This window comes from Chlorocebus sabaeus, chromosome 21 (genome assembly GCF_047675955.1).
Source record: "Chlorocebus sabaeus isolate Y175 chromosome 21, mChlSab1.0.hap1, whole genome shotgun sequence".
Lineage (NCBI taxonomy): Eukaryota > Metazoa > Chordata > Mammalia > Primates > Cercopithecidae > Chlorocebus > Chlorocebus sabaeus.
In genome coordinates this window covers 127928987-127994771 of record NC_132924.1, presented here as the reverse complement: position 1 = coordinate 127994771, position 65785 = coordinate 127928987, and the positions used below count along the sequence as shown (strand labels likewise).

At 47.4% G+C, this 65785-nt stretch overlaps 1 protein-coding gene across 1 annotated transcript; it reads right to left on the bottom strand.

Annotated features, from left to right (window-relative positions):
- Positions 1–24127: 24127 nt before the first annotated feature.
- On the bottom strand, positions 24128–36210 carry INSIG1 (insulin induced gene 1). Its single transcript, XM_007983586.3, has 6 exons — positions 36102–36210; positions 35363–35801; positions 32352–32476; positions 31711–31877; positions 31282–31381; positions 24128–26133 (listed from the first exon to the last, which is right to left on the bottom strand). Exons 2-6 carry the CDS (start codon positions 35772–35774, stop codon positions 26104–26106), a joined length of 834 nt encoding a protein of 277 aa, XP_007981777.1. The 5' UTR covers positions 35775–35801; positions 36102–36210; the 3' UTR covers positions 24128–26103.
- Positions 36211–65785: the final 29575 nt, after the last annotated feature.

Sequence of the window (65785 nt, the reverse complement as noted above, 5' to 3'; positions counted from 1 at the left end):
ATTTACAGAAACAGAAGGTAGAATGGTGGGTGCTGGGGCTGGGGCAGGCAGAGTGAGGAGTTGCTGCTTAGTGGGTGCAGTTTCCATTTAGGAGACGGAAGAAAGTTCTGGAGGCGGATGGTGGGGAAAAATGCACATTTCTGTGAATGTATTTCATGCCCTTGAATGGTGCATTCGAAACTGGTAAATTCTATGTTAGATATACTTTACCACAACATCAAGAAAGTAACAAAAAATGCTGGTGAGAGAGTGACACTCGCCAGAGCATCCTAGGTGGAGTGGGCACCACGAAAGGCAATGAGTTCCCTGTCCCCGTCAGGAAGCAAGGAGGCAGTTCTGCCCAGCAGGATGCTGGACACAGCCCTCGGCAGCCTCTTCCATCCTTGGGTTTCCGTGGTTCTGTGCTCCTGGCCCTCGCACAGGACAGTGCGCCAAGCCAGTCAGACAGATCAGACACAGGCCTGTGCCAGCTGTGTGGCCATGGGCTCGGAGGAGGGAAGACCCCACGGTCCAGGGATGGGTGCCTGCTGCCGCGCATGACAGTGTCCCCCGAAGTGGACGGGGCTCTGGGCTGCAGCCACAGGCCAGGTTGGGGCAGTGTCCAGCTGACTTTCCTTCCCGTTGTGACCTGCGAAAGCAGGTGTCACAGCCTCTAACCCGCTGCCTTGGGCCAGTGTATCTGCTGGCTCCCTTCTCCACTGCTCTTCTCCTTCTCTGCCCCCTTTTCCCATCGGGCCCTGTCCCTTTGGAAAGGCTATAGACAGTCCCCTTGCTGGGAATGAGGCCCCACAGGCAGACACCCCTTTCACAGATGCCTTCTTTGGCCCATCATGGTCTCCTGAATTGGCTGAGTCTCGAGGCCTCCGATGAAAAGGTAGCTGGAGCAAGCGACTAAAAGGGCAGTCCGAGAGGTAGCCGTGGAGCAGGGTCTGAAGCTGGAGCACATCATGGGCTCTTAGTTGTGGGCTTAGAGGGTGGGTGCGGGCTGGTGTGTGCCTGGGCAGCTGGGCGGGGTACCTCCCCCGACACGGACAGGCCAGCTGGTCCCACTCCAGCGTGCAGCAGGCCTGGATCCACCAGTTCCTGCAGGAGAAGGGGCTGAGGAGGATCCCACTGGGTCAGCCCAGGAGGACTCCGGCCAGGTCACACCTCCAGAAGGGGCTCACTTTCTCCAGGCCCCAGAGGCTGCTGAACAGCCCACCTCCTGCCCTGGGCTGCCCTGGGCGAGAGCAGCCCTCACCCGCGACAGACGTGCCTGGCTTCCCCTTGCGTCTCGGGAGGTGGAGGTGATGCTGACGCTCACGCATTATTTTGTTGTCTTTACATTCGTCACCATGGGAAAGACCTACTCATGGGAAAAAAAAGACTTTGCTCCCAACCCCACCCCTGACATTTAATTTTCAAAAACGTACGCAGGATAAAACTCCTCTTGCTGTCTGATGGAGGACTTGGCTTCTCCGTGCACAGCCGCCGAGGCTCTGTTTGCTGTGGGGAAGATGAGCCTATGCTTGAGGCCTCCCAGGAGGTGGGAGCTGGACTGAGCCGGGATTGAGTCTGGGGGCAGCCAGGCTTAGGGGCAAAGACCACCTGGTCTCATTTATAGTCCCTGGGGCCCCAGGAAAATCCCAAAGGGAGCCAGATGACACAGCCATAGCATTTGCTTGGACCTTGTGACATAGCAATAAGTAGTGTACTTCCTGGAGGGGAAGCCCGTGAGAAAGGAAGAAAATAGTGAGTAAATGAAAAAGCCGCAGAAAGAAAAACTGCAAGGTGGGCGAGTGTCCGGGGGCTGCACAGCAATCCACCACCAGACGGGGCTGACAACCACAGGGCGTGGCCTCTCACTGTTCAGGGGGCCAGGAGGCCAGGAGGCCAGGAGGCCAGCACCAAGGTCTTGGCCAGAGGCGGTTCTCTCTTGGGGAGCTCTGAGAGCCAATCTTCTCCGTGCTTCTGTCCTGGCTGTGGACCCACTGCACGTGTCACTGTCCCGGCCACTGGCCCTCCTGCACATGCCTCTGTCCCCGCTGCTGACCTCTGCACACACGCCTCTGTCCCAGCCACTGCCCTCCCCCTCACATACCTCTGTCCTGGCCGCTGGCCTCCCTGCACGCGCCTCAGTCACAGCTGCTGCCTCTGTACACATGCCTCTGTCCCGGCTGCTCATCTCTGTACATATGCCTCTGTCCCGGCTGCTGGCCTCCCTGCACGCGCCTCTGTCCCGGCTGCTGGCCTCCCTGCACGCGCCTCTGTCCCGGCTGCTGGCCTCCCTGCACGCGCCTCTGTCCCGGCTGCTGGCCTCCCTGCACGCGCCTCTGTCCCGGCTGCTGGCCTCCCTGCACGCGCCTCTGGTCCAGCTGCCAACCTCCCTGCACTCGCCTCTGTCCTGGCTTCTGGCCTCCCTTGCACTTGCCTCTGTCCTGGCCGCCGGCCTCCCTGCACGCATCTCTGTCCCCGTTGCTGGCCTTGCCGCATGGGTTGGCATTCCTTGGTTTGCTGCTCCGTAACTCTGATCTCCCTCGCCACCGTCACATGGCCGGCTTCCCTCTGTGTGTCTGTGTCTCCATGTGGCATCTGCTTTCCGTGTGTCTCTCTTCTAAGATTGCTGGCATACGGCACAAACACCCTTCTACTCCATATGACCTCATCTTAACGAACTAAGCCTACAAGGGCCCTCTTTCCATACAAAGCCACTTTCTCAGGTGCCAGGAGTTAGGTTTGCAACAAACCTTTCGGGGGACACAATTCCACCTCCAAAATAAAGAGACAGAAGACAAGCAACAGCATAAAAAAGAGAGAAAAGAAAAATGAGGCGAGGGATGCATTCGGTGTGACATTTCAGCGCAGGACTTTTGGGGTGTATAAGGAGAGACAGAATCCAGTTCTAGGTGGGTCCTTCCTGGGGGCCCTCTATGCTCTGCCCCTCAGGAGCCCACTCTGGGTTGCTGAGTGAGCAGGACTGGCCATTGGCAAGCCCGGCCCTACCCGCCTCGTGCCCTGGGAGTCACTCACGTGTGTAAATACAGCCTGTGCCCAATAAGATACAAGAAATGACAGATCAGCCTCCACACCCCATGCCCTTTAGTCACCCCGCCACCACAAACAAGAGCCAGATGGCCACAAGGCCACGTAAGCAGCTTGTCTTCCAAAAGCCACCTTGTGTCTGCGGCAGGCGGAGCACCCGGCAGCCCGCACTGGTCCTCCTCGCCGGCATTCCCCGGTTTTGCCTAATGAACACTAACACAGTTTTGGGCTTCCATTCAGCGTTCCCAGCTTACTTGTGAGTTGCCAAGTTGGTGGGTTTAAGCCCAGTTAGGTCACTTTCTAGCAATATGACCTTGATCTGGCTGAGTTTTCTCCATCTGTGACGTGGGGAAAAGAGTTTCAGGCTTACAGGATGTGTTGAGAATTCAAATGAATGTGTGTGTAAAGTGCACCAGCGTCACTGAAAATCGAAGCTGTCCATGCCGCCGTCCTCATCAGAGCAACATGACCACGCACCATGTTGGTCTTCTTGTCGGCTGTGGTTGACTTGGCACAGCAGGAGGGCTTGGGAAGAGTAGACGATTGTCCCACTCCAAGTGGGCTGCTCAGGTCTGACAACGCCTGCGTTGGAAACAGGCACCAAGAGCTCACCTCTAGCCCAGTTTTCACCAAGCACCTTTGGTTGAGTCACCACTGTGGTGGGTGACAGGACAGGCAGGGAGAGGGCGGGAGCCCAGGACGCACTTTCTTCTTTAGGAACTATATAGGAGTCTTGAGCCCCTTTAATTAGATTATAAGTCTTGCTGGTAAGGTTTGTCTGCTTCTTAATAAAATTCTATAAATGAGTCGAGAGCTGTGAAGGGTCTGAGATCTTACTCTACTTGCTGTCTAACAAGTTAGGCTGCCATAGTTTCGTGGATGCTGGCAGAAGACGCAAGACTCCTGCGTTAGAGACAAAGGATGGTGTATCACTCGCAGTCACAGCAGCAGGCAGAGTACTAGCATTTTTTGTCTTAGTTATATAAGCCCTAATCCCCACAGAACGAGACCTGCACTCACTGTGGATTCCGGGACAGGAGAGGATCCTCCAGCTTAGGGAACCGGAATCTTTTCTCTGGAGGGGACCCTTCAAATTCCAAAGCAAGGTTGTCTGCAGACGTCCATGACAAGACATCCTGGGGCAGAGGTTATTGAGATCTTTGCTTTCAGGATGTACAGACAATCACGAGACCTGTGGAAAATTATGTCCCTACAAAATATGACATTGTTTGCTACTATTTATTGGTAATGGCAAAAACTGCAATTACTTTTGCACCAACCACACAGGGAAGAAATCATGCCCTTCATGAACATTCAAAGCAATGAGGACTGAGGGCAAGGAGGACTGAGGGCGAGGAGGACTGAGGGCAATGACAAGGACTGAGGGCAACGAGGACTGAGGGTGACGAGGACTGAGGGCGACGAGGACTGAGGGCGATGAGGACTGTGGGCGACGAGGACTGAGGGCAATAAGGACTGACAGCAATGAGGACTGGAACTGCCTGGGGGAGAAAGGCCAAGTGGCTGTGGGCATGCAGAGCCAGGCTTTGCAGAGTGGTACACATCCACAATCTCATCTGCTGACAGCCCAGTGAAGGGCCCCTGAACCCAGGTGGGCATTGGACTCTGCAAGCAACCAGGTAAGAGATGAGAGCTCTACAGAATATTCTTTATTCTCTTTTAGGCTGCAGATCTGCTATCCGCTACCCTACACTCTCAGGAACAGCCCATTCCCTTTCTTCAGCCAGATGTTCACCCATCAGGCTAAGATTACCCAACAGAGATGGGAGACTGGCGCTGGCCCTGCACAGGATGCCTCCAAGGAAGCCCTGTGGCGAGAAATGTACCTACCTCAACTTCCATTCTGCTGCTGGCGCCTGCCCCGGTGACATCCACGTTACATGCGGGTCTCTGCCCTTGGAACCCCTGCACACGTGTCCGAGTGCCGAGGCTTTCACTTTGCAGTACATTGCAAATATATTTCACTGAAAACAAATATTAATCTACCATGGAATAGCTAACATTCAGTTTAGTGTTCCAATATGTGGGCGACAGCTCACTTAGCCAGTCATGCTCAGCCAGCCAGCATTTGACCTCTTCCCTGCAGCTTTGTCCTCTCTTAGCTTCTGTGATGTTGAGTTTTCCTGGACCTCTCCCTGCCTTTCTGATGCCTTCTGTCTCCCCAGAACACACCTTTGCTTGTTCCCTCTGTCTGCCAAGTGTCTTCCCCAATGCCTTGCTTTCTTCTTTCCCGTGTTCTCACTCTCTCAGGTGCCCCAGCTGTGTGTGGGTTGCGCCTGCAGCTTCCCGGGGGCATCTAGGATGTCCTATTCTCCTCTCATCCTCAACTCCTCTGCCACTGAGCTCCCATTCCCATTGTAAAGCCAGGATTTCCATCAGAGCATCCCCGTTCTTCCCACCTTCCGGGGGCCATCCAGAAACTTCACATGCAGAATAATGGGAGACAGAAAGCACACAGTAAGTGTGTGCTGAATGAATGAATAAATGCAGCCCACAGCCGAGAGAGACTTGTGCATTGTGCATATATTACATCTATTCTTGGAGCGACTGCATTTGCTGTCCTCTGAAGCCTTACGCCTCTGTCTTCAGCTTGTGCTTGCCCCCGCCATTCCAGGTTAGCAGATCTGTTTTGTAGCCAGGGGTCTTGGTTCCTAACAGCAGAAATCAATCTGCTCAGCTTACACGGAGAACAAAGGTACTGGAAGAGTGTGGGATCGGGAAGACATGGGGACCGAGGGCACCAGGGTTAGATTCCAGATGGACACTGAAGGTCCAGATGCAGGCACGGCGTTCATTCCCACGGCCATGCCACACCCATCGCACATGCCTGCTCTCTCCTCCCCACTCACTGGAGTCTCGTGAGCTGCAGCCAGCCCTGCCTGCTGTGGAGGTCTTCCCTCATCACTCCAGTCTGCGTCTCTTTCTTTTCTATTTCCCATTGCACCTCATTTGTTTCTTCACATGAGGAGCCCATTTCTTAAGACAAGTGTTACACTTTTTAGATTCCCCCTTACCAAGCTGGGCAGATGCTTCTGCCACGTCCCTCTCCGAGGTCTTCATTGGCCGACTGCACAGGGTGGCATGGCCGAAGATCTGTCTCTAGGTGAGGCCCACGTGGCTAATGACCCATCAACATTGGTCTTTCCTTTCTCCACAGCAGCAGAAATGGAACTGGGTCCTGGAGGCCTCATTTTCCAGCCTCCCCTGTAGCTGGTTGTGACATGTGGCTGTTATCCTGAGGGCAATGTCACTAGAAGCCTCTATGAGTTTCCGGGGCTTCCGTAGCAAAGCCCTGCAGCCTGCAGGCTTAAATGACAGAAATGTCTATTCTCCCAGGTCTGGAGGCTGGAAGTCTGAGACCAAGGTGTCTGCAGGGCTGGGCTGGTTCCTCTCCTTCCTTACAGACAGGGTCTTTTCCTGGGTCATCCCACTCTGTGTATCTGTATCCTAATCTCCTCTCCTCATAAGGACGTCCGTAGTATTGGTTTAGGACCCACTCCTATGACCTCATTTAACTTAATCGCCTCTTCAGAGGCCCCATCTGCAAATACAATCCCATTCTGAGGTCCTGGGGTGAGGTTTTAACGTAGGACTCTTGCGGGGCAAAGCACTAACAAAGCACTCCGTGTGATTTCCATATTGCTGGCCTAAGAGATCTTCCTGGATTCCAGCTGCAGCCCTTGCTCCTGGCTGGAATGGCATCCACTGGGGTGGCCTTGGAAGCCGCAGGGTCAAGACGGCAGAGGCTCCATCCACTGAGCTCGTCCACTGCCCGCCAGCGGGGACGCTCACCTCTGCCTTCCGCGCGAGTGGAAGGTATCTTCTTTGTTCTTTGAGCTGTGCTTTCGTGGGGTCTCTTGTTAGAGGGGCTCCTCCTAGCCTAACGAAAACACCAGGTGCAAACGGAATAGGGAAATGTTCACAGAAGTGCAGCTCAGGCTAACTGAATTCATTACCTGCTCTTCTCTGAGTGCGCTGGGAGAGGCAGACGACAATGGCAATGATGCCCCCAAGCCATGTGGGTCTCCAGTGAATCCTGGAAATGAATGGAACTGGCAGGAGAACATCAGACGGAAGGAAATGCTTGACTGGAGCCATCGTGTGTATATCTAAGCTTCCTGGAAACACACTGGAAGTGAAGTTTTGTTTTCTCTTTTTCCCATTCTCCATAATTAAAATATTATGTTAAAATATTTTAATACATAAAAATATATGTAACATGTAAGTTCCAAAACATACTCATAGAACGAAACCCCTGGGAACCAACTTCTCAACTAAGGACTGAAGTGTAGCCAGTAGCTTGGATGTACCTAGGAGTCTCACTCTGTAACCCAGGCTAGAGTGCAGTGGCACAAACATGGCTCACTGCAACCTCCGCCTCCTGGGCTCATGTAATCCTCCTACCTCAGCCTCCTACGTAACTGGATCCATAGGCGAGCACCACCACACCTGGATAACTTTTTGTATTTTGGGGAGAGACAGAGTTTCACCATGTCGGCCAGGCTGTTCTCGAACTCCTGAGCTCAAGTAAGCTGCCTGCCTCTACCTCCCAAACACTGGGATTACAGGCGTGAGCCACCATGCCCGACTGATGATGCACCTTTGACCAGAAAGTACTCCTGGGTAGAATTCTGAGTGAGTCAGGGTTATGGAGTTAATTTTAATTCATCAACAGTAGTCAGGTAGCTGGAAAATTACCTGGGCTCTGTAGCCAGAGGGCTGAACTCCAGCCCAGATGATAGATGGATGTCTGTTCCAGCTTTTCACGTGTCTTTTTTCCATTAATAGAAGCAGTGGGAAGTCAACCAGATATTTAGCCTAGTTCTGGGGCTCAGGGATTCCTTTACTTGGGATGGTCTAGATTCTGGAAGGCCATTTTAAAATTTAAGATTACAGAAAATACAGCCCCTGGAGGCCTTTCCACCAAATTGGAGTATGAATCCAGGCACTCCTTTGATCTCTGCTTGGTTTGTTCCATAGGGTTGCCAAAAGGTTATCTATGTTAAAACTCTGAAGAGGCAAGTAACTATTCTTTAATCTGATCTGTGTTCAAGACTTAGACTGGCAGAATTTTGACCCCAGATCTGCCACTTGCTGACATGTGACCTTGAGCAAGTTACTCAACCTCTCTGTGCCCTGTTTTCTCATCTTAAAGTGGGAGGAATCCTACTTCATAGGTTACGATGAGGATTGAATGAGATAATACAGACAAAGGGTTAGAACAGTGCCTGATGCGCATCGAGTCCCCAGTGAGTGAAGCTGTGCTTGGGATTACTGTTGCCATGTTCAGTGTTATACAGGATGCCTTGGCAGTTCTGGCCTCCAAAATAGCCACCTTAGAAATCACTGAAATGACCTCTGGCTTCAGATAAGACTTTCCTCACCAGTACCTGTAGCATGCTTAGCCTTTAGCTTCCAAAACAAACATCGGTATTGCTTTGGGCACCTAGGAGCGGCACAGATGCCCTGGCCATCCACTTAGAGCCCTTTCCATCTGCGGACGGGACTCTTCTCAGCTTCTTCTGATGTTGTTGGTTACACAACAGAGTACGTAGCTGAGGTTACCATGTGCGCCATAACATGTGGGTCTTCAGAATCACTGGACCAGGGGTAGAAGCACCAGGAGGGGAGATTAGGTGGTACTTTGTTCTGCTTAATTCCAAGTTCTTGGTTCAGATCCAACTTTTCTTTATGTTTCCACCATTTACCTTCAACTAAGAATGTAATCCAACAGAAACATCCTTATTTCTGGTTCCTCATTCATTTGCTCATCCATTCAGTAAACAAGTGTTGATTATCTGTACTAAGTAATGCAATAATGCATGGTGTTTATACAGCTGAAAGATCTATCCTGGTGATTTTGTTTTTAAACTAAGACCTGTCTGCTCTAAAGGGGAATTGAAGTGTCTATCTCCAGAGGCAGACAGCTTCGTGCAACTCTGGGGCAGTTGATTCTGTGTTATCTTCATCATACTTGGCCTTTGTAAATAAAAGAAACCCAGGTGCCGTGGAGGAAGAGAGAGGCAGACACAGCGAGGCTGCGGTGTTAGGTACTGTTTATCACTCCAACCCAGATGCTTGAGAGTGAAGGGGGAGCAGTCAATCATTACTGAAGGTACAAGCTGGGACCGTACCAAGCACACCAGGGCATATGGTCGCCCTGTACATAAAAGACAAAGGGTTTATGTTCCTAATATACAAATAGGCCCTGAAAGTTAGAAATAGCAACAATTAAGAATAAACAACCACGTAGAAAAATAGATCGGCAGCCAGCACCCTCATCAGTCAGCAGCCATCAACATAGAGACAAGAGCCTCTGTGAGCAAAGGAATTACTACTCGCTGGCAGCTCAGATGATTGCTAGCCTTTTTTAGCAATCAAGCATTTTTAAATTAAAAAAATGAAAAATAGATCAGAAAATTAATCAGAAAAACACAAATGGCTAATAAACAAATGGCTAGTGATCAGAGAAATGCAAGATAAAAATCAGAAAACATTTTCACCTGTTGACTAGCAAAAAGTTAAAAGCTGCTCAGTATTGGCAAGGTTTATTAGTCCATTTTCACACTGCTATAAAGAAGTTTCCAAGACTGGGTAATTTATAAAGGAATGAGATTTAATTGACTCACAGTTCCACATGGCTGGGGAGGCCTCAGGAAACTTATAATCATGGTGAAAGTGGAAGCAGGCACTTCTTACATGGTGGCAGGCGAGAGAAACAGAGAGAGAGAGCAGGAAAAATTACCATTTGTAAAACCATCAAATCTCATGAGAATTCACCCACTACCACAAAAACAGCATGGGGGAAACTGCTCCCATAATCCAACCACTTCCCTCCCTTGATTACAATTCAAGATGAGATTTGGGTGGGGACACAGAGCCCAACCATATCACAAGGGTTCAAGACTCTGTAATGGGGGTGTAAATAGGAACAAAATATTTGAAAGGAAATTTCACAACAACTGTTAAAAATTAGCTATGCACATGTTATAAGTCCAGAAATTTCCCTTCTAGAGCTCTAGCAGTAGAGATACTCAGGCAAGTTCCACAAGGATTCATGGATGAGCATCTTTGCCTTGATGATGCTGATTTTAGTGAACAACTGGAATCAACTTAAATGCTCTCAGGAGGAGATGTTTAAATGGTTTAAAATCTATTCCATAAAATTGCATGCCACTAATAAGAGGAAAGAGACTGTCACACAAAAAATGACATAGGTAGTTTGCATCCGACAAACCATGCCTCTTCTGAGTCTGTCAGCCTTTCTGTCCCTAGAAACCTTGGCCATTTGCTCAGCATCCATCACTGTGGAGACCTTCCTCACTGCATGGCCGGAGCCTTAGTTTCCTCTCACCCTTTTTGGACACGTCCCAGTTGGAGGACATGGGAGCTGCTTCCTGCAGGAGCTGCCAAAGTGTCCAAGTGACACAGCTCAGAGCCCAGGCGACATGACTCACGACTCCTGAGGCTCTAGCTGCATCTAATGGGAGTTAGGCGTGAGCAGGCAAAAAGATTTCTCTCTCCCTTTCTCCCTCCTTCCAATGGGCCATTCTCAGGCATGGTTTTCCCATATGAACTGTGTGGGGATGACCCTCTGGCTGAGCGCCTGGTCTGTATCTCTGTGGCTTGTAATGAAGCAGTGGTCAGCCTGTAGCCGTCTCAGCCTGCATCTCTTCCTTGGTTTCCCTGCCTTCATGCCCTGTCCTCACCATGCTGCTCTGGGATGGCACCTCCCCAGGAAGTATTAGCACTTAAGCCTCGCCTTGTCTCTCTTTTCCTTTTTATGTTTTTCTTTTTTTTCGAGACAGAGTCTCACTCTGTTTCCCACGCTGTAGTGTAGTGGTGCAATCTTGGCTCACTGCAACCTCCACCTCCCAGGTTCAAGCAATTCTCCTGCCTCAGCCTCCCAAGTAGCTGGGATTACAGGTGCCCACCACCATGCCCAGCTATTTTTTTGTATTTTTAGTAGAGACAGGATTTTGCCATGTTGACCAAGGCTGGTCTGGAACTCCTGACCTCAGGTGATCCATCTACCTTGGCCTCCCAAAGTGCTGGGATTATAGGCATGAGCCTTTGAGCTCTCTTTTCTAAGGAACACGGACTTAGCCACTTTCTCAAGGAAATTTCTAGTTCAACCATCCTACTTAAAATCACAGCCCACCTTCCCATCTGCCCTCCTAATTCTCCTCACTCTGCTGTACTTTTTCTTTTATGTCTATAGTACCTATCAGGTCCTAATTTACTATACCATTTACTTACTTATTAGCCTGATGTTTAGTGTCTGTTTCCCCCTGCTAAAAAAGAAGCTTCAAGAAGGCAGGTACAGGCTAGGTGCAGTGGTTCACACCTCAGAGGCCGAGGCAGGTGGATGGCTTGAGCCCAGGAGTTAGAGACCAGCCTTGGCAACATGACAAAACCCTGTCTCCACAAAAAATATCCAAAAATTAACCAAGCATGGTGGTGTGCGCCTGTGATCCCAGCTACTTGGGAGGCTGATGTGGGAGGATCGACAGAGCCCAGGGAGGTCAAGGCTGCAATGAACCATGATTACACCACTTCACTCCAGCCTGAACCATAGAGTGAGATGCCATCTCAACTTACCAATACATCCCAAGTGCCTAGAACAGTTCCTGGAACACAGTAGGCACTTACTGAACTCTCACTGAATACATGGATGAATAAATCTGTATGTTTGACTCATGATGATATATTGTTGAGTAAATATCATCATTTTCAGCATCCTTTGATCATGGATCAGAGGACTTAATTAAGTCCTTAAGTTAGGATGTCAATACTACCCAAAACAATCTACAGATTCAACATCATCTCTGTCGAAATCTCAATGGCATTTTTTGCAGAAATTGAAAAAGTCATCCTAGGATTTATAGGGAAGTTCGAGGGACGTCAAATAGCCAAAAAAAAAAAAAAATTAGTAAAAGAACAAAGTTGGAGGAGTTACACTTCCTGATTTCAAAATATATTAAAAAGCTATAGTATTGTAATCCCAGCACTTTTGGGAGGCCAAGGTGGGTAGATCAGGAGTTCGAGACCAGCCTGGCCAACATGGCGAAACCCTGTCCCTACTGAAAATACAAAATTAGCTGGGCATGCTGGCACACGCCTATAATCCCAGCTTCTTGGGAGGCTGAGGCAGAAGAATTGCTTGAACCTGGGAGGCAGAGGTTCCAGTGAGCCAAGATCATGCCACTGCACTCCTGCCTGGGTGAGACAGTGAGACTCCATCTCGAGGAAAAAAAAAAAAAAAAAGCTATAGTAATCAAAACAGTATGGTACCAACATGAAGAGAGACATATAGACCAATGGAATAGAAGAGAAAGCCCAGAAAAACCCTCATGTATATGGTCAAAACGACGATCTTTGATCTTTGGCAAGGATGTCAAGACCATTCAATGAGAAAAGAACAGTTTTTTCAACAAATGGTGCTAGAAAAACCGGATATTCACAAGCAAAAGGATAAATTTTGATCCTAACCTTATACCACATACAAAAATGAACTCAAAATGAGTTAAAGACCTAATCATAAGTGATTTGTTTTGTGCGACCACCAGAGCAGGCGCCAGAGAAAAGGCAAGTAGGCAAAGTAAAATGAAACTTTATTAGCTAGCCAATGTGAAAGAAGAAAGGAGGAAGTCGCTCCGGTGTTCTGGGGCGAAGTTCCTGGGTCCGCATATGAGGAGGGGCCGAGGAAGTTCGCGCCGCGTGTCTGCCCGGAGCCACTTTATGTCTTGGGCCTGGGAGTGGGAGGGCAGTGGGCTGGACATGGGCGGGTCGGGGGCCGTGTGGTAGGTGCGGCCAGGAGGTAGGTTTCGGTTTCCCGGGTCGGACGTCAGGTTGCACCTGCGCAGTTGACCTGTGTCTTTCCCCGGGCGCGGGAAAGTTGGTGATGAAGAACCCGGAAATACGCCATCTTAGTCCCTTTTGTTCTTTGTTTCCCTCCTCCCTCCGTCCAGACAATAAGACCCAAAATTTAAAAGCCTTGGAAGAAAACATAGGAGAAAAACTTCATGACACTGGACTTGGCAGTGATTTCTTGGATATTACACCAAAAGCACAGGCAAAAAAGCAAAAATAGACAAATAAGACTACAACAAACTTAAACTTTTATGTATCAAAGGATACAGTCAACAAAGTGAAAAAAAAACCTATGAATGGGAGAAAATATTTGTGAGTCATATATCTGATAAGGGGTTAATATCCAAATATATAAAGAACTCCTTCAATTCAACAACAAAAAATTAAGTAACCTGATGTAAAAAATGGGCAAAGGACTTGAATAGACATTTCTGCAAAGATGTTATAAAATGATCAACAAGCATATGAAAAGAGGCTCCAAATCACTAATGATCAGAGAAATGCAAATCAAAACCATAATGAGATATCACTTCACACCCATTAGGATGGTTACTGTCAAAAAAACCACCAAAAGACAACAAGTGTTGGTGAGGGTGTGCAGAAGTTGGAACCCTTGCTATGCTCTTGGTAGGAATGAAAATTGGTGCAAACAGTATAAAATAATATGAAAGCTTCTCAAAAAATTAAAAATAGAACTACCATATGATTCAGCAATCCTACTTGTGGGCATATATCCAAAAGAATTGGAAGCAGAGTCTCAGAAAGATATTTGCATATCCATGTTCATAGCAGCATTATTCACAATAGCCCAGAAGTAGAAGCAAATCAAATGTCTGTTGGTGGGTGACTAGTTAAATACAATGTGGTATATACATACAATGGAATACTATGCAGCCTTACAAAGGAAGAAATTCTGACATGCTACAACCTGGATAAATCTTGAGGATGTTATGTTATGTGAGATAAGCCAGTCACAGAAAGACAAATACAGTATGATTATATAGGGTATCTAGATGAGTCAAATTCATAGATAGAGAAAACAGAATGGTGGTTACCAGGGATTAGTGGAAGGTGGCAAAGAGGAGTTTTTATTTAATGAGTATACACTTTCAGATTTGTAAGACAAAAAGGTTCTGGAGATCTGTTTCCCAACACTAAATATACTTAACAATGCTGGACTATACACTTGAAAATTGTTAAGATAGTAAAGTTTATGACAGGTATATTTTACTACAATAAAAACAGCACAGTTTTCTTTTCTTTTTCTTTCTTTCTTTTTTTTCTTGAGACAGAGTCTTTCTCTGTCACCAGACTGGAGTGCAGTGGCACAATCTTGGCTCACTGCAACATCGACCTCCGAGGTTCAAGCGATTCTCCTTTGTCAGCCTCCCAAGTGGCTGGGATTACAGGTGTGTGCCACCACACCCAGCTAATTTTTGTATTTTTAGTAGAGATGGGGTTCCACTGTGTTGGCCAGGATGGTCTTGCTCTCTTGACCTCATGATCTGCCCACCTCGGCCTCCCAAAGTGCTGGGATTACAGGCGTGAGCCACTGCACCCAGCCAATTTTTTTCTTACCATTGTAGTGCATCCATTATTCTGATTTTTTGTATGTGTGTTGATGAAGACCTGGAAGAATACGTACCACGTTGTAAATAGTATTTAACCCGGCAAGTGAGAGGAGAGAATTCCAGTTTTTACTTTATCCATTTTGATATTATTTGACATTTCCAGAAGAAAAGTATATTACTACTGCAGTTTTAAAAACCATAAACATAAGGTTAACTATTTTAACAGCTTAAATAGATAGACGAAAGCTGGTTAGCTAACTAAAGATAAGTGCATGCCTAGGAGTGCTTGAAAATAGGCCATAAAAACTTAGAAACTTAGAGACTTAGAAACTTATAGACTTAGAAACTTAGAGACTTAGAAACTTATAGACTTAGAAACTTAGAGACTTAGAGACTTAGAAACTTAGAAAGCTTAGAAAAGCCACACCAGGCTCTAAAGCACCTGCCCAATGACCAGGTGGCCATCTAAAGCACCCGCCCAATGACCAGGTGGCCATCTAAAGCACCCGCCCAATGTCCATGTGGCTATCCAAAACACCCACCCAAAATCCCCGGAACTCAAACAGAAAAACGAGTCCGAGAAATACCCCGCGCGGGTTCAAACCAACTAATCAGAGTAAGACACCCTGCTCAGGCCATAACCTGCTCCAATCATCTTGCGCCTCAAGCTTTGTGAGTTTCTGTGGTTTTTGCCTTTATAAACTGTCTGTACTAGGCATTCGGGGTCCTGTGGCCAACTTCGGACATAGGACCCTAGCGCGCTAGCAATAAATCTCTCCGCTGTGACTTCCGTGTCGAGTGGTCTCTCGCGGCGACCCCTGCCCAGGAAGGAATCTAAAAACTAGGTTCCAACAGCTGAAGCTCAGTTCATTTCTCCATCTTAAGAAGAATTGTTATTTTTCACTTCTAGCACCCTTAGCCCTTAGGCTTCAGGGTTATAATTCTAGAAATCAGAATTAGGATTCTGTAAATGTGAGCTATAAAATTCTTCTGACATGCTTCTCTGTGAATTGACATAGACATAAAGCAAAGCAGGGCAGAGCGAATAATAAGAATAAAGAGATGACAATGATGATGATGATGAAAATGATGATAGTGATGATTATGATGATGGTGATTATGATGATTTGATGATGTAATGATGATTGATGATAGTGTTAGTGATGATGATGGTGATGAGGATGATGGTGATGACAATGATGATGGTGATAATGATAATGATAATGATGGTGATCATGATAGTGATGACAATGATTATGATGGTGGCAGTGATGGTGATGATGATAGTGGTGATGATGATGATGATAGTGATGTTGATGATGATAGTGATGGCATTGATGATGATGGTGATGATGAAAGTGATGGTGATGACAGTGGTGCTGATAGTGATGATGATGGTGGTGATGATCGTGATGGTGATGATGGTGATGGTAGTGATGATGATAATGGTAGTGGTGATAGTGATGATGAGATGGTGATGAGAGTGATGGTGATGATAATGATGGTGATGATGGTGATGGTGATGATAGTGATGGTGATGATGGTGGTGATTATGATGGTGATGATGATAGTGATGGTGATGGTGATGATAGTGATGGTGATGATGGTGGTGGTGATGATGGTGATGGTGACAATGATGGTGATGGTGATGATGGTGATGATGATAGTGATGACAATGGTCATAGCTAACATTTGTTGAGCTTACACTCTTGTCGGGCAATCACAGCCCCAGGAGGAAGGTACTATTATTATTCCCATCTTACAGAAAACAAAAATGGGATAATGAGAGGTCATGAGTCCAAGTTCATGTAGCTGTGAAGGAATGGAGCCCTGGACCCGAGCCTGGTCTCAGGAAGGATGTCCCAGCTCTCTCTTTCCCTGTCTCCACTGTAGGACTTGACCTGAGGCTTGCAGTGGCACTGAGGAGGCCTCCTCAGCTGAGAGAGGGAAGGAATCAGCCAGGTAAAGCAGAGCAGTCTGGGACCAGGATACCTTCAGGCAGAGGGAGCAGATCTCATGGGCCTGTGCCAAGGGTCTATTCATAGCACCCCAAAGCTCTGGGGAGACACCCTCAGAACCCTGGATGGCAGTTCGATGTACCTGCCTTCCAGTAGCCACACGGCTTCAGTTATCAGGAAGGTCTAGGGAGACAGGCAGGGTTCCACTGCAGAAGGGTACCAGCCTACAGGGACAGGCACCAGGACCAGTGCACTGCAGGGTCTAATTATGTGAACTGGACACACGGGGCTCACAGTGAGAACACAACAGGGTTAGGTCCCCCTTATTAAAAGATCACAACTGGGTGCCCTAGTGCAGGGGATGGAAGACAATGGGGAGTGCAAGGCACAGTGACTGGGGGTGGGCAGGGCAAGGGCACTGGAGCTTCTGGGCTGTGAAGTGGAGGTGGGGAAGGGATGGATGTGGACAAGTCTGAGACATTCTGGTCTCTGATATGACTGTGTTCCAAATAACAGGGGGCATTCTAGCCATGGAGTTCACAGTGGGAGTGCCCTTTGGGCCCCCTGGGAAGGAAAACTGCTGGGCCGTGGCCCACAGGGGAGGGCCAGCTGCCAACCTTGCTTGAGTCTGAGTGGGGTGCCCCCAAGGCCCACATGCCTCTGCTTTCGGTTCTTTCTATTTTGTTTGTTTTCTTGAGTCGGTTGCATAGGGGCTGGCTACTCGAAGGAGATGGACTGATCTGCTTAGCAAGGGAATTTGACACTGGATGTTGAAATTCTGCTGCTTAGGGCTGATTTTCATCTGAGCCAAACATGTTTACACAGGACTAGCAAACTTTCCCCTGCTTGCTAAGGAGAGCCCTTCAGCATCTGTCTTCCATAGCCCTGGCTCTCCGTGTCCTGGTGTCCTCACCCTGGCTGGAAATAAGTGGAGGACATTTTCCAAATAATGGAAGCTTTTGCTTCAAGTAGTGGACTCTTAGATTTTAACCATTTTTAATGGAACTATTTCTGAAATATCTTGCATCTTTCTCCTGCCTTACATAGAACACCCTGATGACGAGCGTACTTTGAGGCCGCAGGAGTCTCTGCCTCCCATGCTCTGCCCCCCTGCCCTTGCTTAGGCCTCAGCAGGCTTCACCTACACCCACTGCAGCTGCACATTCATGCCATGGACTGGGCGTCCCTCCCCGTCTTCCTCGTTACCTGCACAGTTGTTGAGGGAAGTTCTGGGTGCAGAGCTGCCTCTTTTGAGGCTCCTCCAGACAATTATCTCAGAACCTATCATTGTGTCCACACTCCTTGGGAAGCAGGAGTGTTGCAGCTGCTCTTCCTTCCTTCCTGTTTGAAGCTGGAGACCCAAGTGGGCTTGATGCCTCCTCAGCACGCATGATCTTCAAGCTGGGACTGAGGTTGTGGTGCATTCTTAGTCCCCTGGGGCTGCCCCAACGAAGTACCGCAGAGACCCCGTGGCTTAAGCAGCAGACGTTTGTTGTCACACAGCTCTGGGAACCAGAGGTCCGAGCTGGAGGTATGGGCTGCGCTTGCTTCCTCTGAAGGCACCGGGAAGAGTGTGTCCTGGCCTCTCCCCATCCGTGGCAACGGCAGGCGCTCCCAGGCTTGCAGCCGCACTCCTCAATCCTCTGTCTTCACGTGGTATTCTCTCTGTGTCTCTTCGCATCCTGGGCCTCTGTGCTTGCCTGTCCAAGTTTTCCCCTTTTATAAGGACCCTAATGACTTCATCTTAAAATGGTTAATTCTGCAAAGATCCTATCTCCAAATAACATCACATTCTTTGACATTGGAGGTTAGGGCATGCACATCTCTTCTTGTGGGGGAGGACGCAATGTAACCCATAACACAGAGTCAAGAACATGAGATCCCAGAGAAATATGACCCAGGACGGACAAACTCCCAGCCTGCGGATTCAACACAGGAAGCACACTGACACTGACAGGTGATGCTTCTCCCAGCTCCACTTTCTTCCTACTGTCCAGAGAGCCAAGGGGACACTAAATTCAGGTGCTAGGTAGGTGGTTATAGGCTATTTTAAGTTAAAAATTGGTTTAATAATGCTCAGCACCTGAATGTTTAACAACCAACCTCCCTCTCTCCCCTCTTCTCTTTCTTTTGCTTTTATTCTTTCCTTTCTTCATTCATAAATTTCTTTTTTTTTTTTTTTTTTTTTTTTTTGAGACGGAGTCTTGCTCTGTCGCTCAGGCTGGACTGCAGTGGCGCGATCTCGGCTCACTGCAAGCTCCACCTCCCGGGTTCACGCCATTCTCCTGCCTCAGCCCCCTGAGTAGCTGGGACTACAGGCGCCGCCACCACGCCCGGCTAATTTTTTGTATTTTTAGTAGAGATGGGGTTTCACCGTGTTAGCCAGGATGGTCTCGATCTCCTGACCTCGTGATCCACCCGCCTCGGCCTCCCAAAGTGCTGGGATTACAGGCGTGAGCCACTGCACCTGGCCCATTCATAAATTTCTTTTAAATATCTAATATGGAGAAAACCTGGGGTTACTAAGGTGAAACAGACAGTGTCCCAAAAGCATTTTATTTGTTATTATTATTATACTTTAAGTTCTGTGTTACACGTGCAGAACGTGCAGGTTTGTTACATAGGTACACAAGTGCCCTGCATCCATCAACCCATCACCTACATTAGGTATTTCTCCTAATGTTATCCCTCCCCGCTGCCACCCCCGACAGGCCCCAGTGTGTGATGTTCCCCTCCCTGTGTCCAGGTGTTCTCATTGTTCAACTCCCATGTATGAGAACATGCGGTGTTTGGTTTTCTGATCTTGTGATAATTTGCTGAGAATGATGGTTTCCAGCTTCATCCATGTCCCTGCAAAGGACATGAATTCATCCTTTTTTATGGTTGCACACTATTCCATGGTGTATATATGCCACATTTTCTTAATCCAGTCTATCATTGATGGACAATTGGGGTGGTTCCAAGTCTTTGCTATTGTAAATAGTGCCACAATAAACATACATGTGCATGTGTCTTTATAGTAGAATGATTTATAATCTTTTGGGCATATACCCAGTAATGAGATGGCTGGGTCCAATGGTATTTCCAGTTCTAGATCCTTGAGGAATCGCCACACTGTCTTCCACAATGGTTTAACTAATTTACACTCCCACCAACAGTGTAAAAGCATTCCTATTTTTCTGCATCCTCTCCAGCATCTGTTGTTTCCTGACTTTTTAATGATCGCCATTCTGATGGGCGTGAGATGGTATCTCATTGTGGTTTTGATTTGCATTTGTCTGATGACCAGTGATGATGAGCATTTTTTTGTATGTCTGTTGGCTGCATAAATGTCTTCTTTTTTTGAGAAGTGTCTGTTCATATCCTTTGCCCATTTTTTGATGGGGTTGTTTGTTTTTTCTTGTAAATGTTTAAGTACTTTGTAGATTCTGGAGATTAGCCCTTTGTCAGATGGATAGATTGCAAAAATTGTCTCCCATTCTATAGGTTGCCTGTTTACTCTGATGACAGTTTCTTTTGCTGTGCAGAATCTCTTTAGTTTAACTAGATTCCCTTTGTCAATTCTGGCTTTTGTTGTCATTGCTCTTGGTGTTTTAGACATGAAGTCCTTGCCCATGCCTGTGTCCTGAATGGTTTTGCCCAGGTTTTCTTCTAGGATTTTAATTTCTTCTAGGATTTCTTCTAGGATTTTCTTCTAGGATTTAAGACCTTCCTAGGTCTTATGTTTAAGCCTTTGATCCATCCTGAGTTGATTCCCGAAAGCATTTTAAGTCTCCAGAAGTGTAACCTAGATCTCCAGTGAACAGGTAGATTTCTGACAGCTCCTACGTGGGCAGACACCTGCTTTGCACACTGCTGGGCTCCCAGGGTACCGCGTGATTCCCGACACACAGTAAGTGTTCAAGAACATTTCCCCCACAGTTTCAAAATGAACAAATAATTGCAAATACCTGTATGTGGAGCTTAGGAAATGCAACAATTTCATTGAGGAGAAACCTTAGGAAAGGGCTTTTCCATGTGCACAGTCTAATAAAAGGACTCACGATTTATTTCCAGTCCTGGCAAGATTAATATGGTGCAGACTGTCTCTCCTGGTGGATGCGTGAAACTCTGAAACGGTCTTCCATGTAATTTGTTGGCGTGCTGACCTTTCTTCAGGCGGCTCCTACAGCTGGCTGGATGTTTGAAGAAGACATGAAGAGCGGTGTGTGATGAGGTGAAGGCAGGAAGCCCCAGAGCCGGCCCAGCAAGTTGGGCTCGTGGAGGGGGATTGATTACACACAGGCTCACACACCACTCCTGGGCTGGCAAGGACGGGGAACAGGCGGTAGGAAGTGGCTTCTTAGGAACAAGGCTGGCACGGGTCCGTGGACATCGCTGCTCTCCTGACCCTGGAATCTTTCTCTCACAGTCATCTGCTCACATTCACCCTGCCCTAGCTGGGTCTTTGCAACTAATGTGATTGACGCAGAATGAGGGGAAAAGGGGGTGCCAAATGTCCACATTAGCCTGGGTCAGTAGGCTCCTGGGCACTAAAGAAAATAGGAATGGGTTTGAAAGCAGTTGGTGGCAAATAAGATCAAATTTGAAGGGCAGGGACAGATGTCACATGTCAAAGTAAGTCGCCTTCCTCCTTGAGAAGATGGAATTTCTGAGGAATCAGTGTGTACCCAGGAAGGGCAGGCCAGCAGGTGGGAACGGGCGAAGGCTCTGAGGGATTCAAGGACTTTGCACCGGTGCTGCCCAGCGGGCGCTTCCTCCTGGGCCTGTGGGTGTCACACTGGCCACCCACAAGCAGATGCCGAGCAGCAGGGCAGTGGGGCGGGAGGGTGTGGACGGTTCAGCACACTTCCAATCCCATTCCTGGGAAAAAGAATCCCCAATCCTGTGACAGCTCATATCAGTGTTAAAACAAATCCTGCCACTGAAACTCATCCACTCTAGGTGGAGGAGTCCTCCCTGGATCTTGACTCAGATTTTCATTGTATGATTGATTTTAACAGCTTTATTTATCTCATTCTCTGCAGATTGGAGATCACAAATCGGAAGGGGACTCAAGGGCTGTTGGCAACAGGATGGGACCGTGGGCGGTTCACGTGCCTGCCTCTGTCATGATAGGCACCCAGAAATAGTTCCTGGATGGCCAGTGACCAAGTAGGGGAAGTCATCTCTTCACACGCTCCCAGCACACGTGTGTGATGAAGCAGGATCCAGGCCATGGCAAGGCACCAGGATAGCACAAGCGAGACTCCTCCCGGGAGTCTGGCCTGCGGGAAGAAAGCAGCCACACAGCCCTGACTCCAGTGGCCGCTGGAGGAACTCTGGGAGGTTGGATGTGAAGAGGACAGCCAGGGATGACCCTTCGGTGAGGTCTCAGGGATGAATTGGAAAACACTTATGATTTTAAATGAAAAACTTGCCCGAGAGAAGACACAGAAAAAAATACGAAGAGCTAGGTTCTGATGAGGAAATTACTTCTGTGGACCCAGTGCTTTTGACTTCATCTTCCTTCTGTTCCTGAACTTGCGAACGTGGAGAACAGTGGGGAAAAAGGGTGTCAAAACACTCAGAAAAATTAAGTGTCAAATACGTGGAAATAGTAATAAAAAAGCACTTTTCATATTATGTGACCATTTGTCTTGAAAACTACAGACCTAGACTGGCACTACCCTACCTAAGGCACTATCTCAGCACATTTATTCTTCCCTGAGAAAACTGGGGCAAGAAGGGAAAGTAACATTTATTGAGAGCTTATCTTGTGCCAGGCACTATTAGGTGTTTTTATAAATGCTCGGGGAAGCAATTCTTCAGGTATGAATCTTACCAAGATTTATCAAGTCCACAGGGCACTATGTTTGGGTATTAGGACTTGGATCTATTTCATGCACCTTTTTCTTAACCTTTCTTTGCATATTTTGACTACGTTTAGGGATCAATATGAAATCCCTCCTGTGACTAATTTATTGCTTACAAGCTCACCTCACTCCAAGAGTAAGCAAAATGGTAGATTAGTGAGGACTAGGCCAGTTTCTTATTGCATAATATATGTTAAAGCTAAATTTTATTATCTTTATTAATATTTTACAATATTAATACTCTTCAAAGAGAATATCCCTACAAGGGTATGCTAAAGTTACATTATTATCAAGAGATAATCTGAAACTCTCAGAAAGTGAACTTTCTTAGTAAAAGGTCTGTTTTAACAGGTAAAGTAGAAAAGGCAAGTTTAGATTTATAATTGTTCCCTTCTCTCATTTCTTTTTACCACCAGGATAAAGGAAATGTCTATAGTTCAATGGTGGGGAGTGCCAGGTGATTATATCTTAATTCATTTAAACCAATCTGCCGGAAATCTTGCTTAAGATCACAGGTGGCTTTTAAAACTAGCCAAACAAACAAAACATCCTTGAATGTATCTTGAGTTCCTATTTACTCAGCCTTGCTCATTCAGTTGAAAAGAAGTGAACGAGGAAATCTTTTGTAAATTACACACCTTACCCTTCATGAAATGGTTTAATTCCATCACTTGCTCAATAGATCAGAAAAATTCCAGGAAACGTTTAACCTCCAAAACTTATTCTAAAACATGAATAGGCCAGGTGCGGTGGCTCACATCTGTAATCCCAGCAGTTTGGGAGGCCGAGGCAGGCAGATCACTTGAGGTCAGGAGTAAGAGACCAGCCCGGCCAGCATGAAACCCCATCTCTATTAAAAATATAAAAAAATTACCCAGGTGTGGTGGTGCATGCCTGTAGTCCCAGCTATCTGGGAGGCTGGGGCAGGTGAATGGCGTGAAGCTGGGAGGTGGAGTTTGCAGTGAGCCAAGATCGCACCACTGCACTCCAGCCTGGGCAACAGAGCAAGACTCTGTCTCAAAAGAAAGAAAGAAACAAACATGAATTTAGACTAATTCAGTAGGCACTCCTACACTCGATCCACATAAATTGGGTTAATCTCAGGCAAATCTCGTCTCTGTAATGAGGGAAATGTTTTCATCATGAGTTCTACCAGTTTTTCCATACATGAATGTTTTATGTTTTAAATATAGTAGAAACCTATTGGTTTGGATCTGTATTATAAAATGTATTGGTACATACAAGGTAAGGCCTTTCTCTGCTAGTATTGAAATGCAATTTCACAACTACAAGTCATGTTAAGCCTGCAGGGCATTAATGTTCCAGGTGCTCAACGCATCTCTTCCGTTCTCGTCCCATCGTGATAACCTGTGAGAGCAAGTAACTCCAGCCACGCTGGCTGGCAGCCGGGGAGCTTGCCCCTGTGACAGGCCAGGCACGCCTGCTTCTCCTGCCCGAAAACCGGGTGCCTGTGGTGAGGAGGGGTAAAGTGGCAGGTTCAATTCAGCTTGCGCTGCACTTAACTTTCTACCGTAACAAAAACACATACTGTTGACCCTTAAACAACACAGGGTTTGAACCTGTGGGTCCACTTATACACGGAGCTTTTCCAACCAAACATGGTTTATTTGCTGAATGTGAAACCCACGTACACGGAGGGCTTTTAGTGTACGCAGGCTCCATAGGGCCAAGTGCCAGACTTGAGTATGCAGATTTTCGCATACGTGGGGTATCCTGGAACCAACACCCTGCGTGTATCTAACATCCTACATAGAGAATACCACCCCCACTGTTTTTTTTAAAAAGCAAACAAACATAAATACAACACTTGGTTTTGAACCTTTAATAAAAGTAAAAAATGAATGCAAAAAGAACACAATGTTGAAAACTTAGTATGAATGTGAATCTCACTAGATGTTCAAATCTGGTATAGTGCAAATTTTGTTCATACTATTTTACATTTTTACAAACTCAAATCACTTTGGTTCATATATTTTCTATAAACTATTGGCAAAAAAAATCTTCCAATTTACATTTTTTTGGCTACATTATTTCTAACAGATAAAGATTTACTTCCGGTTTCGGAGAGAAAGACTTAATGTTTGTGCATGATCGAGTCTGTTTTGAAGATTCACTCACTGCTTTCATCTAATAACTTCTGGTTTTTCATAAAATGCTGACATCTTCATTGGAAATTTTTTTTTCATGTAACTAATTGTTTTCATTTTCAGAAAATATATAAGGGGGTCATTCCAAAGTTCAGAATGATCCTATCTTTTTAAAAAACAAAATTCCTCTAAAACAAATTAGCTTCAGGAACTTAAAATTTACTCCAAGACATTTCCCTCAAAACAAAGCAAAAAACCCCAGCAAAGATCATTACATACACAAAACCAAACACAAAGAGTAGCGCTCACAGGCAAGGTCCTCTAAGCTTCCATTCTGCTGACTGCTGGCTTCCATTTAAAAGGAGTCTTTTAATCAAGCCACTTTCACAGAATTTAAAACAAACCAAACACATGTAAATTGCAAAATACAAAAAGGTAAATTTGTAAGTAAAAATGACTAAACCCACAAAACTGGAGTATTTCGAAGGTTGAGGGTTCAGTGGAGGGTGTAACACGAAAGGAACTTCACAACTGAAAGAAATCATCGCCGAGTTTCCTCCATGCAGCACTGAAATGAATGGAGAACACTTCTCTCGAACATCTCACACGTTAAAAAAAATAAATATTTAAGAGATACAAGGCTCAGATTGGTTTTCATATACATTGCACTTGAAGTTTAAGACCCAATACTTGCAAATTAGGTCTGGTATGGTCTATGCCATTAAATGAATACATTGTGCTCACCAATATCATTGAATATTTAGAAACACCACATGTTTAATGCAGTGACATATGCACTCTCCTTTTTACAAGGCAATCACAGATTGCAAATTCCATAGGGCTGTGGAAAAAAACAGTCATCTCTATTCTGTAGTAACAAAGAAACAATTTTCGCTCACTAAGATTGAAATACATGGCAGATAGGTATTCATTCTTAGATGATTACGGATTTCAAAAAAACTTCATAAACTGAGGTGAAAATTCCAATATATCGCAGTGTGGGAACCATGACTTTTCATTGCCTTTTGCTCAGTAAGATTGTCTACACAAACTTCCATGGTATGAAAAGCACAGTTGACCCGCTGGCGATACACACACGTGACCGTGTAAACACGCCACTGCAGGATGAACGAGCGTGACCATGAAGCGTGGCCATGCCGCGACTCCACTTGGAGCGTGACCTCTCTAGAATCACTGCTGCTTTTCTTGTTTTGTTTTTTGTTTTGTTTTAAACATAGCCCTATTTAAAAAAATCTTTCGGATAAATATTATTCCTATCACACCATACTTCATGTTTGTCAAGCACCATCAACCTACCTCCTTTGGGCACTGATACAAAACTGAGAGTTGGTAACTGAGTATAAGTTCAAGGCTTTGAAATATGGCAACTTGTTTTAATCACATGAATGAGATCTAATACTTGGGAAACTGCCACCTGCCTGAACCCACGCAGCCTTGGCAGAACGCTGCAGGGCACAGACAGGCGCCAGTGCCGTCAGTCAAGGGAAGGCTTCAGGGTAAGTCATCACATTCTCCACCTCCCTATTCTAGACTAGGTGAACAGTGTTTTCCAGGAGTCATTTGCACAGTCAGCCTGATCTAAATAGATTAAGAAAAAAGATCATCTTTGTCGTAATCCACAATCAGATTTTCTTCCAAAATCTTCCTTGCTCTCAGAATCGGTGGTTTTGAAGACTCAATCACTATGGGGCTTTTCAGGAACACCCTGTGTGCAGAAAGGAAAAAAAAAAAAAGGAAAGAGAAAATTAGCACTAAATGTATAAATATTTTAGTTACCAATTAAGTAGGTCCTAACATGAGAAAGATTAACATTTATATGACTGAAGAAACAAGATTGAGATGTGGGACATGTGGAGAGAACTAGAGCCTAAGGCCAGCTCTCCTAGCTCCCCTGCACCTTCTTCATGGCTCCAGCCCAGTGAGCCACAGCTCTCACCTGCAAAATTAGGATAATTCTCTGCCTCAAGGGCTAAGGCCCTTATATAAAACCTATTATGTAAGTGTAAGATATTGGTGAAAGTGTAACTAAATTAACATCTATATAAAGGAAACACCCACTTTTATCAAAGCATGGTGATGCTTCTGGTATGGTAGGTTCCTGAAAGTTCTAACTGCAATTTAAGGGATTGACCCTTTATCTGAAGGGAGGTTTCGGCCACAAACCTTTATTAGTATCTGATGCCCGTGTTATAACCCACCTTACCAGCAGTTTGTTGAAACAGACATTGGAAATAGGTCATGCTTTGTAATACTGAATAGTAACTCTACCCTCAATTCACACAGAGCTTCACAGTTTGGAAATCCTTTCTACATATTCTTCCTCATTTGACCCTCACAGAGCTTCGGAGAGGTAGACTCTACAGTTACTACTATGACCAGGCGCCGCAGGGCAATTCTCAATAGAGAATAGGATTTCACTGATGAAGAAGCAAACCCAGAGAGATTACATGACCTTCCTGAGGCCACAGAGCTTCTGCTAAAGGGCGAAAGAGAAACCTCCATACACAATTTTTTCCCCTCAGAATCGTGCCTTCCCACGTTACTTAATTGCCCTCCATTAAGAGGAAGGAGCTGAGCTCCTCACCTTCGGCAATGAAGGAGATTACTCATCCAGAAAACCGCAAGATCCTCTCATCTCAACAGACAGGTACAAAAGTCACGAGTCTGGGTTGAGTCACCCAGGTATGCCAGTTACTACCCTGGGGACACACACAATAAGATCTTCTAGGAAACATACATGCTTTTAGGAACTGATCATGTGAAAGCATTGCCAATTGTTAAATATGAACACTGGGAGGGCTCTATACACACTGCAGTGAGAAAACAAAAGAGCAAACTTTTGGCAGCAACTTGGAAAGAAAATTGGTCGTCACATTTGACTACCTGTCCACTAATGTGCTGATAAATCAATGGGAAGTGGACTTTTAGAATCCCTGGTTGACAGAGGCCACAGTGAGGCCTGGCATTAGTGTAAGAACACAAAGACACCAGAGATGAATGACAACCAGCCCGGGCGGACCTGACACGTGGCACAGGGACTTCCAGCAGTGTTGCCTAATTGTGGCACCCTGTAAATGGCAATATGGATCCTCCTCTCAACCCAGACACCGACACAGGCTGCTGTAAACCTACTTCCAGGGTGAGGGCAGGTGCAAGCCATGTGTTGAAAGGGCATGTGGTATACTAATGAGAAGCATGGTGCCAGCTCCAACTCTGCCACCCACCTGGCCAAGTTGTTTAATCTTCCTAAGCTGCAATTTCCCCTTTTATAAATGGGCTAATAATAGTTTCTACTTCAAAGAGTTATGTGAAGAGGACAAAACTGGCTAACAATGGAAACGTTCAGCACGATGTCTCCTGCGCAGCAGTAAGAGCCCAATACATGTAAACCCTCAGTAACAATAATAGTATTATTATCATTAGCAGCTGAATTGGGTCAATCAAAAACACGAACGGCAAATTAAATCCCAAGCTGACACTGAGGTGGGCGGGACTCTGCCTCCAGGTGTCCCAGTGGGGCCGGGCAGTGGAAGCAGGACAGGCTTGATTGCTGTTGGCAGTTCGCAGCTTACTCTTGAGAAAAGACTTGAAGCTACAAACAGCAACAAGTTCTATAAATGATGGTTACTGACTCATTTTCTTTTAAACATACAGGCTGGGCCGGGTGCAGTGGCTCACACTTGTAATGCCAGCACTTTGGGAGGCTGAGACAGGTGGATCACCTGAGGTCAGGAGTTTGAGACCAGCCTGGCCAACACGGCAAAATCCCGTCTCTACTAAAAATACAAAAATTAGCCAGGCGTGGTGGTGGGCGCCTGTAATCCCAGCTACTTGGGAAGCTGAGGGAGGAGAATTGTTTGAACCTGGGAGGCGGAGTTGCAGTGAGCCAAGATTGTGCCACTGTACTTCAGCCTGGGTGACAAAGCAAGACTCCATCTCAAAAATAAATAAATAAATAAATAAAAATAAACAAGCAAAAAAATAAACAAAAAACCTGAAACAGGCTGATAACAAATGTTTCTGCTATATTTTCGGACACAAAGGACAATGGCATGTGCGGGGGGTGGAAATACCACATAGAAAAAGCTAGGAGACCATATAACTTGAAGCAAAGCCAACTTGTAACTTTTGAGCATGGTTATTCTTGCAAGTAACTATGTTTCCTCCTAAGGGAGGGAAGCATAAGTTAGAACAAAGGCATCTGAAGAGAACTGAGACAGCTAAGAAGGAGAAGGTGTCAAGTGACTAGGGAAAACCATCAGCACCAAACACAGACCTGGAATGACCCTGGATCTGGGCGGGTCTGGTCCTGGTGCTGAACTGAGCCTCGGAATGTCTTCACCTTCAGACTGTCATCAACTTCACTCTCGTCACCTCCCTTCACAAAGTCTTACTTGGTGTAGGTTTCAACCTTAAACCAATAACTCTTAGATACTATCCCTAGAACATCCAACCGCTTCCATTTTGTGAGTAAACAGTATGACAACAGTGGAATGTGAGGAAGGCTGCCCTGGGGGAAAACACGCATCATGAATGTGACGTCAAGGGGCCCAGCCTGAGGAACAGATGCAGCAGGAGGGAGGGGACTGCACAGAGAAGCCCCTGGGCCATTTCCAGAGTTTGATAGATGGAAATGAGTTTGCAAATTTTGAAGAGAAAAAAGAATAACAGTTGGGATCCAGAGGTAAGGATTTAAGTTTTTACGAATAAAAATGGTGGTAGGCGGGGTTAGACTCAGAACCTGGGAGGTCAGTTTCATGAGATATCCCAGTAGGGAAGGGATTAAGGCGGTGATCTCTCTCCTCCAGTTTTAAGATACAAAAGAACATCCAAACATTTTCCCCCAAGTTTAAAGAATAAAAAGGATCAAGAGAAAGCTGAAATAAGGAGAATTATAATTATGTCAACTATCCTATTTTGAGTTATCTTTAACATTTTTTTCTGTAAGGATCAAAGGAGCACAGCAGGAATTACTTAATGAAACTATCTTCAAAACTGAAAACGTTTCCTCCAACCATTTCTAGATGTTTAGAACTTATGAATGTTGTGAAATTTCTACTTCCACCAAAATAATGCTTATTTCTTAAAACTGATTTAAAAAGCCTTGACATATAACAGCGTCAACCTATCGTACAGAAATAATCAACTCTTTAAATGTTATTCAAGTTTCAGTTATAATGTCTAATTAGTCAATCCGGTTGAGGACAATTGTATTCTAAAAATCTTCTTAGGAATTCTCTCCCAAAGAGTCCCGGAACAAAAATCTCAAAGCAAGAAAGCGGAGATGGAGTTGCCTAGCTCTCGTTTGAAGACTATAACAGGAATGATGGCGAATGCATGAAAACAACGTAGTATTTTCATGTGGGACCATTCGACCAGATTTTTAATATTAAAAAAAAACAAAGCCAGGCTCACGCCTAAAATCCCAGTGCTTTGGGAGGCTAAGGTGGGAGGATCGCTTGAGCCCACGAGTTCAAGCCCGGCCTGGACAACACAGGGAGATAACATCTCCACAAAAAATAAAAAAGTTAGCCGGGCAAGGTGGCATGTGCCTGTAATCCCAGCTACTCAGGAGGCTGAAGCGGGAGGACTGCTTGAGCCCAGGAGTTCAAGGTTATAGTGAGCTATGATGGCACCACTGTACCATCATACACAGTGAGCTCTGTATCAAAAAAAAAAAAAAAAAAAAAAAAAAAGGCAAGCAAAGTCCTTTCTTCTCCATCATGAGAAATTTGGCAGCACAGACTCAGTAACCAGTGGAACACTGCAAATTCTACTTGTAATTACTTCTGTTTTTGTGAAACAGCCAAGTGGCCTTCAAATTCAACTCCTCACAGAGGTATCAGCTGGCAAAAATAAATGTACTGTTTTAAAAATAGCATGAGGTGCCCAGATAAGTCTTCCGAGAAAGTCCCAGAGCTTATCTCCGAGAGCAACAGCTCAAGGTTTGCTTTTTTTAAAATTCACTTTATTTCAGCCCACCAGTCAAAGTCAACTCAAAATAACATTTAAAAGTTCACTTCTATTTTTTTAAACTAAAGTGCTAAGATGCCAATTTTTAACTAATTAAGAACTGCTAAAGCCATCCTGGAGTTCATCCACCTTTCCATCTCCCTCAGAGGGGCTGTGAGAGCTCTGTGGGGTAGAGCTGCTTTCTCCTGCAGTAAGAACAGGTGCAATATTCAGGCAGGACAGTACGTCTACATGGTGACCTGGTCACGTGCAGCGGTGCTCTCATCACCACTCCTCCATGCCCAGGGCCACCTGCCCCACAGAAGGGTGTTGCCTGTCTGAACCAGGCTGTCCCCTTACCCGCCCACACCAGGCCCTGCCCTGGCCCGAGACAGACTCTGCAGCCTCAGGCTCGATTTGCTTGACTGTGGACTAAGAGGCCAGCATCATCTGCATCCACTCTGATTTTGTGAAAAGCAACACTGGTGGACTGATGCTCAGGGAGCAAAGTATCACTGCACGAGGTCATCCAGATCTGCTTCCGATGGCGAAGGAGGAGGGGACACTCACACACCAGTCACTTTCTTTACTGCTTACTACAGAAATTTCAAGAATTCAGAACACCGACCACATCTGCAATTCAAAGGGGCAGTGCGAGGGCTCTAGTTCCTTTCTCAATCAAATATTATGAATTTATGAATCTACAAATCTTTATAATTTAGCAAAGAATTACCTGGGTATCATTACCTATTTTTTTAAATACAACCTTTTCTCAGTAATTGTTACTCAAATCTGAACCAGAACATATAAACACAAAATTGAATGTATCATGTAAAGTAATTCTATCAAGGTAAAGAGACACAAGTTTTAGAAGATAATATAATATGATCATTTCACTCACCATAGCTAACTGTCGTCCTATGTTCCCCACTGTGACGCCTCCTGAGAAAAATATACAAGGGAGCCAAGAACGAATATAGAGGAAATCTGGGGATGTATACCTGGAGCAAGAAAAGAAACCGTGCCTTAGCAGCCAGTTTCACCTGGCTCAATTCTGCATCAAACATTCTCTGTAGTGGGGATATGCAGAATGTATATCAACCATGAAATGCTACAAAACGTTCATATTTGAATGTTTGGTTGTAACTGCTACTACTTGGTTTTCCTTTGCATTAAGTTATGGATAGCAGCGTTTTTTGGAATTTTGTACCTAAATCTAGATCATTCTATATAAAAACCAAATAAAATATGAAAATATCTAAGCCTTGTGGATGTTTTAATGAAAGTTAAGTAAGCTTTCCAAAGCCAATATTTGAAAACACATACTTACTGATAGACACCATTATACACGAGAAACTGCGTGATCAGCGTAGCTAGAAAAGCTATGGTGATCCCCAGCCCAAGGCCGCTTCTGGAACGATCAAATGTCCACCAAAGCCCCAAAGACAGGGCTGCTAAAGTCAAGGACAGTTGGACGTTATTGGCAAAATCCAATTTCTGGTGATGTAAAAGTTAAGGAAAATCTGCTGATTCTTAATAAGATCAAAAACACAAAGAAAACCACAAGGGTCAAAAACATGGGTATTTTATTATTGTACCACAAATAATTCACTGTCCATAAAAACTGTGTAATGAGCCAAAGAAAGGATTTGTTGGATAGAGGCTACAGTAATCACCAAGATCACCTGAAATCTCCCTGGCATCATTGACTCAAAAACTTAACCATAAGAATAAACTTGCTGAAAGCTATATATAAAATGCCGCTAGCATTTTGACCATAAAACAATATATTTTACCATGAAGTCATCAACAGCCCCATTCTTCTTTCTCTTTTTAGTAATTTGAAATGGGCAGGTGCCACCATCATGTTTGTATTATGACATGGAGTCATTTGAGTATGTAACAAAACGAAACACTTCAATGTATAACCTAAGAAGATACTCTGGACATAGCACAGAAAATTCAGGATACAGCACTGGCATGGTTAATGCCAACAAAAACTGCTATGCAGCGCATGACACTGGCCCACTCTCTCTTAAATTTGTGGGGTTCTCCGAGGTGACTGTCGATACAGGGGTACAGCAGGCCAACAACAGCTGTTTTAAAAAAAGATGACAATGTTAGAATACAGCAGATTCAAGTTCCACAACTTCAGTGTGGTCATTAGTAACACAAGACATTACTCAAACCAGTCCTTTTCCTAGAAAAAATTATCAGCTATAACATAATAGTTAAGAGTGATTTTATATTCTTGTTCTCTTTGAGTACCACTCCCACAAAATTGTACTGTTTAGAAAAGTTTTTAAAAAATCACTATTATTTAGTGCAGTTGAACATGTCTCAGTAAACACAGAAAGGAATCAAGCAGGGATTATTCATATTAACATGAGCAATATGTAACCTTATATTTAATATCCACATTTGCCTAAAGTACACAGAACTTAAATGACTATGTAGTTCACCTTATCTTTTCATCCAGTGTGATTTCGATCTTACAATAAAAAGGTTAGCATCTGTCCACACCCTGTCACATCATAGCTCTGACACTTCTGCCACCACCCAGCACTGGGATTGGGCACGTGACGAGATACATATTTGCTGATGTGACTTTGACAGTCTGGGTCACATGCTCCTAGGGTGGCCCTGGAGTTGATTTTCAGGGGTTCTAGCATGTACTGTACTGGGCACTGAGCACTGTGCACACATGCCCGTGGGCAAGTACGGGGCGAGAGAGCCCCACACGGGCTTCTCTTATTCTCCATCTGGTTCCTGCACGGTCATGCCTCAAGCTGTGGTAAGAATACCAGACCAAGAAGAGGAAACTCAGCCTCCAATCCCAGCTTGCCCTGGCGGGACCTGGCTCTGCATGTTTGTTTTCTCCTGTGTGAAATTATAAGGATTATGTAACTGGGACACAGAGAAAGAAGGGATCACTGTGGTCCAGAATCGTTATTCTTTACAGACACAGACTCGGATTTTGGACAGGTGGGAAGGAATGGCATTCCAAAAGAGAAGTAAAATGGCAAAAATGAAGGCAGGAATGAATGTCTGTGGGGGGGAATGGGGTGCTGGCCTGCGGGGTTGGATGCTGGGACACAAGGGTCACTGGGTCCCAGGGCTCTTGAGAACCCTGCAATTGTTTCACCTTGGTCTAGTATGAAAGAAATACACATTTTAGGTTCAACTGAGAAACAGGAAACATAGTTTTCATCAAACATTCAGAAAAAAAATGTTCAGTTTTCAATTTATTAATCATGTTCTAATTTTGGAGTTTTGAAAAACAGAGCCCCCCAAATTAACTTTACTTCACTATAGCTTAATTTTGCCTTTTAAGGTTAAAAACTAAATAGGTAGAAAACATACTATGATATTTTACTTATGCTCTTGGCTGATGGTTTAAAAAAAAAAGGTAGAGTATTAGAGTATGAGAAATTGTCCAGATATTCCTAGAAACCCTTGAGGCTTCAATTACAAATACTGAAGGCTAAACTATTTCATTTCTAAGATCAAGTTTTTGGTTAAAGGAAAGAAACTATTCTGCTAAATGTATATGAAACATGGAATTTTCAATCTAGATATATGTCTCAAAAATGTTTCAATTAGTACAGTCACATAAAGTGTTTCAGAAAACAAGAGGTTCCCCTCCCTCCGAGAACAAAGATGAAAACATTCTACCCACTACTTAATAATTACAGACATATGTCCTAGTTCTTGAACACACAGCCTTCTGTTAATCTGTTACAAAACTGTTTGCTGCTTGCTGTTTTCAGTGAGTCAACTGAGGCAATGTGTTTCCACAGTGCAGGAGACACACCTACAGAGGCAGCAGGAGCTGTTAGCATGGATGGCTTGGCCCCTTTCTACCTGCGCACGCTTGGATGTGACTTCACCTGTGACTCAGTTTCCACATCTATAAATGAAGCTACACGTGGTATTGCTGTAAGGAATGAACACAGCAAAGCATCTGAAGCCTATGGTCAGCAGTCAGCTGACAAATGTCAGTCACAAAGCAAACAGGATGCCCCCTGCACTGCACTGGAGTCACTTACTCATTTGTTTTCCCCACCAGACTGTAAGCTGCTTAAGGATAGGGGCTTGTGGTGCTACTTTTGGATTAACATTTCAACAGCTTGTAGAGTTGAGGTTGTAGAAAGCACCTGACAAAACCTCGTTAAATAAGCAAATACTGTGTGACTACAGCAGCAGTAAGTGATCTGCTGGGCCAAGATCGACTCAACATTTCTATAAAAGAGGTTCAATGATAGCCAAGAAATTCTAGTAAAGACACTCAGCAGTCCCCCTGTCCACGGTTCAGACTGACCTAGTGTTACACTGTACAGCATCTATGCTACTGCTTGGGTGTACGAAAATCTAAACGCCGTAAGGGGGTTACTCTTTTCCTTAAGAACGTAATCTACAGAGCTCTAACAGTTCAGGGAGTAAACGTTTTGGCTTCCGACCACGGTTTACTCAGCGACCCGGCAAAAGGAAGTACTGAGAAGTTGCTCCCCTGGCAACCGCCTCCTGAACACATGTGACGGGTTTGTTTTCAGTTATCCAGCAGGGTAGCATGTTTGCTGCCGCGACCAATGGCCTTTCAGTCCCGCTGCTCACCAGTTCCCCAGGCGGCCAATCCGGGGCGGCTGGCGCGGGATGACAGCTGGGGCTGTACCCGGACGCCAGGAGGGAAGGGCCCTCAGTCAGCTTGGCACAGCACCTGCCTGAAGAGCCAATTATCTCCCTGCCTCATCTCCATCAATGTGCTTCCTCAAACTTCAGAGAGCTGTGGCCCGAACCCGCCGGGGGGTGCCAGGTCCTCTCTACTCCTCCTTCATTTCTCTAAATCCCCAAACTGGAGATGCACACTTTCAATCTGTGGACAGTTCTAGTTTCAAATGCATGTTTCTCAATAGGCTGAAAAGTACTTGCAACCGAAAAGACACCCTTTTTACTTCCAGAAGAACCGCGGGGGGGGTACTCACCAGCTGCTGTCCCGCAGCAGGGAGGGACCCACCAGGCGGAGGAAAAGATGGTAGCGATCACCTCCTCGGGGAAGAGAGTGACATTCCTCTGGATCTGCAGCAGGTTGAGCACCAGGGCTAGGACCACCCCAACCGAGAAGAGCACGAGGCTCCTCTGCACCAGGCGATGATGCCAGGTGTTGGAGTAGGGGCCGCCGGGCTCGGGGCCGCTCATCGCAGCACTGCGGCCCCCGGGCGCGGGGTCAGCGTCCGGGGCACCACGGGCCGCCAGCAGGGAGGGCCCGGACACGGAAGCGCTGATCATCTCCCCAACCTTGGCTGCCAGCCCCGCGGCGCTGGCTCGCGGGGGGCCTCGGCGCCTCGCGCTGTGCGCACAGGAGCAACTCCAGAAGTGGTCGTGCAATCTGGGCATCGGTCACCCGCGTCCGAGAGGCGCTTCCTGGAAGAAGGGGGTCATCAAGTTCACTCAGAAGAGACAAAGCGCGAGGAAGGCCCCGCGGGACGCGAACCCCGACACCCGGGCCAGGCGGCAGCGCCGCCCCCCACAGGCTAGAACCCCGTGCACTCGCCCAGGGCCAGCGGCGGACGGGACCCGCGCTCACAGCGAGCAGCACCCCCGGCCCCAGCGGGACCAGCGTCCCAGAGACCCCACGGGGCCCGCGCCCGCCTACCTCCGGGGAGGACCGGCTGCAGCGCGACCAAACCCCGCCCGCGACCCCTGCCCCAGCCCGCCGCGTACCTGGCCGAGAGGCGCCCGCCCTCAGGCTCTGCTAGCGGAGGCGGGGCTATGGGGAAGGAGGAGTCGCGGCCCGGGACGGCCCCAACTGCGGCCGCGGCGCCTGGCGGGCACACGGGCTTATATGGCGGGCCGCGGGGCCCGCATCACGTGACCCTGCCCGGCCTACCCACCGCCCGCGCGCACCGCCTAGGGGCGTGGCCTGAGCTCGCCCTGCCCCGCCCGCGCGCCCGTCCACAAGCGGTCTGGTGAGGCGGCGGCAACCAATGGGAGGCGGGCGGCCCATATGACGTGCGCACACGCCACCGCCGGCCCGCGCGCGCTCGGGCGGGAGCCGCGGCACAGACGGCGGGGCGCGTGGCGGCTGCGGGGCACGCGGGCCCGAGCGGGACGGGCCGGCTGCGAGGGGATGGCCGCGGAGTTGGGGCCTGGGAGGGGACGGTCTGGCCCGGAGGAGGCGGAGGGAAGGACAGGGTGGGGTTGCGGGCCCGGCGCCGCCCCTCCCGGCTCCTGGCTCCCCTCGCCGGGTGTCCCGCGCCTGACCCGGAGGCGACAGGTCTCGAGCGCGCAGGCCTCCCTGGCGGAGCGCGGGCTCTGGCGCGGGGCCGGACCCTGCTCAGAGCAATGGCGGGCTCGCATCGGTGGGTCATTTTCTCGGGCCCCTAGTGGCCTTTGCTCACGCCTGGAGAGCAAACCACCCGCACAGCCCAGAAGCAGATAAAATCGAGACCACAGTCTCCAAAGGATCGCGCCTCCATCCTGTTTGCCCCTCGGGTCGCCGTCTAAGGGCGGGCCCGTGCCCGCTCAGAGCCTACATCCGAGTCGTATAAAGCGCTGACAGCGGAGAAAGCAACGGCTTTGCTCCGTGCAGATAAGCAGGGGCTAAGGGAGGACGCTGTGCTCTCTCTCAGTAGCCGCGCTCGCCCCGGGGGCCCTGCAGTCTTAGAAACGTGAGTCACGCCTGCAGCGTGGCCAGGAAACGCCGCTGATGTGGCATCCTCAGCCTGGGGTTGTGGCTCTAAGCCAGAAGGTTAAAAAAAAGACGTCTTCTTGAGCTGGGACTGCCCTGAGTCCCTTTAGGGGCGAAATTCTGAGCATCCGATTGCGTTTCCTGAGGATGACACGCGTGGTGGGCGTGGACGGCCTGCAGGGGTCCGTCCTCAGCGGTTCCTCTGCAGGGCAGTCTCGTCCTTAGGGGTCTCGTCCTCAGCGGTCCCTCTGCGGGACAGAGTCTCGCTGTCACCCTCCTAGCTGACTCCTCTCAAGCCCTGTTAACCATTGTACATATTCCCAAGGACTCCAAGCAGGTTGGACTTAAGGGAACATTGCAGTTTGGGTCTTGGCCATTGTTTACCCGCCACCTTGCATTAAGTGCTTGAGGATCACACACCCAGATACGTAGATCATCCGTAGATCATCGCAGTCACATCGAAGACTTGTTTATAATAGGAAGAAAAAAAAAAAAAAGCTGCCCACTGTCATGCGCTGGGAAACTGATGAGCTGAAGGATGACCCGTCTGTCAGTTGGGTGCTGCCTAATGGACAGGGAACCCTTCAGAAACCTGTGCTGTGTCTCCCAGACCCCACTGTGAGCTCCCCGTCCCGTGCAATGATCTAAATCTAGCTGCTAACCTCATGGAGAGGCATCGCACGTCAGTCCCGGCCCTGAGAGGCAGGCCAGTCACCCATTCAGTTAGGAAACACCAGCAAGTGCCAGAAGCTTCTCATTAGCAGGTCAGCTTTCAATAACCGGTTTATCCAGGTGTGTGAGACCCGATAAGCAGAAATGAAAGCTCTTAGCGACCTATCCAGCTGCTCTACGCTAGGCTCCTGACATCACAGAAATCGGTACCTCTGTCTTTTGGGGTCCAAGAGGTATTTCAATTTCTCTGGCTTTTTTCCTGTCATTTCTGCCTGGCCCTGCAGACTACCGCGGTATTTCCATCGTAATACCCCTGTGGGCAGGTGCATACCTCATGACAATATTTAATATTAATAGATTTCTGTGTTGTCTCCAGGATGGAAAGGGGCTATCTATTCCTTTAGCTAGTTGGCTTGTTAAAGACTATTGACTTCATCTTCTTTTCCTATCTGCCTAATAAACCAGTGCTAATACAACCCAGCCTTTCTGACTCTGTCCCTCCTCTCATCTGTACTGAGATATTATGAACCGTGGAAGATCCTGGGGTCATAGAGGCACCCTGTGGCTCTGTGGCTGTTGCACGTATGGTGACCAAGATGACCTGTGGGAATGTGGGAGGGTTGCCCGCCCGTGGGGTTCCTGCTGAGGGCCGTCAGCGTGCCTCTGAGTCGCAGGCAGAGACTGCCACTGCGTTCTCAATGTGTGTTTGCCTAGGTGCCTGTGGAGTCTGGCCCCATACAGGAATGCAGCCCAGGGTAAAGACAGTGGGAGAGTTCGAGTTTATTCCCTTGAATACCCCCCTTGAAGACCGAGCCTCCACATCAGTAACCACATTCCAAGATTTTCAGGGGTTGAAATTTGCTTATCCTCAAGCAAAGCTGTTGATTTTGTTTCCCTGCGAATTGTGGGCTGTGTGTTGAAGATAATGGGGTTCATTCTCTTCAGCCCCTGTCCGCCACTCTTAGTTAAGCATTTTGGGAAATCTGCTCATGATAGCACCGTTTAGTTCTTCATTGCCCCACTACACAGTAATCTTCACAGATGTGGCCTTACTCTAGGGGAGCTGACTATTGTTGAGCTAAACATCTCACTGTACCTTCTCAGATCACTAAGTAACCCTCAGAGTATTGAATGGGCTGGTGGAAGGGAGCACAGGATGGCTGTCGCTCTTTCAGATACGTAAGAATCATGCATTCATAAAGGCCTAAAGACTGGGAGGTGTCACATAGTGAGCAATCTTGCCTTTAGTCTGTTCTTGCTATTCTTTTTATTATAACATTAATAACCATTCAAAAGAAATATTCCTAAGGTAAAGTAGATTCCCAAATATATATTTTTTCATATAAAAGCATCACATACTCATTGTAAAACATTATGGAAAAATAATATTTTAAAGAAATCATCTATAATCCTACCAACTAGAGATAGCCACTGTTAACGTTTTGGGGTATGTATTTCCGAATATTTTTTCTATGCATAAATGTGTCTGTCTAAAAAAACACAAATAGGATCAACTTCACATTAGTGGAACCAGTTCTTAAGTGATCATAAACATCTTTCAAAGGCAATCAATATAGACTATGCCGTTTTTTAACAGCTTTAGTGAGTGAATTCATGTATTGTGCAATTCACCCATTTAAACTGTTAATTCAGTGGTTTCTCGTATATTCACAGAGTTGTGCAACTATCACCACAGGTCATTTTAGAACATTTTCATCATTCCAGAAAAGACCTTCATATGCTTTAGTTATTGCCTCCTTACCCCTTGACTTCCACCCCCAGCCCTCGGCAACCACTGATCTACTTCCTGTCTCTGTGGATTTCCTGTTCTGGACTTTCGTATGAATGGAATCGTATAATGTGTGATCATACACATCATGGAATACTATGCAGCCATAAAAAAGGATGAGTTCGTGTCCTTTGTAGGGACATGGATGCAGCTGGAAACCATCATTCTCAGCAAACTATTGCAGGAACAGAAAACCAAACACCGCATGTTCTCACTCATGGGTGGGAATTGAACAATGAGGTCACTTGGACTCTGGAGGGGGAACATCACACACCGGGGCCTATTATGGGGAGGGGTGGGGGGATGGCATTGGGAGTTATACCTGATGTAAATGACGTGTTGATGGGTGCTGACGAGTTGCTAGGTGCAGCACAGCAACATGGCACAGGTATACATATGTAACAAACCTGCACGTTGTGCACATGTACCCTAGAACTTAAAGAATAATAATAATAAAAAAAGAGTATAATATGTGATCTTTTGTGACTGGCTTTGTCAACATAATGTTTTCAAGGTTCAGCCATGTCATAGCATATGTCAGCACTTCATCCCTTTTTATGGCTGAATAATGTTCCGTTGTATGGATAGGCCGCATTTTGATTATCCATTCACCAACTGATGGACATTGGGTTGTTCTCACTTTTTGGCTATTATGAATGATGTTGCTATAAATGTGTACAAGCTCCATGTGGATGTAGCTCTTCATTTCTCTTGGGTGGAATTACTAGGAGTTCAATTGCCTGGTCACATGGTAACTCTATATTTAATCGTTTGAGGAACTGCTGGACTCTTTTTCCGAAGCAGCGGCATGATTTTAAACCTCTATCAGTAGGGTATGAGGGTTCTGATTTCTCCACATCCTTGCCAACACTTGTTATTCCCTGATTTTTTGATTCTAGCCATCTCAGTGGATGTGAAGTGGTATATCATTATTTTCAAAAGCAGAACAGTGTTTGTCTATGATAGGAGGTGTCTTAGCTTACTTGCCATGAAAGTGCAATTCCCGAAGAGTGAGGGAAAGAGGTGAGTGAAGCAGTGGAGGAGAAGCTATGGTGAGGGTCACCTCACTCAGCCAGCCTTGGCTGTTGTGTGACATCTGATTGCTAGTTACACAGGGTACCTTCCATACAGGCTGTGGAGACCCATCATGCCTTGCAAGAACAGTCCTTTGAGGGAAAAGAAAGAAAAGAAATGCATCTGGTAGCTCTCTGTCTTCTGTCTCTTATCGCCCCCAATTTACCCCTCCTTCATTAACTCTTTCAGTTTTCCTGATTCTAGTACAGTCATACACTGCACAGTGACATTTCCATCAATGATAGGCTGCATATACGATGGTGGTCCCATATAATACCGTGTGTTTACTGTATCTCTTCTGTGTTTAGATATGTTTAGGTGCACACATCCTTACCATTGTGTTCCACTTGCCTACAGCATGCAGTACAGTCACATGCTGCACAGGTGTAATAGGAATACCCTCCAGTCTAGGTGTGTAGTGGGCTGTATATCTAGATTTACGTAAATGCACTCCATGGTGTCTGCATGACAAAATTGCCTAACAATGCATTTCTCAGAATGTATGCTCTATGTTACGCGGCACATGACTATACTCAGCCCCTCACGGCGGCTGATGGGACAGCCAGATTCCACAGTCAAAAGTGGGCTCATCGTCAGAGCTCCAAGTGGTAAGAAGAGACCGGAGCTGCTTCTGCAAGTCAAGTTGGTCAGACTGTCCGTGCCTATATTGATCACTGGAAAGGGAAGTAGAAGAGTTATGATTGGCAGAGAGACGACCCTCCAATGTGAAGAGCTGTTGGTGAATCCATCGCAGAGACCACTGCAGATGGTGACTTTGCATTGGAGCGGAGGATGGGCCAAGGCAGACTGTGTAGGATGACAAGTCAGTGTGCCTCGTACAGCCCTGAGGCTGGAGCAGAGGAGAGGGGCTGCCAGGGGCACTGGCAGAAGGTCCAATAAGATAGGAAGAAAGTGTGTGGCCAAGAAATCCAGGGAGGAATGTTCTGGAAAGGAGAAAGTGGCAGCCATGGCACGCAAGACAGAGACCCAGTCATGTCCTGGTGTCCTATGGTGTAGTCAACAGGAAGCTCGGTGAGAGTGGCCTGAGTCACGGGGGAAGCTGGGCTTCCATGAGATAAGGAGACAAGGAAAATGAGGCTGCCAGTGGAGATCCCTCTGGAAGGAGTCTGGCTGTGAGAAGGAGGGGAGAGATGATGGAAGCTGGAGGAGACAGTGATAGGGAAGGAGTTTAGTTTGTTTGTTTATTTATTTATTTATTTTGAGACAGAGTCTCTCTCTGTCACCCAGGCTAGAGTGCAGTGGTGCGATCTTGGCTCACTGCAACCTCCACCTCCTGGGTTCAAGCGATTCTGCCTCCTCAGCCTCCCACTCGGGATTACAGGCACCTGCCACCACGACCGGTTAAGTTTTATATTTTTATAGAGATGGGGTTTCGCCATGTTGGCCAGGCTGGTCTTGAACTCCTGACCTCAAGTGATCTGCCCGCCTTGGCCTCCCAGCCTGTTTTGTTTTAAAAATGAGAGAGACGTGAACAAATACAAAAGCTGACGGATCCAGTAGAAAGACTGAAGAGGGGCAGGGCACAGTGGCTCATGCCCGTAATCCCAGCACTTTGGGAAGCTGAAGTGGGCAGATCACGAGGTCAGGAGTTTGAGACCAGCTCGACCAACATGGCAAAACCCCGTCTCTACTAAAAATACAAAAATTAGCCAGGTGTGGTGGCACACACCCGTAATACCAGCTACTTGGGAGGCTGAGGCAGGAGAATCACTTGAACCCGGGAGGCGGAGGTTGCAGTGAGCCAAGATCGCGTCATTGCACTCCAGCCTGGGTAACAAGAGTAAGACTCTGTCTCAAAAAAAAAAAAAAAAAAGAAAAAAAAGAAAAAGAAAAAAAGAAAAGAAAGAAGGATTGAAGAAGAGGGAGCAAGAGCAGGCAGTGGAGAACGAGGTCCCTAAGGAGTAGATTGGAGGAGTATATTGGTGTCTCGGACCAGAGCCTGAGTGGGGATTCCCAGGCAGGCATACCCTCTACTGAGGAAGTAGGTAGGAAGAGATGGGTGGGTGTGGTGGGCTGGGTGCAGGGCCTTCCCCTCAGGGGTTTCTGTCATTTCTGAAGAAGGAGGAGAGCTCCTGAGTTAAGAGGGAGACAGGAGCGATTGGAAACTGGGAGTGTGCACCTTTCAGTGTGGAGTGCCTGGTGGAGGTTTGTGACGGTGACTTCACAGGGTCTGATCTGCAGGGTGGCATGGTAGTTCTCTCTATGGCTCTCCAGGCTGGATAGCAATGGCAGAGCATTCGAGGGGCATCTAGAATTGGGTTTTTCCTGGTGGTGCCAAGGAGGGACAATGGAGCCGTTGAGTGCAGGTTAGTGGCAGGCGGCTGGTGGTATCGTGGAACCTGAGTCAGGGGAAATGGAGGTGAAAGGAGTATGCTGGGAGGAAGATGGCCCCACAGAGGGAAAGGCCAGTGTGTAGAGGCTCCCCCTGTGTGAACACTGGATGTTGGCCCCACAAGGGCAGCGATATTCAGTGATTGATATAACCTAAGCTCCCACAGATTCATTACTGGATGGGTGATCTGGAGGCGAGATCCTGGGCAGGAGGAGGCTGTGTGGGTGCATGGCGTCAGGGGAGAGCCACTGCAGAGGGTGTCAGTGCCTATGATAAGCTTGGGATTGGGTGGCCGGAGTGGTGTGGAGTGAGTCACCAGGGCCAAGGAGGTCAGGGAACCCAGAGGCCAGGCCTTGGATGAGTCATGCTTGGGTGGGACGAGGTCCTCAGCCCAATGACAGGTTTGAGATATGGAGACAGACTGTGTGTCAGGTGTCTGAGTCCCTGGGGAGTGAGGGCAGCAGATAGCAGTGGCAATGACAGGTTTGAGATATGGAGACAGAATGTGTGCCAGGTGTCTGAGTCCCTGGGGAGTGAGGGCGGCAGATAGCAGTGGCAGAGGGGATGCACAGGGTGGAGCGGTGTCCCCCCCAAATTCCTGTCCTTCCAGGAACCTCAGAATGTGACCTTATTTGGAAATCAAGTCTTTGGAGATATAATGAGTCAAGATGAGGTCCCACTGGAGTAGGGTGGGCCCAAATCCACATGACTGTTTCCTTCTAAAAAGAGAAGGTGAGACCCAGAGACAGACAAGCAGGAGAAGTCGTGTGAGGACAGAGGTGGAGACGCGCTACGGTTTGCTGGGAGCCACCAGAGGCCGGAAGGAGTAAGGAAGGATTGTTCCCTAGGGCTCTCACAGAGAGCAGGGCCCTGGAAACACCTTGCTTTCGGTCTTCCGTCCTCCGGGACTGGGAGAGACTGTGGAGCAGAGCAGGAAGGAGCAAGGGGTGGAGGGGTCAGGGACTTGCCACCTGTGTGACCATGTGAGGCCTCGGCCCCACTGTCTGTGGCTACCACCCAAAATATAGACACACCACATGACCTGTGTTACTCATTTCACGGCACGCGGAAGATGAGTGTTCTCTCTATCTGGTGAAGAATGTGAAGAAATGGAGTCCTGAAGCAAGCAGCGTGCTCAAAGCTGCGACAATGCTGAGGGGCAGAGCAGGGGTTCAGATCCAGCCTCCCTGAGTCCGTAGCTCGGCTGCCCGCACCCCCACTGCTGTCATCCCTGGAGTTCCTGCTGTGCCCCAGGCACTGTGCTAGCCATGCAGAAGGGCTCATGTTGCTGCACGGTCCTGGAGCTGCTCAGAAACCAATAGGGGAGAAGGACCTAGGAGGAGGCTCCCGGGGCTGCTGTGACAAATGACTACAAAGACGGTGGGCCTGCCCAGCACGATGTGCCATCTCGGAGCTCTGGGGGTTTGGTGCCTGAACTAGGTTTCACTGCAGTAAAATCAAGGCACTGGCAGGCTGGGTTCCTTCTGGAGGCTCCAGGGGGTCTGCTCCCTCGCCCTTCCCAGCATCCAGAGGCTGCCTGCCTTCCCTGCTCGTGGCCCTATTGTGGTATCACTCTGGCCTCCTGCTTGCTTCGAAGGGCCTGGAGTTAGGCTGGACTTGCCTGAATAACCCAGGTGTTACGAGCTGAGTGTTCGTGTCCTCCCAAAATGATATGTTGAAAGCTGCACGCCAAGGCAGTGGGGCCAGGAGGTGGGGCCTTTGGGAGGTGCTGAGGTCATGAGGGTGGCACCATCGTGAATGGGGTCAGGGCCCTGAAGAGAGAGCCCCAGAGAGCTCCCTGACCCCTTCACCATGTGTGGATGCAGGAGAAGGCACCATCTCTGAACTAGGAAGTGGCCCTCGCCAGACACTGAGTCTCCCAGTGCCCTGAGCTTAGACTTCCAGCCTCCAGAACTGTGAGAAATGAGTGTCTGCTGTTTATAAGCCCAATCTCTGGTACTTTGTTAGAGCTGGCCACATGGACTTAGACACCAGGAGAATCTCCTCATCCCAGGATCCTGAATCGAGTTTGCAAAGCCCCCTTGCCATGTAAGATCACACATTCACGAATTCCAGGGGTCAGACTGGGGACTTTTGGGAGGGAACTGGTATTCTGCCTGCCACAGACATGAAAACATCATTTCAATGCATTTTGGTGAATTTTATCATAGAAATTCATAGACAGGCAGTGCTATGGAAACACAGAAGAGGGACAATTAGAAAATGCTTCTCAGGAGATGTGACATTTGAGCTCGGTCTCGAAAGATGAATTTGTCACGCAGAGAAGGAGCAAAGCCATTCCAGCAGAGGAACAACTTGTGCAGAGGCGTGAGGCCCTCGGGGGATTCTGAGCATGTGGGAGACGGAGTAGGGAAGTTAGCTAGGCTGAAGCCTGGGGACAGGCTAAGCAGCTTAGCCGTTGTCCCCAGGGGCTGGTGTGGCTAAATCTTTTTTGATCATCTGTTCCTGTTGGCTGATGTTTACCTCGTTCCCCCCAATACATATATCAAGGTATTTAGTACATATATATATATCTGTCCTCATATTTTATATGCACTACATGTTATATTATAAATACATATTTAATTACAGAGCTTCTTGAATTTTAGCTGAACCAGCTAAAGACCGGGCACTAGCTAGACTGAACTTCTCAGCGGTTGGCATGGCCATGAGCCTGAATTTGGGCCAGTGGGCAGTGAGCAGGTGGGATGTTTGTAACTCGCAGTCACTCTCTGGAGATGAAGGTGCTTCCCTGGACTCCCTCTTGATCTCTGTTGTTTCCTACAGCAGGGAGCGTGGATGTGGCAGCAACCCAGCATCTACCATGCCAACCGTGTGCCAAGCCATACACGACATGTCGTAACAGGACAACGGAGCAAGAGACCCAGCAGACCGGGGTCCCCAGCAACTTCATGAAGCTCCATCTCCTCCTCCCCTTCAAACAGTCTGGGGAGAGAGACCGAAACTTCTATCTAAGCCATTTCATCTTTGATCTCCTTGTTTTCGTGGTTCAGGTTGTAACTTAATAAATAAAATATGTTTGAGTTCATGTTTACATGCAACCATTAAAAAAGTATATTTTGCTGTGAGATAAACAGTGAGACCCTGCGTGAGATGAAATATTTCCATGGTCACTCGCCATCTCCTTACAGAGAATTATTAAGATTTTATGAAAACAGTGTAGATTATGAGAGTTATGGTGACTATAAAGTGATGTTTATGTTTAGATGACCCCCAGGCCCACGTAAGGAGCTGTGGTGCTGTAGCTGAAGATGGAACAGAGGCGGTTCTGGTGACTATAAGCTGATGTTCACGTTTAGATGACCCCCAGGCCCGTGTAGGGAGCTGCAGTGCTATAGCTGACAATGGAATAGAGGCGGTTTTGGTGACTATAAGCTGATGTTCACGTTTAGATGACCGCCAGGCCCGCGTAGGGAGCTGTGGTGCTGTATCTGAAGATGGGAAGATGAAACAGGCGCAGGGAGAGCTGCAGTCGCGCTCTTGGAGGCATGGCCACGTGCAGATCGGACACGTCATGTTCAGTCAGTGCCATGCAGGTGTGCGGCGGACAGTCTGACTGAGGCTGGAGGTGCCACAGTCCACCTGCCTGCTAAGTAGTAGCAAAGCTGAATATTTTTCTGGAAACATTTTGTGCGTCCCTGGGGTGTGCTGCTGAAGACAATGGGAAGTCTTTGGAACTCAGGAGCAGCACACGCTTGGTGTTTGTGCTGGAAGATGACCAGCCACAGACTGGAGATCAGGATGGCCCGAGACCAGGGCCACTGCTGACCCCGGAGAGGCAGGATGTGCTGAGGCAGAGGCCTGTATTGGTGGGATGGGAGGAGGCCTTGCTGGGGAGCTCTGAGATGGAATATGGTGGTCGCACGTGGCTTCTCTCACCACAGACCCCAAGACAAAGGTGCCCACTGGTGGGAGGCTGTGACCACTGTGGCGAGTCGCACGACCTGGAGCCTCTCTGAGAGAGCAGAACTCACCGTCCCCACAGCATCGCTCTTCAGGCCCAGGGCTGGCGAGGAAGAAACAGGTGATCATCTTCTACCTGGCAGCGCCCAGGAGATGGGTGGGGTCAGTGGACCCCATTCTCAGAACTAAAGGCGGGAAGACCCTGGCTTCCACTCAAGCCCTCAGAAGTGAGCCAAGGGCCCTGGGCTGAGGACAAGGACTCTAAGAACCTTGCAGGACTGTGCAATGTTCGTGACTTCCCCTTGTCTGTTGTTTTTAAAATCCTGTGTCAGTTTCTCTGTAGTTATTGGCAGAAAAATCTTTAAAGCAAAAAAGGACATTCACTTTGTGCCCCTGTTCAAGATTAGCAAGAAAGAGGAAATGTGGAAAAGCCACATCCTGTTTTGCAGCCAGGCTTGCGTGTGATGGAGGTACAGGGGACAGGACCCTACGGGATGGGATGAAGAGGGATAAAGACGGCCTGGGATGGAGACAGTGGGAAGGCGCCTGGGATTCCTCAGAGCAGCACAGGCAGTGCAGAGGCTCCAGCTGGGGTCTGGAGGATGAGGCTGCCATCAAGCTCCACCACGGGCCCTGGGGAGGGGTAGGCAGGGCAGGGGGACAGCCAGAGGATGGGGAAGAGGAATGGCTGTACCATAGACCTGTGGTGACATGGAATGGGCACTGGTAGGAAGGCAGCCAGGTATTTGGGGGCCTGGGCCACAGCAGATTTCAATGATAACATGGATAAAACATAGAAGGAGCAAAGAAGACAGTGCAGGTAGCCCATAAACACATGGAAAGGCACTGAGCTTCACCAGTCAGCAGGGAAATGCAAGTCAAAATCACAGTGAGTCGTCACTTCACACCCTTTAGGATGGGTATTGTAAAAACAAAAACCAGAAAAGAACATGTGTTGATGAGGGCGTAGAGAGACTGGAACCCTTGTGTGCTGTTGGCGAGAATGTGAAACGATGCAGCTGCTCCAGAAAACAACGTGGCTGTGTATTAGTCAGGGTTCTCCAGTGGGACGGAACTAATGGAATAGATACATATACGTACAGGAGTTTATTAAGTATTAACTCACACAATCACAGGGTCCCACAATGGGCTGTCTGCAGGCTGAGGAGCAAGGAGAGCCAGTCCCAGTTCCAAAACTGAAGAATTTGGAGTCTCATGTTCCAGAGTGGGAAGCAGCCAGCACAGGAGAAAGATGTAGGCTGGGAGGCCAGGCCAGTCTCTCTTTTCACATTTTTCTGCCTGCTTATATTCTAGCTGCCCTAGCAGCTGATTAGATTGTGCCCATCCAGATTAAGGGTGGGTCCGCCTCTCCCAGTCCACTGACTCAAATGTTAATCTCCTTTGGCAACATCCTCACAGACACACCCAGAAACAATGCTTCATATCCTTCAATCCAATCCAGTTGACACTCAGTATCAACCATCACAGGGGGTTTCTGGAAGAAATTAAAGAAAGAAAAGAACTACCATATGAGCTGGCAAGTCCACTTCTGGGTATTTACCCACAGGAGCTGAGTGCAGGGCCTTGAAGAGATACGGGTACCCCCATGCCCCTCACAGCACCATTCACAAAAGCCAAGGGTGGAGACAACCCAAAGTCCACTGATGGGTGAATGGGTGAGTGAGCAAGATGGGACCTTCCTGAACCATAGAATATCCCTCAGCCTTAAACAGGAAGGAGATGGAGGAACCTAGAGGACGTTATGGTGAGTGGAATCAGCCAGTCACAAAGGGACAAAGACTCCTTCTCCACTCACATGAGGTCCCCAGAGTCATCCGATCACAGAGGCAGACAGGAGAGTGGGGGGTGTCGGAGTCTAGGGGAGGGATGGGGCATGAGTGTTTAGTGAGGACAGAGTTTCCTTTCAGAAGATGAAAAGGGTCTGGAGATGGATGGTGGCAATGGTACAACAATGCAAGTGTACATAATGCCACAGAACTGTGCACTTAAACAAGATTAAAAGGGTAAGTGTTATGTTATATATGACCACAATAAAAAAAACATGGAAGGAGGCAGAAATGATGTCCGCCTGGTTTTTCCTTGACATTAGGTCCCACTCGGGCCTATGTTCCGTAAGTCCCTAGGGTTGGAGTGCAAAAGTGATGAAGAGGAGACACAAAAGCAGAGGGATGAGGGCAGGGACATCGTCTTTGTGGGCAATGCTCTGTCCTCTCAGCTGCTGGAAGCTCCAACTGCATCCACAAGGCAGCAGGTGCTTCATTAGGCTTCTTTGTCCTTCTTGAGGTTCTTCTCTGCATATTCTCTGACCTCTCTTCCCTGCCCTTTCAGGCCTCCACCTGTGTGCTGTCATGCTCTCTGCACTCTGGAGGTTAGCGTTTGCTAGAGCTGAGCTTCATTGCAAGAATTCTCTCCGCTCTTGTCTCCTTCATCTCTTCTGGGTCACCTGGTGATCCACTGATGTGTCCCTTGATTGAGTTCTCCCAGGGTGAGTCCCCCATAGGTCCTCATCCCCTGTGCTGGTCTCTCTCCCTTTGATCTCAGTCTCCTGATCCATTCTCTGCCCTTGTGGGCCCTGCCTCGCTCCCCAGGCTGCCTGCGGGCCCACTGCCTCTCTCTGACCCGTGCTGGTGACAGCAGGTGTGGAGGGTGAGAGAGGGAGGTTGGATGCCCGTCCTGCTCCCTCCTTGCCCAGCTCTCTGTCTGCAGCAGTGACTGTGCGCCCATCCCTGGACAATAGCTGCTCCCAAGCTGGACCCTCCCAGCTCCCCACTTAGTCTGCAGCCCTGGGGATGGGAAGGTGGGTCCTCCTGGCTCCTTCCTTGGTTTGCAGCCTGGGGAGGGGAATGATTTCCCTCTGTCTCTTGTGTTTGGTTGCCTACCAGTCCTTGTTTGTTCCTTCACCCCGGCCACACCTCTCCAAGTAGTCTTTTCATTAATGCATCTTTCTTTAAAGGGTCCAGGGGACTTCTGGTTCCTGCTGGGACCTGAAGGACTTATCACTACTTCTTGTCCCACTCTCAGCAAGCTGCTTTCAGGAAGAGCTGACCCCACTGCAAGCCTGGCTGTCCTCAGTCCGGGTTCCCATGGATGACACGGAAGCCTCTGAAACATGGAACTGAATGTCCTATCCCTGGGGCTAAGGACATGGAGGCTGCTGTGAACATGCAGGCTTCCTCACACTTAACCCCAAATCGCTGGAGGGCCCTTGCCCTATACCAGGGCAGGGCTCACTGGGAGCCTGGACACAGAGACACTGAGCCATTTAATAATATTAGAAAAGCCCAGCCAGGCGAGGTGGCTCACGCCTGTAATCCCAGCACTTCACGAGGCTGAGGCAGGTGGATCACTTGAGGTCAGAAGTTTGAGAGCAGCCTGGCTAACATGTTGAAACCCCGTATCTGCTAAAAATATAAAAATTAGCTGGGCGTGATGGCGTACATCTGTAATCCCAGCTACTCGGGAGGCTGAGGCAGGAGAATCGCTTGAATACAGGAGGCAGAGGTTGCTGTGAGCCAAGATCATGCCACTACATTCCAACCTGGGCGACAGAGTGAGACTCTGTCTCTCTCTCTATATATATATACACACACACACACATATATATATATATCTCATATATATATGATTTGGTTTTGGTGGGGTGGGGTTTTTGGTTCTGTGTTTTTCTTGTACTTGCACCAATAGGTACAGTAGGATTACTGAGAGTGGGATTAGGAGACACCAGGGTGAGAAACAAGCACCACTAACCCCAACAACCATTTGAAAACCACATTCTCTAATTTATGAGGCAAGACATACGGTTTGCCCACAGCAAGGAGTTTCAGCCTCATTCTAGAGGCTGCATATGATTGAGGTTGAGTGCACCTAATTTAGAGAATGTGTTTATTAAGAGTGTGAAAAATACTATGGGAATTTCATTACATAAGCTTGAATAAAGAATTGAGATATGTTAGAAGTGGGAAATGCCCTGGAAGTTTGCCTTAAAAAGCTTGTTTGTTTTTAGTTGCATAAGTAATTCATGGAGAAAATACAGAGAAGTAAAAACAAGAAAATAGAACTCACCTATACTCCCCAAACTCAGGGCTGGTCATGGTTAGCATTTTGGCATATACACTACCAGGTTCTTTTGTGAACATAATTATACATGTAAATTTATGTACCAGTTTTGATATGTAGAACAATATGCTATACAGATTATTTTGTATCCTGTTCCTCAGCCTATCCATTCCCCAAGAATTCAGGGCAAATATTCTGGGGCAAGAAATACCTTCTCAACTGGGCACTGTGGCTCACACCTGTAATCCCAGCACTTTGGGAGGCCAAGGCAGGTGGACCACTTGAGGTTAGGAGTTCCAGACCAACCTGGCCAACATGGTGAAACCCCGTCTCCACTAAAAATACAAAAATTAGCCAGGCGTGGTGGTGGGTGCCTGTAATCCCAACTACTTGGGATGCTGAGGCATAAGAATCACCTGAACCCAGGAGGCGGAGATTGCAGTGAACTGAGATTGTGCCACTGCACTCCAGCCTGGGCAACAGAGCAAGACTCTGCCTCAAAAAAAAAAAAAAAAAAAAAAAGAAAAAAAAGAAAAAAAAAACCTTCTCGACAGCATTTTTGTTGGCTACATAAGGGTGTGTGTGTGTGTGTGACGGATTTGTTACCTATCTGACATTGTTGGGCATTTATAGACCATTTCAAACTTTTCGGTGTCATAAACAAAGCTGCAACAAATATGTGCTCTAAGTGTGTACACATCTTTTATTCTTTTTCCTTAGGATCAATTCCAGCACTGTCTTCTGATAAAATAACCCGGTTGCACACTCAACCAAGTGTGGTGAAATTCTTTCTCATGTGTGATCCTCCAGCCTGGCTTCTGCCTCTGGCATCAGATGCCCTGGGGGTGCTGCCTCTGGACAGGCTCCTCCTCTTCCTCCTGTGGGCACAGGGTGCCATCAGTCATCAGCTTGGCGTCACCAGCCCTTTCGTCCGTGGCTTGTGGGACAAATGGCTCTTGTTCTGCTTTCCATTCATAATTATTTCCTATTTCCCTTTTTAATCAGAGCTCACCTAAAACATCTTAAGCTGTGCTTTAACAAGAAATGCTTAAACCATTTGTACTTTTAAGTATTCAATAGCAGTTTTTTTCCTTAGTGTGTTACTCTTACTAGAACATTCCATGTGTATATAACCAAGGACGTGTGTGTACGACAGAGCTGAGAGAATTCAGCAAATCAGAGCAAAATCACCACCCCTCCTCACCCCACGCCATTGAGATCCAGAAGCAAAGAATGGCAGGTAGGTTAACAGCAGTAAGTTTGGTTAAGGTTTATTACGTGAAGTTTTATCATTGCACTGATGCTGAGTGCGTCGCACTGGAGGCTGACACCTGGCTCCAGGTAAAACAGGTTACACTGGAGGCTGTCTCCTCTTGCTTAGAAGTAGAGGTCATCTGTTCCTGCAGAGAAGTCACATGGCACCCACACACCCCTACTCCTAATGGTTCTCTCCCTTTGGGTGTGACCCGCTGGCCATAAAGCAACAGTGCCCTAGTGCATAGGAAAGGGTGAGCCTGGTCTGTTTTCTCAACCCTTACTATATAGACATGTTTACACCCAACACTCCTATATCTGAGGAGGAAATTAGTCCAATACTTAATTATAACTACTAAGTTAACAATTTCAAAGATTTTACTTAGTGCAAAAAAGAAAGAAGAACTTCATTAGCTAGATTCAACTGTTATTTAGCAAAATTTAATACACGGCGAAAGCAAGCTAAATCTAGCCCCAGTGAAGTCACCTATTCTGTTTGTTAATAGCATTGTCTTACTTTAAAACTGCGAGTAACAAAAGCAAGCTGAACTAATTTTGTGTTGACACACTTGATTGTCACCAGGATTGTGTATTGAGATCACAGTGACGGTTATGACAAATAAGGTGATGAAATGTCGTCCCACTCCACACTGAGTCTACAATTAAGGATCCAAGAATAAGAGACACTTGGAAAATTCTGTGTTCCCCAAAGTGGACGGGGTATGGTTTAGTGTTCCAGACACCAGAAGCCTGCCTGGGGGCTGCTCCGAATGTCATCTGGTATGAAGGTCCAGGGTGTGGACCTTTTATCATTGCACTGCAGCTGAGTGGGTCGCAATGGAGGCTGACACCTGGCTCCAGGTAAAACAGGTTACACTGGAGGCTGTCTCCTCTCACTTAGAAGTAGAGGTCATCTGTTCCTGCAGAGAAGTCACATGGCACCCACACACCCCAATTCCTAATGGTTCTCTCCCTTTGGGTGTGACCCTTTGGCCAGAGAAGGTCCACACCCTGTGGGGTCACTGAGAAGGTAGAGCCTGGGGCCCCACCCAGACCCCCGCACCGGAATCGAATGTCAGTAGCCCTCTGGTGATTCGTGCATACATTAACCTTTGAGAGCCCTGCTTTAGATAGAACTTGATAAATATTCCTTGAAGATGCTGCATTTACCACTCTTCGCCTTTTTTATGTAATGAAGAACCAAACTGCGTCAAAAGAGGCTTGTTATCCTCAACAATACTGAACAATTACTACGTGTTTTTGGTAAATACGATGTTGTAGTAGGCACTTTTGAAAAAAAAGAGGAACACATTTTTTTCCTTCCCACATAGGCTGAGTTAAAATAATTAACTGGTCTCTTACACAGGGGAGGGAGATTTCAAAAAGCCTCTTCGAGAAAGAAGCCTTCATCTAATTCCTTTAAGTTAAGGAAAGTCAGAAATTTAGGATCCAGCAGAAAGAGGTTTTGAAGGTGCAAGAAAGAGAGGATTACTGAGAGAATATGGTGTCTTAGGACGGATGGCAGTGTCGCAGGCCTCTTCAGACTGGAAAATAAAATAAAACAATAAAATAAAAGCTGCAACATGGGGTGGGGTGGAGAAAAGTGGAGTAGCAGAGTAAGAAGTGGAGGAAATTCTTAGACGGCCCCCATCAGATCAAGTCAGGGGTGAGAACCTTTGCCAAGGAAAAGGGAAGTGGCTGCTGTGAATAATTTGACAGAAGTCACCAGAGATGGGGCTGGGGGTGGAGAGGAATGCCACCCACATCGGGGAGACCCCGAGGGGAGTGCAGACTTCTCCCCAGACCTACACAGGTCCCCGGAGATAAGAGCGGAGAAAGCTGATGTCTCTGCAAAAGATACAAATTCTTGTTTCAGGTCATGCAGACTCACAGGCAGCCCTGCTGGGCGCCCAGTGTCCCCTGCTGGGAGGGCCACGCTCACTCCACAGTGCAAGCATCTACACAGTGAGACCTCGCTTGGCGTTGTCGATAGGTCTTGGAAACTGTGACTTTAGGTGAAACGACGCATATCAAAAACCAATTTCTCTGTAGGCTAATTGATATAAACAAGAGTTACGTTCCTACGGTATAGTTCTGGCCACAAAAACATCACCAAACTTCTAAATAAAGACCAGCGCACTTCTAATATGAAACAGTGAAATACATGTGAGCTCTACAGGCATTTCAGAAAGTAAGATCATTAACCAATTTCTGGCGGATCCGTGAGTGACCAGGTCATGGAGGGACTGTGTTAAATCAAAGATAATGTTGGCCTAAGTCAAAGCTCTGAAGTGCCTCCTCCTGCCATGCAGATTCAAAACAAACAAGAGTCAATTCTCAGCCTGCTGGGCCTTTCCTACTGCATCGGGTATTATCCTGCATCTCTGTGTAATTACCGTATGTTTTACGATCATTCATTTTCCAACCTGCTTATTCCACTTCACGGTGGCAGGGGGCTGAGCCCATCCAGGCAGCTCAGGACCGAGGTGGGCAACAGCCCTGGAGGGGATGACATCCCATGGTAGGGCACACTCACACTCACAGTCACTCAGACGGGGACACACCAGTGAGCCTCACATGCACAGCCTTGGGACGTGGGAGGAACCCGGGGTGCCTGGAGGAAACCCACAGCACGTGGGGAGAACGTGCAGACTCCACACAGACACTGGCCCCTGCTAGGGATCAAATTTTTTTCTCATCCATGTTATAACTACGTTATCACTAAATGATGTCGAATGAAAGGCTTTAGTGAGAAGAGTGCCCTTGTCCATCTGTGACACTGCGGCTGGCTTTCCTAAGGGCTTGCTTGTGAATTTGCTGTCTCTGGTCATTTCATCTTTCTGTGTGCAGGCGAGTTGCTGATTTTTGTTTTCTGAAATAACTTCTAGAATCAGAGTGAGGTCCTCAGTGCCTTGCTGGTGCACCCTGGCTTCAGGATAAAATGTATTGACTGCAGGACTGTAAGACCATTCCCTGGCTTTATAAGTAATACTTTGTCAAATGTCTCTCTTACTGGACGCGAACTTCAGAACCAGCTTGGGATCCACCACATCACTTTCAGAGACAAGCTTCCCAAATGCTGCGTGATGGGGAAGCTGACCGCCCTTTGCAACCACTCTTGACTGAGAGCCACGGGTGGGGCTCACCGTGGATGCTGTGAGAGCCGCAGCCTGGGCGGAGGCTTCCGGGACTTTGGCTGCAAAGTGCTGGGAAGACTCGAAGGGCAGGGCCTGAGAGTCCCCCCAAAAGGCAGCAACGCAAGCCCAGGGGAGGGCTCTGTGGGGGCCGTGCCTCCGCTTAATTCATCTAGGACCCCTATCTATGGCTGATATATCACAACTATAACACTTCATGCGGTTTATATGTATGTGGAGGTAACACATACGCCACTAGGAAGGGGACAGTGGTGGATGGACGTTTTTTAGTTGCGAAGTTCTTGGGTTTATGTGAAGTGAAGCAGTATTAACTAAATAAGCTGGGGCAAGCTAAGGATGCATACTGCCATCACTAAAGCCACCGCTGAAACAAAAGTGCCCAAAAGATACAGATTATGATGCGGTGGTACAAAAGTTTTGGAAATAGACGGTGGTGCTGGCTGCACGACATTGTGAATGCATGCAGTGCTACTGAATTACACACTTTGTACACGGTTTTCACCATTTGGGAAATTTTAAGTCATATATGTTTTGCCACGATAAAAGAAAAATTATAAAACATAGCTTAAAAAGACAATAAATAAAAAGTCCATAGGTAAATAAAAATGGGATTGTACAAAAATCAGTCAACTCAAAAGAAGGCAAAAAAGGAAGAAAAGAGCAAGAACAACAATGAAACTGAGGGACAGACAGAAAGCAAAGCTCCGGATGGAAGACCTTGAGCCAGAAGGAGGATCACATTATATGCCGTGGATTCCACTTTCCGAAGAGAAGGCGGAGATACTCAGAGTGGATAAAAATGCAAGACGCAGTGCTATGCAGAGAAGCTGAAAGAAAAGATGGAAAAGGCAAACCATGCATACGGCAGTGGGAAGAAGGCTGGAGGAACTTTGTGAATATCAGATCAGATCCCTGAAGACGGAGCCTTACCGGAGACAATGAGGGATGTTTCATAATCATGAAAGGGTGCATTTACCAGGAAGACATAACAGACATGACAACCATTGATGTCTATAAGCCTAGTAACAGAGTTTCAGAGTCATGAAACAAGGCTCAACAGCATTGAGGGAGAAGCAGGCAAACCCTGGGCCAACTTCCTCGGAGGGCTGCGGGGTGCACAGTGCTGGGGTGTTAGTACAGGGGTCCCCATCGACACCCGGCTATGCACACTCTGTGGAACTGTCTACAAACCAGGAGAAAACCCCCTTTCCCCTGTTGTGATCAGAGATCCTGACTTTAATTCCAGTTGCACTGTGTGTGGCAGAATGTGGCCTCTGAGTCAGAGCCTCTGAGTTCCGGTTGTGACTTGGCCACGCAACTCGTGACCAGGAATCAGTCATACACGTCTTTGAACTGCAGTTTCCTTAAAAGTCAGTAGACAATTTAAAAAGTCATCAGATAATGTTTAGGACCATTTCCACCTCCAGGAATTGGATACTCATGCTTGGTTTTGGATATTTTAACACTTTTTACAAAAATGTATAAGATATACATTTTTATTGCATAAAGTCTTTGAAGAATTATCTAAGTAAAACCATTTCCCTTGAAAGTATATTGAGGAAATTTGAATAAGGCTGGAAATATTTTCATCATCTTGTGCTTGCGTAGTAAACATACTAAGTTCTTTTGTGCTGAACTTAATATCTGCGGCAGCTGGATTCCCTCGCTAGTTTACCTGCTCCCCACCCTCTTCGTGGAATTGTTGTAATCATAGAAAGCAGATATAGGTACAAAGCACTGGCTCCCCCTTCACAAGCACCTTTGGGAAGTGGTTCTGTCTCCAGTGCCTCAGTGCTCCCATAATTGAGTAAAAGGAGAAAGGAGTTGTCGCCAGCTCACAGAACGGTCCTGTGGCCCGGGGAGGCAGTGCCTGCAGACAGCCTGGAGACCCTGGAACCTGCTCGGCCTTCCCCGTCTGCCAGGTTTCTGCAGCCCCCCATCCCCCATTCTGCCTTCTCTCAAGGTAAAAATGTGGTTACAGCAATTAAAGGTCTTCAAACGCAGCAGAGCAGATTTACTCCATCAGCTATGCAGGCTTGGCAGGCACTAGGTCCTTCAAGGCGAGGCTGGAGGATGTGAACTGTCCTCCCTGTTGGGTTTGGAAGGCTTCCCTGTTCCTGCCCTGTCTGGTCATGACCTGCGGTGACTACATCAGGAGCATTTGTTTGGCTCAGCATTATTGATTTATCCTGCAGTATTCCTTTCCCAAACAGAAAGGTCCAACAGCAGCGAGTTAAAGAAAGTCAACCTTTTGGGATATGGCCAAGGAGGCCCTCTTCCCAGAGATTTGGGCTTCACAGGCTCTGCAAGTAGCCTGCAGTGTTGTCATTTTCGATGCCTGTGGGGCAGCACACTGGAGGCAGGTGGCTCTCTGCAATCCCCTCAGCTTCTTTTAACGTGTGTCAAGATATGGTGGCATCTGCAAGTGGAAGCTGATGCTCAAACCAAATCGTGTCTTCACAGCCCCTGGGGCCTCGGTACCCAGATTCTGTGGGTGAGCAGGTCTGGAGTGGGGCCCAGGCTTCCGCATTTCCAGCAAGCTCCAAGGTGAGGTTGAAACTGTGGGTCTGTGGACCCCACTTTGAGAAGTGAGCTTTAAAGAAACCCATGTCACAAATGACGCAACTTGCCTTGTGTGTTTTCTTTTGTCTCCCATGAGAATGTGAGCACGATTTTAGTCAGCATAGACTTCTATGGAAAAACATTCATCCAGAAACACACATCATGCTGTTTCCTCTCCGTCTGATCTCCCTTTTCCCTGGATCTCTTTCCTTTAGACATTAGTAAGCCAGTTTGGGAGAGGATTTTAAAAATCCTTTTCTGTAATGTATTTCCTTGTGAGGTGGGAAATCAGGAGAGCCCATGAACCATGGAGCATCTGCATCGTGTAACGTGCTTATGTATCGAAGATAATCAAACACTCCGTCAGCACATTATTGGGCTAGACGCTGCGCCCGGTGCTCAGTTTCTGCTCTCAGGGAGCTCGCTTAAAGGAATCGCATCAGGAAATGCTTAGTGATGACAAGGCATTAAATATTAGGATAGATGTGTGCCCAGTTTCCTATGTACTGTGATATATTACTGAGCAAAAATTTGATTTAATTAGCATTTATTAATTTAAAATTGTGTTTCTAGAAATGAGGCTTGAGAGAACAGCAACATTATCCATGGTGCAGCTCAACTGCCCTACCCTGGTCCCCTTGGAAGCAGACGGTTTTCCCACTCGTGATTGCTACCACACTTTTTTTTTTTTTTTCAAGACAGGGTCTTACTCTATTGCCCGGGGCTGTAGTGCCGTGGCGTAATTTCAACGCACTGCAACCTCAACCTCCCAGGCTCAGGTGATCCTCCCACCACAGCCTCCCCAGTAGCTGGGACTACAGGCACGCACCACCCCACCTGGCTAATTTTTGTATCCTTAGTTGTGACAGGATTTTGCCATGGTGCCCAGGCTGGTCTCAAACTTCTGGGCTCAAGCAATCTGCCTGTCTCGGTCTCCCAAAATGCTTGGATTACAGGCGTGTGCCACTGTGCCTGGCCTGCTACTACACTTTCTTTGATTCTTACATGCTTATTAACTGGTATTAGTAATATTTATGAACCTCCCTGTTGAACTATAAATCCTTTGAAAGCCGGATTTATGTCCTAGTCATCTTTGGGTTCCCCACAATACCTGGCACAAAAAGGTGCTCACAGTATCTCCTCGAATGACGCTCACTACTCCCTGGAGCTTGCAGTTGCTTTGCTCCAAACCAGTGTTAGGTGGGGCCAACTGGACCACAGGAATGGGAGAGAGACGGGATTCCTCTTTCCCTTTCCATAGTCCTTCAGGCCCAGGATTTGAGGTGTGATGACGTGTTCATAAATCGATGCCCCAAATTCAAATGCTTTCTCAGTGGAGAGGTCTTTGACATGGTGGTTGCTGCAGGCAGAGAAGCACTGGTTGGCACAGATGGAGGCACACAGGACTCCAGGCGTGGGGTTTGATGTCAACAACACAGTGGTGTTTGGTGTCAACGACTGCGTTGCAACACAGAGGTTACTGACGTTTTAACAAAATGTACTCTCTTCCTAACCTCAACTGAGAAGAGCAAAATACTGATTTATTTTCCAAAGCAGTGTTCCAGAACATATTTGCTGGCATAGGATCAGCTTCTGTTGTTTTGATTCGATATCGAGTGTCATCAATTTAAAATCTTGTTTTCGCTTAGAAGAAAGAAGGGAAAGACCAAGTGGAAAAACTCACTGTTCAACCTGAAATGTTGTTTGGGAGGGAAAGCAAAAAAAAGTTTCTCAATCTTTCTGGCACTTTTAGCTCCCCAAAATATTGTTTTTCCTTCTTCCAGCCAGCTTGGGATTCTCTCCAGGGCTGAATCCACTTGTGTGCTTTAAGAAATAATCTTAGCAGGGGTTTACATGTTTAAAAAGTGAATCTAGGAAACCTTTTTTCTAATGAAATGCTAACTGACACCTGTTTCGTAAATGATTCACATACGCACATTCTCCAGGCCTCCTGCCACCATTTTATTTGTTTATTTATTTTTTGTAGAGGCGGGGTCTCACTATATTGCCCAGGTGGGTCTCAAACTCCTGGGCTCAAGTGATCCTTCCGCCTCAGCCTCCCAAAGTGCTGGGATTACAGGTGTGAGCCACAGTGCCTGGCCGATCACTTTCTCAACTTGCCAAATGACCTAGTCCAGACCCTCTTTCATGAATAAGGGAGGTGCAGCCTTTGGCCAGGGTTCCTTCCACAGATACTTCTGCCCATTCTCAGGGAAGATGCACCTGTTCCAGGACCCTTCCCTGCTGCTGACTGGGCTTGTCACCCTCGAAAGGCCTCACCAAGCCCACCCCTGTCTTAATTCCTGAAAACACAGCACACCCAGGTTTTCACAGATGAGACATTTCTACTGAGAGTTGATGGAAAATTGAAAGGAATTACATTGTAAAACAGAAAACATAAGCTGAGGAGCAAAAAAAAAGCAAGACAGGTGGAACGTTGGGCATTCTTCCCCTGGCCCTGGACCCTTGCAGCTTACCTGGCCTCTTTGCCCCCATCAATATGACACTGTGCTGTGGTTTGAATGTGTCTCCCAAAGCTCATATGTTGGAAACCTAAGCCCCAGTGCAACGGTGTTGAGAGGCGGAACATTTACGAGCTGATTAGGTCATAAGACGTTACCCTTGAGAATGGATTAATGTCCTCATCAAGAGAACGGATCTGGCCGGTCGCGGTGGCTCACGCCTGTAATCCCCACACTTTGGAAGGCCGAGGCGGGCAGATCACGAGGTCAGGAGATCGAGACCAGCCTGACTAACAGAGTGAAACCCCATCTCTACTAAAAATACACACAAAAAAATTACCCGGGCGTGGTGGCGGGCGCCTGTAGTCCCACTTACTCAGGAGGTTGAGGCAGGAGAATGGCGTGAACCCGGGAGGCAGAGCTTGCAGTGAGCGGAGATCGTGCCACTGCACTCCAGCCAGGGCGACTGAGCGAGACTCTGTCTCAAAAAAAAAAAAAAAAAAAAGAGAGAACGGATCCATCCCTGGGGGAGTGTGTGTGTTACTGTGGGAGTGAGTTCATTGTAAAAGCCAGTTCAGCTCCCCCTCCCCGTCTCTCTCTCTCATGCCCTCTTGCCTTCTGCCTTCTGCTCATGGGATGATGCAGCAAGAAGGCCCCCAAAAGTCATGAGACCCTCTGCCTTGGACTTCCCCACCCTTAGAGCTGTAAGAAACAAATCTCTGTTCTTTATAAATTACCCAGTCCTAGACATTCTGTTAGAGCAGCACAAAACAAACTACGACACGCAGTCAGGGTCGGGGCAGCCTTCCACACGCTCAGGCAGAGCAGATCGGCCTCCGGAGCCTCCGTCTCTCCATAGCAGAGGGAAAGCTGAGCGTCAGCGTTGAGTAACCAAGGGATCACGCAAGGTCCTCCCTGCTCCACCCCGTCCCTTCCCCACAAAGGTCAGACTTTCTACAGTAGGCATTCTGCTTGAACGGTGATACCAGCTGAACCAGAAGCCAATGGCAGCTTGAAACAGCAGCTTGCTCCTGTGTCTGAGAATTCTGTGGTTCGGAGTCAGCACCTGCCACAGGTAGAGCAGAGCTAGGAAAGAGCTGCTCGGGTCAGAGGGTTGGGGTGATCAGAACATGCACCCTCCAGGCCTCCTCCAAGATACCCTAAGGACCTCAGCCCACTCCCTTGCAGTGGGGAGCAACCCCCTCCTCTATTGTCGACCAGGTTCAAGTTTATATCATTTTTAACAACCACGATTAATTGACTCGTGTTATTTTTCACAATCAAGCTTTAATCACATTTGCCAACATACTGGGCCTCTCCCCTCACTTTGGGTTGTTGTTTATTTTGGTCAAACACATCCTTTGTTATTTCAGAGAGCAGCCATAGGTGATAAACCCTCAGGGTTTTCAAATACCTGAAAATCTTATTAGTCTTGGCGTCACGTGCATGCGAATTCAGCTGGGTGCAACATTAGGGGCTTGTAACTATTTCCCCTCACATCTCTGAATACATTATTTTGTCATCTTTTTGTTCCTACGGACAGGAATTCAGTCTCATTTTGTTCCTTTATAGTAATCTATTTTTCTTCCTCTGGTAGTGTTTAAGAAATCTTTTCATTTTGAGATAACTTTAGATTTACAGAAAAGTTGAAAAGATATGTCTTCACTTTCCCCTGATATTATATATATATTCCTTGAGATAGGGTCTAGCTCTATCACCCAGGCTGGAGTGCAGTAGCACGATCATAGCTCACTGCAGCCTCGACCTCCCAGACTCAGGTGATCCTCCTACCTCAGCCTCCCGAGTGGCTGAGACTACAGGTGCATGCCACCACGCTCAGCTAATTTTTGAAATATTTTTTTTGTAGAGATGAGGTCTCACTGTATTGCCCAGGCTAGTCCTGAGATCCTAGGCTCACGTGATCCTCCTGCCTTGGCCTCCTAAAGTGCTATGATGAGAGGCATGACCCACTGCATCATAGCTCACTTGTCAAAACTATGAAGCGGATATTGGTGCATGCGGTCATCTGCACTCTAGGCTGTGTTGGGGTTGCCTGGATTTTTCTGTTCCAGGGTTCCATCCAGGAGGAGTCCTGTGTCTTCCTGGTCACCTCTGCTCTGGGGCAGGTACTTGGGCTTCCCTTGTTTTTCAGGACCTTGGCAGTTTTCAGGGGGACAGGACAGGTGTGTCATAGAATGTCCTGCAACTAGGTGTGTCTGACATTTCTCTCACCATTAGACTGGGGTTGTGGGAGTTTTGGAAACTGCGGGGGTGAGGTTCCCTCTCATCCCCTAGTATCCAGGGGTCCTGGCACCCACAGGACCAGTGCCCGCTGAACTCGGTCTTTACCACTTGGGAAGACAGCGTCTGGCAGTCCCCACTATGAACTGTAACATCACTATTGTCTCTTCCTGGACTCCAGGATGTGGAAGGGACCCTCAGTCCTGCCCACACCCAAAATGGGGGCTCACCTTGGCCTCCCAAAAGTACTGGGATTACGGGTGTGAGCCACGACACCCGGCCAACTTTTCCATTTGAATGAAGTATACCTTTATCATTTCCTTTGAGAGTGGGATCAATTGTTAATTCATCTTTCCTTTAAGACAGGAATATGTTCAATCTTGAAAAAGGTTTTAGGTCTCTTAACACTGAGATGTTTACCTTTTTGACCTTGTTACATAAAGTAAGAAAAATAAGTTCATTCAAGAAAGGTTTAAATAAATCCATGTCTTATAGAAAACTGAATATCTGGAGTGTAGCCTTAGCCTTCGTAATGACAGCATATGCTTCTGTGAAATATACCCTGGGACTCCCATCAAAGAGAGAATGGTGGTTTTGGCTCAGTGTGATATTTGTTTTATTTTGTCCTTTTGATTTCTGAGACTATCAGTACATTCATAATCCATTAAGGGATAAGGACACTTACATATTTTGCTGAAAAAATAAATATCATGAACTTACCTTAAAATTCTTTCTCTAATTGCTCTCTTCTATGATGATCATCGAAGGCCAATTCTGTTGCTATAAAAACTCTACTGATACATTATTCTCCATGTGTGTATTGGGGTTGAGAATCAGTGAGATCAAAAGTCAGACCTGTCAGTGGAAGAAACTGGTAAGAAATCGTGGCTTCCTCTGCTCCTTGTCACTCTGTGTTTTTCTGGCATTATTTACATTTACACCAAATCGTGCAGGTGGAAATCGTTTTTGTGGTTGGGAAATACGTTAAGTTGCTACAATTCAAGAAGTTTCTTCTGGGTTTGTCAGAACAGATGTTTTGCAATGACAAGAGAAGAGTTTTTCTCACCTGAATGATGAATGGAAAGTAGTGGCTGTTTATGTGGGACTCTACCTGGTGAAACTTGGCATTATGTTTAATTTCTTTATTTTTTATTTTTATTGTTGAGGCGGAGTTGTGCTCTTGTCATCCAGGCTGGAGTGCAATGTCATAATCTTGGCTCACTGCAACCTCCACCTCCCGGATTCAAATGATTCTCCTGCCTCAGCCTCCCGAGTAGCTGAAATGACAGGCACCCGCCACCATGCCTGGCTAATTTTTGTATTTTTAGTAGAAATGGGGTTTCACCATGTTGGCAAGGCTGGTCTTGAACTCCTGACCTTAGGTGATCCACCCACCTCGGCTTCCCAAAGTGCTGGGATTGCAGGTACGAGCCACCACGCTCAGCTTATGTTTAATTTCTGTAAATGTGACACATTCGGGTGCCAATGGTCCCACCTGCAGATCGGGGGTCATCTGCATTTGCTGCCACCCCCACTGCAAAATGACCTCTGCTTTTGTTTCTTTGTCCCGCCCTTCACTCCTGGTGCCGTCACATGGAGACGTTTGGAGAGTGTGCTGTCGGCACGCATCGTCTGTGAAGCAGTGGGGCAGAGTTCCTCCCTTACTTCAACCTATGCATCGCTGTTTTGTTCATCGTCATAAAAACAACACATTCCAAATGCACTGTCATGGGCTTATAAGGAAAGTAATAAACAAACCCCAAATGAAGTTGCACAATCTCTAGAGTGTCTTCAGTGCATTTTCTTCTGCCTTAAAAAACCAACCAAACAAAAGTGACCTACTTGAGACCCAATGAAGCAGACACTGGATATTTAGCTCCCAGCCCCTGAACCCCCTGCTGGCCTGTCAAGGTGAATCTTGGGGTGATAGAGACCTCCCAGCTGCCCTGGTTACTGGGTGCAGGTGCAGGACCCAGACTCCGCCAACAGGACACAGGGCCAGCTCTGAAGTGGAAGCTGGTGGCAAAAGGCAAGACGCTAACATCCTTGGCTTTGGAGGTGGCCTCATCCCCTCTCCAGGAGGAGTGGGCCAGTGGCACTGGGGCCGTGTCCAGGCCTGACCTGTGCTGGCCCTGGAGCTGCATTATTGCTACTGCACCCAGCCTCCTGGCTGGGCTCCTGGTCCTGCCACTGCTCAGCCTTTCCCTCATTTCTGACTCACATCTGAGCCGGGTTCTCCAGCAGTTCTATGAGTTACTCCCAGTGTGAGATTTTCAATTAGTCTCATATTGGCTTAAACCCGTTGGAGTCAGTTTCTGTTGCTTGCAACTAAGAACCTGCCTGATGTACGTAACAGAGACAGTCTTAGGACCTGAACTTCTCGTTTAACCGCATGTGTTCATTAGCTTGGATTTTTCTCTCGTCAGAGCTTCATGTGCACACTTTGGTTCATTCTTCCTTACTATTTATCATTGCAAGCACGTATATGGGCCTTGCTCTGTGCCAGGCACAACTCTAAATTCTCGGTGTGTGTGAGTTCCTCTCTGCACAACAACACAACCAAGTGGGTTCTGTTATCATCCCCACTTTACAGACCACAAAACCGACACGCATTGTAAAAAGGGGACTACTTGGAAAGGGGTGTGAAGAAAAACAACAGTTCCCTCCCCATTCTCTAACCCCAGCTTTGTATCAAGTCTCAAGTAGGCAAAATTTTACATCAGCCTCTTCCAGCAGAAAATAGAATGGATCCAATTCAGGCTTCCACTGCTAAGTGCAAACTCAGCACTTTGGGTTGAAACTCTTCTGGATGTAAAGTTTTGATTTCTCTCATAGGAAAGTTACGAATGAGGTCACAATGGAGCCAGCTCTGGTGTCTACCGCAGCTCCTGTTCCAGTTCCTGTTGATGGAGGCTGTGATCTCAGCCTGGGTAGAAAGATGAGAGGCCAGGGTCGGCGGTGGTGGAGACATCATGACATGAGGCATCAGGAGACCAGGCTGGGTCCTGATCTGCTGTCCTTTGCTGTGTGACTACAGAGAAGCCCTTTTCCCCTCTGGCTGAGTTGCCTGTATTAGTCCGTTCTCACATGTTTAATAAAGACATACCCAAGACTGGGTAATTTATAAAGGAAAGAGGTTTAATTGACATGTCTG

What these genes read in the sequence shown, in the direction of transcription:
- INSIG1 (XM_007983586.3), bottom strand. Translation starts at nt 35,774, where the DNA reads ATGCCCAGATTGCACGACCACTTCTGGAGTTGCTCCTGTGCGCACAGC. An exon ending in CTGCTGCGGGACAGCAGCTG is followed by an intron (nt 32,477 to 35,362) that starts GTGAGTACCCCC and finishes TTTTTAAAACAG; the next exon opens with CTGTTGTTGGCCTGCTGTAC. An exon ending in TAGGACGACAGTTAGCTATG is followed by an intron (nt 26,134 to 31,281) that starts GTGAGTGAAATG and finishes TTCTGCACACAG; the next exon opens with GGTGTTCCTGAAAAGCCCCA.